General features: G+C 38.9%; 1 protein-coding gene across 1 annotated transcript; it reads right to left on the bottom strand.

Moving 5' to 3' along the window:
- Positions 1-28007: 28007 nt before the first annotated feature.
- Positions 28008-62424, bottom strand: Mtpn (myotrophin). The gene is made up of 4 exons (XM_027952138.2): positions 62085-62424; positions 48512-48625; positions 47587-47670; positions 28008-31168 (listed from the first exon to the last, which is right to left on the bottom strand). Exons 1-4 carry the CDS (start codon positions 62154-62156, stop codon positions 31082-31084), a joined length of 357 nt encoding a protein of 118 aa, XP_027807939.1. The 5' UTR covers positions 62157-62424; the 3' UTR covers positions 28008-31081.
- Between the last annotated feature and the right edge of the window lie 9665 nt (positions 62425-72089).

The following is a 72089-nucleotide window of genomic DNA, read 5'->3' as shown; positions in this document are numbered from 1 at the left end:
TTCAAACTTCTTGAAAGAATTATTTTTTAATCATCTCCTCACCTCTGATTCAATCTTCATTATGCTGCAATTTGACTTCCACCTACACAGTTCTACTGAATGTACGGAGCCCATGAGCACCTAATTGCCAAATCCAGGGGCACTTTCCATTCATTATCTTCCTTGACCTCTCTGCTAAATTTAACACCATTAATCTCTCCTGCTTCCTTGCAACTCTTATGTTCCTTTGGCTTCCCTGACACGTAGAAACATGTCCTGTCTTTCCTCGTTTCTTTTTGACTATTCTTTTGTGGGCTGTGCTTTCCTTGCCCATCATCTTATTGTAGGCATACCTCAAAATTTTGTCTGTTGCATATTTTTCTTCTTCCTAAATATATTCTCTCTCAGCAATCGAACTCCTACCTGGGTGCTGATAGCTTCCCAATTTGTATCTTCCCAATTTGTATTTTTCCCCCAAGCTCCAGATTCATATATTCATCCTTCATGTGGATGTTCCAGAGGAACCTCAAATTTATCACGTCCATAACGGAATTTATCATCTTCCACTCAGGATTCCCCATCTCCATGGCATCACCATCCAATGATGTCATTTTTATTTCTTCTTTCATCCACATACACCATCTCTCTTCAATCACCAAACCACTTTGATTCTACTTCCTAAGTATTTCTCAACCAATCCTCTCACCATTTCTGTTACCAGCACCCTAATTTAGGCTTCCTCTCTTCTTGCCTTGATGACTGCACAAGCTTTCTAATAGACTGATCTCCTTGGCACCCATCTTACCTCCAACTATTCCATTTATTCAACAAATATTTATGAAGCATCTGTCACAGGTACTGTTTTAGGGGCTAGGGATCTAGTGGTACACAGGAGATGCAGTATCTGCTGTCACTGGGCATATCCACGGTAATGTGTGAACGTGTATTTCCATGTCAGTGAACAAGATACCAATAAGTGCTCTAAAGACAAGCTAGTGGGCTAGAAGGTGATTGAAGGGGGAATTAGATCTGGAAATTCAGAGTAGGGTTGTCTGAGCAGGCAACATCTGGGCAGAGACCTGAGTGATAAGAAAAAAAGAGCCAGTCTCTGGAGGTCTGAAGGAAGGGCACGTGGGCAGGGAGAACAGCACATAGAGCAGCTCTGACGCAGGTCACATTCAGTGTGTTGGAAGAAGAGGTAACAGGCTAGTGGGGCTGGAGGATTTCAGGTGAAGGGAAGAGTAGTCTGAGATGAAGTGGGATCACGTGGGGCTCTGCAGGCCATGGAATGAAGTAGAAATCGAGTGTCATGGGGAGCCATTGGAGGGTGCTTATCAGGAGAGTGGCATGATCTGATGTACCTTCAAAACAGATGACTCCAGCTGCTGCATGGAAATATCCACACAGGGGCAAGATTAGAAGTTGGAGAATGAGTTTGGAGGTGATTTTGCATTAGGTCCAAATTATAAATGATGGCAGTGGACATAAACGAGTGGGAGGATAATTAGAAAGAAGTGGATAGGACTGGAATATAATCTGGGTACAGAATCAATAGATCCTGCAAAGGAAAGAATCCAGGATGTCCCCCCAAACCCATTAGTGGCTATGGAGTGATTTTCTGAACCAACTCAAGTCATTTTGCTTCCAGGGTTCAATAACAACCCTCAGTGGTTTCATCCTGCTTAACAAACAAATTCTGAACTCTGGAGCCACAGAGGAAAGACCTTCCTGAAAAGTCTCCTTTTCTCTCCAGAAGATTTCCTTGACATCCTTTCCCCAGCTGTTATCTGTCTCCTTTCTTGCGCCCCAGCATCCTGTGCATTTGGTACCTCTGTCATAGACACCATTATTCTGAAATTGCCCGTATATGAGTCTGCAGACTTTAAAGATGTGAAAACTTTGTCCTGTTCATTGTTTCATTTCCATCTCTTAGCACCTTGATGCTTAAAGTTCAGTCCCTACATCAGCTGCATAGCCTCACCTGGGAGCTTGTTGGAAATGCAGAATCTCAGGCCCTGCACCAGATCAGTGGCCCAGAATCTACATCTTAGCATCAAAAGCCTCAACCAACTCCTGTGGACCTTAAAATAAACACGGGCTGCATACAGTAAGCATACATTGAGTGTTGAATTGAATAGAACCAGAAAACCAATCTATGTTCCTTAAAGCTCAATGATGCTTTCCTTTTTGCCAAAATAAATCCAAGTCACAAAATCAACTCCACGGAAGTGAATTAAATCTGGGCACATCACAAGTGTCTGCCACTGCTTGGCTTTGGGTACTTGCTTAGAGTAACAATAGGATCAGTTGTTACATTTACTTCAAATACTGGAACTAAGAACCTCAGAGATTTCAGACTGGATTAACTCAAATGTACTTTTCTTGAAGAACTCTGTAATTTTTTGTAAAGTCACCTGTATAATCTAACACCTAACTTTTTCCCTTTGAATAGTTAATTCTTTAATTGTTAAGAACAAACTTCTAAGTACCAAAGGCAGGTACTCTGTTCACATGTGAACTATTAGCATACAATGCACTGGTGCTAATTAGCTCATTAGCACTTCACTGTTACTCTTTGAGAGGCTCTCAATTATTTTTCCACATACATAAATCTGTAAGCCCCAAAATTCTCAGTTTTGCCTTGTCTTTTTCATAAACTTGGACAAGCTGCTATACCTTGTCTACCACAGACTACAAAACAAGGCTAGCAGTCCCTTCTCTACCCAGCTCCTGAGAGCCTTCAGGGGTGCTGGAGTGTAGGGATTTCAGGTGCAGGAACTCTGATGTGCTTTCCAGTCTCTGGTTGAAGAGTGTCCCTCAGCTATGGGTGATCAATGTGAGAGTCCAGGCCAGCTGCGCTGGGTCATGTGATAGCAGAAGAGTGGCAGAGACCTTATCTCCTCAGCACCTGCAGGAATTTCTGTGCTCTTTGCTATTAACCCTTCGAGACTCCAGAAACCTAAACTGGCCTGTCACCTGGAGGCACACACTCCACTTTGTGTGTGGGTAGACTTCCTGCTCAGAACAAGTTCCCTGGAAAACTTTTTTCTTTAGCAACAGGGATTGAACCCGGGGTGCTTAAACACTGGGTCACACCTGCAGCCCATTTTGTTTTATTTTGGGACGGAGTCTTGCTAAATTGCTTAGGGCCTCACTAAGTTTCTGAGGCTGGCTTTGAATTTGCCTCAGCCTCCCAAGTTGATGGGATGACAGGTATGTACCACTACACCAGATTCACTCCCTGGAAATCTTGAGGGAAACAGGAAGTGACTCTTTCATAAAACATTTGGGAACTCCTTGAGATACTTGCTTTTCAGGTTAAGGAAAGCCATGGTGAACAAAATGTTTTGCTTTTAAGATGGGAAAACTTACTCCTGGAACAATGGAGTGAAAGCAGTTACTCCTTGCCTGTTTTTTTTTTTTTTTTTTGGTCGTATGTTTATGGCAGACTGGTGGCCAGGAGACAAGACCTGGACCTCTTCCTCTTTGTCAATACCTGGCAGTGTGACATTCTTGTAACCTCTCTTGGACACAGTATTTCACTTGTAGGTGACCCTGAGCATCCCTTCTAATACTAACATGTTAGGACTTTCTGTTTCTGTCTTTCCTATTATTTTCTGGGGCAGGGGATTAAAAATGAATTGGCTCAAGATTTGACTCTCTCTGAGTGTCTATAACATCCCAGGGATTTAGTAACCAACAGTGCTAGACTGATAAGTGTTTAACAGCTAATGCTGATTTGTAGTATCTGCCAATCTCTGTGGCGTAAATAATCCCAACATGGCTCATGTCAAGCTCTCGAGGTGATGTCAATCAGCTCTCAAAATTCCAAAAATTTAACAGGCAGCTCTTGCAAGCTGGACTGAACTGGCTCCCACACACCATTGTCAACAGCCTCCTTGTATGTTCTTCTGAGAGCAGCATATCCTATATAGCAAGGGACGGAGGTGCTCCTTCATTATCTTGGCTCTATGCCTGGCTATTGGGAGGAAAGTCAGTATGGTCATCAGAAAATTGCAGAAGGTTGGCATTGAGACGTACAAACACTGAGAACAGGGATGATTCCCATTTATCAGGACGTCTGACAACTCTCCCTGGGCCTTCTGCCAGAAAGTCATCATCCTTTATGTTTGTAGAAGGGCAAACAATGACACTCGGAAATCCGATTGCCAGTAAGAATTGTTGCAAGTAGAGAGAGTCTTTCCCCATGTGCCAGATATAAGAAACTCTGGGAGGGGAGGGCGCTTGACATTATGCTCCATGTAGTTTAGGGCTTATTAACTGAAATCAACTTTTGATTTTGGGCTGGCATCTCTTTTCTACAGTTGTAAATTCATTGCTTGTTGGTATTTCCAGGAACTAGTACTCTCATTTTCTTGGCTTCATAAAAAAATTCTTTAGTTCCCAGGATAGATTCAGAGTGGACTCATATTTCATTCTTATTTAGCCATAATTGAAAGCATAGTGGAAGGTCACAGGTTCAACTAACTCTGCAGCAGCAAGTAAGTTCTACTGAGAACAAACTCATCTCCCAGCTGTGGACTGTGGGCTGTGTGCTTGAAGTTGACTGTTGTTAGAACTTCAAGTAGAAAGTGTGTTGTGAACATATTCTGTCTCCTAAGGGGGACAGCAGTGTCAGCAGGACTTGGGTCTCAGTGGAGGTGAACATCAGTAGCCTGGGAGCTTAGCAGACCTGTAATGTCAACATAGAGCTTGGTGTGCAGGTGCTGACATGAACGTTTGGTGAAGAATGGGCAGGAAGTCTGGGGTCATGCATAGCCCTGCAGTTCCAGAACAACATGAACAAGCATTAAGTTCCATAACCAGGGCGTACAGGAAACGAAGCAGGAGAATTTTGGGTCCATATCTAGGTTGAAAAGGAGGCAAGAGGCAGGGACCAGGAGAAGCTGAATAAAGCTTTAGCTTCACTTTGCTTTTAGTTACTTGCTTTTATCACCAATCCTGGAGTCACCCACTAAGCCAAGCACTTCCACGAGCTTTGTATAGATAACACCTCTGACACATGGTCACGGTGCTAACAGTGCCCTAAGTTGTTTTTCAGTCATTCGGAAATTGTCTATCTCAAACCTGCTGAAACCACTTGCTCTTCACTTGGGTCTCCACAAATGTCCAATAGATGACCCTTTGTCACCAGAGGGCCCCAAACTCCCACCCTCAGATCACATTAATGCTGCCATTTTCTGAACCCACTTTATGTGCAGAATCGTGGAAGCTTGATGACACATGTGCAGACCATTGGTGACTCCACCTTCTCCTGCCTCCAATCACCTTTTCCTATGCCTCAGACCATCCTGCTGTTTTGTCCCATAAGTACCTCCTAAACTCTATTCTTGAGGAGGCAAATTTGAGACTTGGAGCTCCCACCTCCTCATGTTTGGCTGTCCTGTGAATAAATTCTTTCTTTATTGCAAAACTAATCACTTTAATGATTGGCATTGGGGAAAATGGGCCTTGTCCAGTAACACAAGGCCCAAGGGTAAGGAAAACTTGACGTCGTCCCAAGCATCCACCTTATACCTGAGTGTTGTTGGGCTCAAGACCCGGGGAGCTGGCTGAGTGTATTCCTCATCTTGGTGGATGGGCACACATGCTCTTCCCTTTGCCCTTTGTTTAATTCAAGCACGGATATAAGGACCCTCTAGTCACTTGGGCCCTTCTCTCTTGTGTGTGCCCAAGTGAAGGGTTAGTGGTTTCTCACCTGGTTTGAAACAGGGAAAAAATCAACCTTCAAATGCCCCCAAAACAATTTAGGCAACTCTCTGTATTATTCAGCATTCTCCAGAGATAAAGCACCAGTATGATGTGTGTATCTATCCATCCATTCAAGTGTCTTTGCATGTACACAGACACACACACACAGACACACACAGACACACAGACACACAGACACAGACACACACACACAGAGAGAGAGAGAGAGAGAGAGGGAGAGGGAGAGAGAGAGAGAGAGAGAGAGAGAGAGAGAGAGAGAGATTTATTATGAAGAGGATGAGAAGTCCCAGCTCAAGTCGTGAGTCAGCGGGTGAGGAGGTGGTGGTGGTGAATTCCTCCTTCCTTTGCCGTGTTTTATTCATGGAATGGGCGGAATGAGGCCCACGCACCTTGGGGAGAGCTATCTGCCTTATTTAGTCCATGGATTTAAGCTCATAAACATGCTCAGAAACAATGTTTAATTTAGGCACTGCAAGATCCAGTCTAGTTGATCCATGAACTCAACCATCACCCGCAACCCCAAACACAAGTACTCATGGTTTCTCCTCTGAAGCAGAGGTGAGGACTCCAGGAATAATCTGCACAGGAAAGAGAGCGTGTTAATGAGGATTAGCCTGAAAGATGGCAATGAAAATGAACTTGTGTGTGAAAATGAGAAGGGATACTACTAAATGGTGCCTCTGTTAGGATTATAACTATTGTAAATATGTATACACATGGTTAAAATTTGAAAGGGAAAGTGGGGAAATGCAAATTAAGGTCGGCTAATGGGATTATGAGTGACTTTTTCCTTTCTCAATTTTGTAGTGTGCTTTGAATTTTTTAAAAATCCTTTTGTGAAAAGATCTTCATGCAGAACAAAATGAGAAGGAATTTCCCTGGAGGAATTGAAATCAGATGTAAGGAAGGAAGAGTTTCTTGGTGTGATGATTAGATTCCTGAAAGCACTTATGGAAGAATGGAGAAACCACTTTCAAGAAGATCTTATGGAGCACTTATGGAGAGCGGTGGTGGCAGTCCTGGAGGAGGGGACAAGCCACATTGCTGCTAGAGGCTTCTTCCATCTGGGGATTCTTATGCTATCCCCATTTCACAGATGGAGTCTTTGTTGATAGCATTAACGGAGAAGCAAATGTGACTCATGGATGGATGGCAGAGGCGTAACAGGCAGATCCACGTAGGAGGGAAGGTCCAGCCTTGGCAATTGCTTTAGATCTCAGCTCATGTTCCTCCATTCCTGAAGCTGATTTGTGTTCAGCCAGCAGCTACAGCTGTGAGGCACAAGATGCCTCAATCCCTGTTGGACTTGGGGTCAGTCTAACATGAGAATTTTGTAGAGACTTTCAGTCATCAAAATCTCACACATTCTAAAGAGCACCCCTGAGGTGCAGGGAAGACATTAGGAGCGTCTTTGGAGAGTGGGAAGGGGTTTTGCTGACACCACAGGGTGAGAGAACACCCCACCTGGCCATTCTGCTCCAAGTGTGGTGCTCTCCACCATTCACTCCTCTTCTCCAGGTAGGAAAGTTGTTTTGGTATGTGGATCACATTATGGACTCATCTACTTTGAAACACTTGACTTCCCTGAGATGAGAGTTTCTCCTAATGCTAAAGGGGCTCTTCTCTCCCCGTAAAGCTTATTTTTATAGTGGGAAGTTCATGTCTGTGCTTAGGAGATAGACTCAGGTTGATCCTGGTCTCACCACTTTCCAGTTCTCTGAGCCTCGATTTTCTCATTTGCACAGTGAATCATCAGTGGCTACCTCCCTGGGTTAGGAAGATCATGTGTGCTGGAAAGGTGCTGATGTATGTCAGCCCCATTGAACCTTAGTTCCCAGCTAAGCTTTAAGAGACATCAGAGAAGAGACTCATTTGATGCTTTGGGTTGCTTCCTGCTCTCAGCCATGACTCATTCTCACTATTGACTACACACAGAGGACTGTTGAACAACAGGCCTCACTACTCCCAAAAGCTGTCTGTGTTTTGGTGACTGTCACCTCTCACCATGACACTTTTGGGTTTAGCCAGATATTGCCAATGATCAGACTCTGGATATGTTTTGGAGGTAAAACTGATAGGATTTGCAGAACCAGATGAGGGTGGAGTGAAAACAAAAACAAAAAAACTCTCAGTGATGACTGTGAGGCTTTTGGTCTGAGCAAATGGAACTAAGGAATGAGCATTTATCGAGATGGGAAGACTGAAGGAGAAAGATTTATGGGGCATGATCAGGAGTTCAGTTTGGGGCATGTCAAGTTTGCGGTGCCTGTTAGAACTCCAGCTGTTGGGATTGAGTATGCAGGTGCGTATGGAAGTCTGGATTTTGAGTGGGAAGTTTGGGGGTGGAGATGGAAGTTTGGGAGCCATCAACATACTCGATGAGGTGGCAAAGGAGAGTGTGTAAATAGAACAGATGAGAGAGATTGTCCAAGGACAAGGTTCATAGTTCTCCAACATTTATAGAAAAAATCCAGGTTATGGAGGGCTCGAGAGGTCACCCTCCTTTGGGGTTTCAGTTTATAAGCACCAGCTGTTCATTGTCGGCCAGGCCAGGCGTGATTGGTGCCTCGTTGACTTAACCTAACTCTCTCTCCTAGCTCTTCTCTTTGGTCCCCTGGACACCAGACCTTGCTCACACTGATCTTATGGCTTGAATGGGTCATGGAGGGTACAGAGGGCAGGTGACATAGTCTTGGACTCTGTCAAGACTTGGCTTAGCCTCTCCGGAGAGTATGCTGAGTGCAAAGTTAACAGTTATGAAATTGTGTGTCTCAGCCGGGGACCTGCAAGACTTTAGTCTGGATACCAGCTCCAGTGGCTGTGTTAACACAAAGGAAAACCACAAATGTTTCTAGAAGCCTAGAGAGTGTCATGAAGCTGCCATTATCTGTTTCCCAACCCTGCCTGGAGAGGGCCTGCAGAGGCCACTCTCTGAGGTGTCATACTGAGATGACTTGAGTAACTTTGGAGTTGCAGGTGGAGGCTCGGATGAAGCAAGCCCTGGGTTTGATCCACAAGAGGAAACCTGCCCTTCGGCAGGAAAGTTCAAGGGCTTTGTAAAGCAGAGAGAGATGGGTTTTATAAACCAATACAGGGTTTAGTGTCCTCTCTGATGTTAGTTGTTGAGTCAGGTGAGGTCTACGGGCTCCAGTGCTTTTCTATACAAAGACACGGGCCACCTTGTCTTTCCTAAGACTTGTCAGCATGTGGGACACAGCCTCAGTGTGTCCTTTCAGTATAGTGCTGCCAAGACTAGGAGCTGGTGGAATGGTGGGGGCGTGGAGGTGGAGGTGGTGTGCCGAGGAGATATTACATAACGTTGAGTCACACAATTAGTCCTTTCAAATTTCTTCAATCTTCTTGATCACATCAAAAAGCATATCAGGCAGTGTTGGTCTTTAACACCTTTTTAAACCATGTTCATTTTCCTTTATTATACAGAGAAAGTGGGCTCTGGGCTCTGAGATTTTGGAAGCCAACAGGAGTCAACAAGAACTTGATGTCAACTTGGCTTCATTTTTTATTTTACTTTCTATTTATCACAAGTGATAGCTGATTTTTTTTTCATACTGAATTCTATTGGTAATTTAAGTGAAAAAAAGGTGACATAGTTTTAGGAAAAAAATATAAAAATTAGAACAAGTGTTCCATGCATTTGGCAAAATCCTTATGGTAGTATGGAATACTGAAGTGTTAGACAAACTGTTCAGGTGAAGTGTCACATCCGGGTGTGTAGAGGTGACACAGGAGGTACCTTTAATAACAGGTTTCTAGGTTAAAGATATTTTCCCTAGGGATTTTAAAGACATTACTCCATTGTTTCCTAGCTTCCAGAGTTGTGGGGAGAAGTCAGAAGTCACCCTCACTCCTGACCCTTTACCTGCAGTATTGTTCCCTCTTTTTGGAAGCTTGTAGAACCTTCTGCTAATCCTCAGTGCTCTGAAGTTGCACAAGTGCCTTACATGGGCCCATGTCCATCAGTTGTGCTGAACAGTGTCTGGGCCTTTCTCATGAACTTCAGCTCTGCGAAATGTTCTTGAACATAGGAATAATTTATTTCCTGTTATTATTATTTATTCCAGCATTAGTTTTATTGGTATTATTTTCCATTTTCTCTGTTATCTAAAAAGCTTCATTCTGTTCAGATGCCAGTTATTCTCTTCAGCTTTTCTACTTTTCTTAGTTTTTCCTTCCCATTTTTCATCTCTTTGTCACACTTTCTCTTTTCTAAAACTTTAAGTTTTATCTGTTGAGTTTTCATTTTTGTTCTCCTACAGTTAAGAATTCACTTTTTCCCATCCTGTGAAAGTTCCTTTTTTTTTTAGAGAATGCATTTCATAGATGCGAATTTTTTTAATCTTTCTTAGAATATGTGTTATTTTTTTCTTCTTTCAAGATGGTCTTTATTTCCTGAAAGTTGATTTCCTTTCTTTTTCTTTTTTTGTTCGTGTTTTATCTTTCATTAAAATGTTTTTCTCAGGTGTCTGGTAATCTTTGTCTTTAATGTCATGATTGTGAGGAATTAAAAAAGTGATTTAGAATATTAAAAAAAATTAAAAAGGAGAACTCATACTTGCATGAAGGTGTTCCTTGTATTTATTATTCACAGTAGCCACAAGGTGGAAATCACTCAAGTGTCCATCAACTGATGAATAGATGAACAAAATGGAGTATCTACATAAAACTGGATATTACTTAGTCATAAAAGGGACAGAATTCCAATCCATGCTACGAATGCACAAATCTGGAAATATTAAGCTAGTGAAATAAGACACTTCAGGACAAGTGTTATTTTAAGTATGTTCAGACCTTTCTTTTATATGAGGTATCCAGGATAGGAAGATTCAGGTAGGCAGAAAATATGTTAGAGGTGACCAGGGCCTGGGGGGAGGCAGAGGTGGGAGCTATTACTTCATGGTTACAGAGTTTCTGTTTGGGGTGATGAAAAGTTGTGGAAATGGAGGTGAATGTACTTCATGCTGCTGAATTGCAATATATTGCATATTTTGGATTATATATGTTTTATCACAATAGAACAAAGAAGTGACTGGAAGACCTAAGCCCTAGGGTAGGGCTTGTTGACTGAGAGTTCTGGCCAGGCCAGTTCCTCAGGGAACTCAGGTTTCAGAATCCTTACACTGATTTTGTCATTTTTTAATGCAGAGTAATACTCCATTGCGTATAAATGCCACATTTTTTTTATCCATTCATCTATTGAAGGGCATCTAGGTTGGTTCCACAGTCTTGCTATTGTGAATTGTGCTGCTATGAACATCGATGTAGCAGTGTCCCTGTAGCTTACTCTGCATTAAAAAATGACAAAATCATAGAATTTACAGGGAAATGGATGGCATTAGAGCAGATTATGCTAAGTGAAGCTAGCCAATCCCTAAAAAACAAATGCCAAATGTCTTCTTTGATATAAGGAGAGTAACTAAGAACAGAGTAGGGTCGAAGAGCATGAGAAGAAGATTAACATTAAACAGGGATGAGAGGTGGGAGGGAAAGGGAGAGAGAAGGGAAATTGCATGGAAATGGAAGGAGACCCTCAGAGTTATACAAAAGTACATACAAGAGGAAGTGAGGGGAAAGGGAAAAATAATACAAGGGGGACAAATGAATGTCAGTAGAGGGGGCAGAGAGAGAAGAGGGGAGGGGAGGGGAGGGGAGGGGGGATAGTAGAGGATAGGAAAGGCAGCAGAACACAACAGACACTAGTATGGCAATATGTAAATCAATGGATGTGTAACTGATGTGATTCTGCAATCTGTATATGGGGTAAAAATGGGAGCTCATAACCCACTTGAATCAAAGTGTGAAATATGATATATCAAGAACTATGTAATGTTTTGAACAGCCAACAATTAAAAAAAAAAAAAAAAGAATCCTTACACTGAGATTCCCTGTGAAGCCTCCTTTACGGTCTTGCCTGAAGCATAGGATCCTGGCTGCTAATGTTTTGATAGTGAGCTGGGGGAAGGGCTGAGAGGAGAGGGGATTCAATATTCAGGTCAAATTTCTCCTGAACCTAACACGTTCTACCATGCATGGTGTTACCTGGTCAAGAGACCTTCTGTCTTCTGTCCTCGGAAAGCACATGCAGGCCTGAGGGCCTTCTAAACTGATTTCCAACCCTTCCTCTTGTTTTCAGACCTTTCTGTATCCCCACTTCCTGGTTCCTCCAACTCTGGATCTTTGGGGAGACCCAACGTAAACAACATAGTGACTCTCAGCTGGCCTCACCTCATTGTTGTTAGCACAAAAGGTCTGGGCCGGACACAAACTTCATGCATCAGCCAAAAGTCTTTATTTAGGAATGGAGTCATGCCTCTGCATCACATCGTGAATGTACTTCATGCCGCTGAATTGTAACATAAAAATGTTTACTTGGCACATTTTGTATGATATATGTTTTACCACAATAGAACAAAGAAGTGACTGGAAGACCTTCCTGGTGGAATGGATCCACCTTCCTGGTGAAATATGAGCCACTGTACAAAGGAGGGGACTGGGATTATATAGGTTTTGCTGAGAGGTGACTCAATGAGCATATCAGCTTGGGCATTCAGGAATCTGGGGTCTGTTTAACTGAGTGAAATGGGAGGGAGTCTGGGGTAAGCGGTCAGTATCTGGGATTTATCTTACTGGACTGGATGGAGTGCCTGGGGTCAGTGGCTAGCATCTGGGAAAGGATTTGTTTAGAGAGAAGGATCAATGTTTGGCTCTTCCCAGAGACTACATTTCTAGGATTAATGGATACCTCCTCCCCAGGGTTTGTTTTAGCATTGGGAAAGGATCAATGCTCTCAATGTATGGCTTTCTTTCTCACTCCCTTTCCCCCGGCCTCACTATTTGGGGGTTTGTCATTTTCCATATCTAATAACTGTGGCTTAGCAATCAGATTTTGTGGTTTTATATCTTCAAAAAAATAGTTTTTGTTTCATTGAGACTTAATTTCTTTAGCTCATGACTTATTTATGAGCACATTAAGTTTAAAACAAATTTCAACTGTCTTTTAATGGCTGTTTTCTGATGTAATTGCATTATGGCCAAAGATGTGATCGTTCTGTCGTCTCTGAATTTTCAGGGGATTTCTTCTTTTGTGATCTATGGATATATTCAATTTCTGCAAATGTTTTCTTGATAAATGAGTGTTTGAAAAAAGGCAAGAGGAGATTATTATCTCCATAGAATAGGCAGGTAATCGGGGTTCAGAGAATTGTAAAAACTTGCCCCAAATCCCATGGTAAAGCCGGACCAGGAGTAAGGAAGGTGGAAGGAAGTGGAGTGAGAGGTCAAGAGCAGGAATCCATCCTGGGTACCTGGTTACGTCCAGGCTGGGCCACTTGCCTGCCATCTGCCATCAGGAGATCAGAATAGTTCCTACTTTGTATGTGGTTATGGGTGTTAAATACATGGCAGAGAGCAAACACTTGGAATCTATTATTATTATTTTTATTTATACTCTTCATCTAGGTTTCTTGGTACATCTTGTATCGAGGACTCATTCCATTAAAAAACTATGCCTTTAATAATTTTTGTAGCTACTCTTCAGCCCCCATCATTTATATTTTATCTGGGTCACTGTGCTTATGAGAGATGGTGGCCTTAAATACCATAATCTAATATAATCTAAGTATAGAAAGGCTTCCTGTAAGTAGGAAGGGCACTCAAGTCCATTAGATTCTCAAGTTTATTGAGAGTCTAATATATATATATATATATATATATATATATATATATATATATATATATATATTATTTATTTATTTATTTTTTCACTAGGGATTGAGCCCAGGGCCTTGGGCCTGCTGAGTGTGCGCACTGAGCTGTGCTCTCAGCTCCTAGTGCTTCATTGTTATCCAAGACTTATTTTCTGTCTTTTGGGGCTTACTTATGCCTTAAACAATATGGATACTCAAAAACTCTTGTGTAATAATGAAACCAAACAACCAAAAATCACTTAGAGAAAAGATTAAAGGTGGCAGGGAGAGTGGGGTGGTTATGGAGGTGGGAGCCATTCATTTTATGGTAGATCTTCCTAAATAAAAGGAGTTATCTGGGCTTCCCAGACTGTTGGGCGCTAATCCCTACCATAATTAGCCTCAAAGCTGCCAGAGCCACAGAATCAACCAGTTGGGAGGGACAGCAGCCAGGGGTAGATGTCCACTGAGCTATTTGTGTTGAAGCCGAGATCTCTCTCTTTTGTGGACTCAAAACAGCTGACAGTCTTAAAATAAAGGCGCTTTGCCTGCCTCTGAGCTGGATGGCTGGAAAGAGGCCAGCCTCTACCTCCCTTGTTGCTCCACCTCTGTCTCCATGACAACAGCGTTGAACATCTGTCCTTCACTTAGAATATTCCCAATTTCTGAGACTCCCTCACCTTTTTTTTTTCCTGGAGGGTAGAGAAACTGTGTAGCTATTCCCTTCTGTACCATCTCCCCAGCTCCACTTCTCCCCAACACCTCCCCAAAAGAAATTATGTTTCATGATTTAAAAAATCTTTTTATTTTGAAATAATTTTAGACTTAGAGAAAAGTTGCAGAAATAACACATTTTCCTATACCCTTAAGCCAGCCGCCCTAATGTTGATCATCTTATTGAGCCATAGTGCAATGGTCAAAACCAAGAGATTGACATTGACACAGTCCTAATAACTATCAGTGGACTTTGAAAGTCACCAGTTTTCCTTCTCCCATCACAGGATTCAATTCCAGATCCCATGTTGTGTTGAGTCATCATGTCTTCTAGTCTTCAATCTGTGACCATTCCTAAGTCTTCTCTTTCCTGACCTTGGCACTTTGGAAGAGTAATTAATGGTCAGTTGTTTTGTAGACTAGTCTTCAATTTGAGTTTGTCTAGCTTTTCTTCCCCCATGATTAGATTTGACTATAGATCTTTGATGTGATATCTCAGAAATGATGTGTCCTCAGTGCCTCGACCTGAGGTACATGATGTCCATAGGTCTCATTACTGGTCCTTTTTCCCTGATCACTGGGTTAAGGTATGTCTGATGCAAAATTATTATGTTTCCTTTTATAATTAATAAGTGCCTTTGGAGACATGCGTTTATATCATGATGATATTGTTTTTCCTCAAAATTTTTGCCCATTAATTTTGCATCCATGGGTAGATAGATCTTGCCCACCAATAATTACAGTGGGGTTCTAATGATGAATTCATATTTCCTTTTTTCCTCCACATATTAATTTGGCTTCTTTGGTAAGGACTGCTAGGTCTTATTGGTAATTTATATATTTATCATATCAGAATAGACTATACTTTTTTTATTCTATGAATTACAATTCAATCTTATTTTTTGCTGAGTTGTTAAAATTGGCCGTTGTGATCTCTTCCAGACGGTTTGCATACCCTTGCAAGGAAATTTTATACTTTTTCTTACTTTTTGACAGAAAATACCACAGGATCATGGTGTGGTTTTCTTGCTCAGACCTGCAGCCACCACTTCTTCAAAGAACCCTGGTTCTTGGTATTGGAGAATGGCAACTGGATCCAAGGTGTGCTTGTTGCTATAGGGTAGGCTGGGGTGGGAAGCACTGATAAAGGGATATTTTTCCTTAAAAAATATTTTTCTAGCAGCTGGGTGTGGTGGTGCACACCTGCAGTCCTAGCAGTTTGGGAGACGGAGGCAGGAGGACTGCGAGTTCAAAGCCAGCCTCAGCAAAAGCGAGGCACTAAGGAACTCAGTAAGACTCTGTCTCTAAATAAAATACCAAATAAGGCTGGGGGTGTGGCTGAGTGGTCTAGTGCTCCTGAGTTCAATCCCTGGTACCAAAAAAAAAAAAAAAAAAGAAAATTTTTTTCTAGTTTGAAGTTCGTGGGTTAGAATACTTCTCTAGCATGTACAAAGCCCTGGGTTTGATCCCTAAAACCACCCCACCCTCCCCACCCCCCCACAAAAGTTTTTTCTTTGCTCCCACGTATGATAGTGGCTTGAATTCTGGGACTCCTAGAAACCTGTGTGATGAAAATCAAGTGACTGTGCTATAGTCTAGTAACCTCAGAGATGGACTCTTAGGTCTGGAAGGCTTTATAGTCACTCATTCAATGCAAACTTCCCTAGGCGGAGGGGTGATGTGATGACATGACACTACATGTCTGCAGGTTCTCTGTGTAGGAGGCCCAGAAGCAGCCATGGCCTTGTGAGCCATGGCCTCGGGGGCAGGAGAGGGTCTCAGAAGGGGAAGCAAGTGGTCACTGGCAGCTGTTACAGCTTCCCCACACACTTTCGTAAGGCCAAATCTACCCTTCATCCCACTTTTCACATTCTCAAGACACATTCCTTCATTCTGTCTTCCAGGAATGTGCAAAGTGTTCTGAGTATTTTGGGTCAGGAGTTTGCTGAGGACAGAATATTGGCAAAAATGTCTACGGAGTCCTTTGATGAGTTATTTTGAGCCAACATAGATCTAAACATTCACTTTCTAAAATGTGTTCCCCTGAAAAATCTGTCCCAGACTTGACCTACTCCTATAACCTGGTCTTTTAATAGGTCTCTACTTTTCTCTCTCAAGTGTATCAACAATACATTCTTCTGATAGTCTATACTCCCTTTCTTTGGTGTTTAACCACCTTCCAAGGTTAGACTCCTCTACACTGAATCTCTTTCTCCATCCTAACCCTCAAAACATCCAGAGGATGGTAAGAGCAGTTGCATTCTGAAGGTAAAGGTCAAGGACAAGGTCAAGTTCAAGGTCAAGGTCAAGGAAATACCCATAAGTCTATTTCCTAATAGCTTTGGATAGAGAAAAGGAGACATTGGCAAATAGAATTGGAACAATATACCTAACTTCTGGGCTCCTTGCCTGACTCTGATGTTCCAGAGTCACTCTGTGGCCCCTGCAGGCTATCTGAGTGCTGGCATCTTGCAGATCTTAATGACTTACCTGCTGTGCAAAGGTCCTCTGTCCAGTGAAGGCTTGGGCTATTTGAAAAGTGCACTGCACAGCTCTCTCACCTGAGACCTGTGACAGCACATCAGTCTGTCTGACTCTGTTGGAAGGAGTTGGCACTTTGAATCATCAAGCGTCTCATGCACAGGAGAGGACATGGGCTGCCCCACTTGGCATTTGTAGTGGCAAATTATGTCTTAGAGAGCTGTCAGAATGCTCAGCACTGACAAAGTCCTAGGGTAAGAGACCAGCCAGCTATCATTTATTTATGCTTTCAAAGGGCTCTGGAAGCACAGGTAACAATGGGGGTGGAAGAACAAGCCTATCATGTATTAATAAACAGGAAGCCTGGGAGGAGGTTCTCCTCTAGGATGGGTCACCAGGGACTAATAGGCTCCCTGGGGCTCCAGGCCAGGGCCCTTCTAATGACCTATTAGCCAGGCTACTGGAGAAAGAAAATGGTTCCCCCGCCTTCTGCCGCCTTTGTTTGAAGAACTCAAATGTGTTTCATTAGCAAGTTCTTTCAAAGAAGGCCCACAGTGGTTTGCCTGTGATGGACCCAGAGGATAGGTTTCATGCTGGATTGTTTAAACGAATTAAGTAAAATATTCATTGAGTTCCTATGAAATGCCAGATACTGTGTTAGGAATCCACACAAAGATTAGAAAGAACAATGGTCCCTGGAGTGTAGTTCGTAGTCTTCTGGGGTGTTCTGGGTCCAGGGCGGTTAATGCAATGGCTGGTAAATCAATTCATCTCCAAGGACTTTTAGAGTCTTGTGTTCAGGGGAGCTTGGGAAGAAAAGTTGGTCACATTCCATTCCTCCAGGGGCTTATGGCCTGAGAGAGCCGCAGAAATAAGCACAATGAGTCTGGTGAGAGGTGCTGAGGGGAGCCGAGCAGCAAGACGTTGAGAAGGGAGAGGGAAGCATGGGCTGGAGTTTGGGGAAAGTCAGGAGGAAACAGCGGGAGGCTTAGATGGGGAAGTGCAGGGCCTCCAGAGCCGGCCAGAGGTGAACTTGAGGTGATGGGGAACCAGAAACCACTGAGAGTTTTAGAAAGGAAGGGGGTCTGGTTAGCTTCCTAGGGCTGTGGGGGCAGGAGTCACAACCTGGGTGGCCTAACACAGTGCTGGAGGCTACAGTCAGAGATCAAGGAGTCAGGCTCCTGCTGAGACTCTGCGTAGAACCTCCCTGCCTCCTCCTAGGTTCTCTTGGTGGCTGTCAGTCCTTGATGTTCCTAGGCCAGCAGCTCCGTTGTTCCAGTCTGCCTGCAGGTGCATGTGGCATTCCGAAGGCCAGTGGTCATGTCTGGCCAAGGGTCTGCCTGCTCCAGTGTGACCTCATTTTTGCTAATCACATCTGCAATGGCCCCATCTCCAAATAAGGGCACCTTCTGAGGTCTGTATCTTTCCTGGGGGTACAATTTAACCCACAAGGGGTGAGCTGGTGAAGGTGAAATGTTGGTAGTGAGAGTCTAAATGACGTATGCTAATGAGGTGAAATGGGAGGGACTTCCTGCTGGGAGTTGACTGCATTGTATCCTTGGGCAACAGGGTAAATGGAGCATTGAGCCTGACCATGGGGAATTTTAATGGGAAAAAAAAGTGATTGCAGAAGAGGAAACTAAGAGTAGTCACAGAGTTGCAGGTGAAATAATATTAGTGTTTTTAATTTTATTTTTTGCAATGCTGGGCACTGAACCCAGAGGTGCATACCCAATCCTTTTTTATTTTTTATTTTTAGACAGGGTCTCGCTAAGTTGCCCAGGCTGGCCTTGAACTTGCAATCCTCCTGCTTCCACCTCCTGAGTTGCTGGAATTGTCAGTCTGTTTCACTGCACCCCACAACATAAGGGTTTTAAAATCTATGTGATTAAAAGAATATTGTGACATACACATAATTAATTCATTTTTAACCAGCACTCCATTTGGAAGGAAAGAAATGATTTCTTTGTGTGTGTGAATGGGGCATTGAAGATAGGATGCACAAGATTGTTGGAGGTGAGGGCCCAGAATTTGGGAGAGATTTCAAGAAAGATGTGGATTTGGGGGTCTTCCCTAGAGATGATGGTTCAGGTCAGTCAGGAACTGTTGAGTTACTTCCTGTGCTCTGTCCTGGCTGTGTTTCTGGCTTTGATGTCAATCTTTAGTGTTAGGAACTCAACTGGCTGTGCACAACTTTTCTCCAGTGGGGCGAGACTCCTACCCTAAGGAGCTGTACTTGGTGCCACAAGGGCTTTTTCTGTGTGCATTGTCCCTTTGAGGACGAGGTAGAAGTGTCCTAGGAGTTGGAATGCAGACAGACTAGTGGGGCTGGCCTGACCTTGTTGATTCCAGGGCATTCTTGTTCATGTCTCCACTCTTTTAGAAGTCTGTCTTGGTCAGAAGGTGCTTTTACATCTCTTACCCTTGGACACAACTGTGTTCTCAAAACAGACTGTAAACATCTTGAGATCATTTCATATCCTCTCTGTGCTCCCAAGTGATGTGATACCAGATTCTCAGCACTTTCTTCTTGTTTGACTACCCTCATTTTTGACTCCCTTAGTAAATTTAGTTGAAATTGGGCTCATCAATGCTTCTCATGGAGCTGTTGGATTATTCTGTGGATTATTCTGTTGGATTATTCCGGATGGTTTTAACTGTACCTTGTTAGGCCTATGAAGCTTCATCAGGGGAGGGAGCAGGGCTGGGCGATGAGTTCCTTTATGTTCAATTTGCAATGGATGGATATGCTTATGGATACAAGGAGCTTGTTACTTGTCTCTGGGCTCCCTGGAAACTCTTTAGCCCCTTTAACTCAGCTGAGTGTGGGTACAGAAAAGCTAGACAAGTTCATCCAGCATGCAAGTTTGTCTGTGGGCCAGGAATGTCTTAATGTCTGAGAGGGACAATATAGCACATCCTAACAAGGAGAAGCACCCCTGCACTTTGGGTCCCCCAGAGCTCAGCCTCATGAAGCCCAGCATCCTGTATTTGAAATCTGCTTCCACACCCTACTCTGTGACATAATTAGCCTGAGGCTGATGAAAACATATATTTCTTTCTCCTTCATAAGCAAGCAATTTCAAAGAGAAAGAGTGGGGGCCAAAATACAAATGTGATTTTTGGCAAAAAGATTGTGAAGTTGATTCACGGCATAGCCAAACTCTAAATATAATCTGTCAGGAAGCACAAGGCAATCTCTAACCCAAATAAACAACTGTGGTCAGAAAAAAAATAATTATCAACAAAGACCACCTTCCTTTTGTTCAAAACTTTCTAACTCATGTCTTTGATTCCCTTAGTAAAAATGGTAACCATCTCAGAAAATTCTATCAAATAAAATTGTTCCAGGGCAGAGATATTAGATTAAAAAAAATGAAAAAGAAAAAAAAATAAAAGCACCAAATAAACTTCCCTAGTATTTAACCAGTTAGACCTTCTTTTGAAGTCAGACTCTCTGAGCCTTTTGAAATGAAGAAGTTTAAACTTTTATTGAACTCAGGGGCACTCAGCCACTGAGCCTCATCCCCAGCCCTATTTTGTATTTTATTTAGAGTCAGGGTCCCATTCAGTTGGTCAGCGCCTCACTGTTGCTGAGGTGGGCTTTGAACTTGCGATCCTCCTGCCTCGGCCTACTGAGCTGCTAGGATTATGGGCGTGCACTACCATGCCTGGCAAAAAAGAAGTTTAAACTTTTAAAAAGTAACCTAGTTGGGTGACACAGCCAAAACATTGTGCGTTCGGTTTGGTCATCCCCAGAGAGGGACTCCTCAGTCCCTCCAACCCAGCAATAAGTTCTGCGTGAATGGTCCAGCTGCCTCAGGCAACAGGTGGCAGTTGTCTGGGTTTTAATGGTGTCTTTATTGATTATTATCCTTGTGGGAAGAATCACTAATAAATAATAACCTGAAACAAGATGTACTACAGGATTTATGCAATGGTATATTCAAAAAGAAAAGGAAGGAATAAGAAAAAGATGAAAACCCAGTCAATGTCATGCCCTTTGTGCTTACTGGAGAACACAGCCTCCTTGGTGCCATGAAGCCCGGGAACCACGGTCCCATTCTGTGAGGCAAGCCAAACCCTAGTCATCCTCTCTGGAGGCACCATTAGGTCCCCCAGAGAGAGCTATGCTTCTGTCTCCTGTGGGCCCTCTTAGGGCAATCTTGTTGGAGAGCTCTGGAGCAGAACCCATTGGGGTGGGGACTTGTTGCTGCCCCTTAACAGAGCCTCCTTTCCTTCCACGTGGCACTCAGGGTCATTGGCTGGGGTGGGGTGTGGTAGGTGGGGGGCCATTCCTCTGCAAGGGCTGTTCACCTACTCTGGTCTTGGTGCTATTGCTCTTGGCCATCTTTCTTCTTGTGTGTTGGCCTGTGTCACCTTACAACCCCGTAAACTAAAAGGTGGCAAAGGTCTAAACACAGGAACTTGGGCTCCTGACACTTGAACTTTGCATTCATAAAACAAACACCACGAGCCCCACACCTGAGTGAGGCATGGGCGCTCACCCAGCCAGAGCAAGCCGCTCCTGTGGGCCACCCCAGTGTGTCTTCTCCAGCCTGGATTCTCTCTTTCCCTCCAGCACACATCAGGACGTTTAGCTACTTTATTTATGAGTGGATTTCCCCACTCTCCCACCAGGCAACACACCCTTTGGTGAGGAGTCCGTGAGTAGTGTTTCTTGTTCTGTCTACAATGCCCACCATGTATTCAGAACCCAATAGATATTTATTGTTAATTGAAGTTCACAAATTCTAGAACTCGCCGTTCCCCTCTGTTAAATCCACGAGAAGCTGAAATGGCCCAAGTTTGATTGTAGCTATATTCTTGGGGCATCTAGTAGATATTTTGGCTCCCCGAATCTTAACTTTCTTGTCCCCTCTTTTCCCTGTACCTGGAGGCGTCTGGAGCTCCCATGGGCTGGTGTGGGTCTCAATTCAAGGAGGCTGCTTTGAAATGTCTGCAATGAGGTGGTGCTGGGGTAAAGCGTGAAGAAACTTGTGCCGCAGCTGCCACTGTGCATGGCCCTCACGCCCACACCCTGCTGGGCCCAGACAAGGCCTGCAGGAAGGAAGGCCCACACTGGCTAGCCCGCGGTGAGGGAGGACGCCCAGGTGAGAATGTCAACCCGAGTCCTCCTTTCGTGGAATACGGGAGATATGCTATGTGAAGTCACAATTTTTCCTCTCATATTTTGAAGTCACCAGCTTGGCACCCATCAGCAAATCCCTACTAGGCTGTGAATCCCTCTACGGAAATAAAGAAGAAACCTATAAGATGTGAGAGACTTTTCTTCTCTATCTCTTACAAAAGGCTTCTGTAGAAATGCAGGAGTTTATTATTTACAGTACCTAATCTTCCTAGATGGAAGGGAAAGGGTTTTTTTTTTTTTAAACTATTTTTTCTTTCCTTTAAGAGTGTTTTTAAAAAAATAAAATCCTGGGTCCTTAGTGCTATTTCCTTGGTTTCTTACAGTTTTTTTTTTCTTTTCCTTTTAATATTCAGATATGTTTTCTTATCTCTAAGGGATGCTCCTGATATCTCATCAGGAACATGTATCTATTATTGTTGCAGCAAAAGACCACCCCAGAAAGGTGGGGGGCGAGCCTGTAATCCCATGTTTTGGGAGGCTGAGGCAAGAGGATTGCAACAGCCTTAGCAACTTAGTGAGGCCCTAAGCAACTTAGCAAGACTGTCTCAAAATAAAAAAAACACAAAGGGCTGGGGATGTGGCTCAGTGGTTAAGTGACCTGGTTAAGTGATTTTTTTCTATCATTAATGGGCCACTTCAAAAGTAAACTATGCAGCAGTCTTCTGTGCTGACAAGCTTACAATAGAATCAAACTAATTTCACATATAATCTTGCTCAGTTTTGTGATTCAAAGTGATCATTTTATCCTGAAAAGAACACCCTAAAAGAGCTGGTGGTCATGAATTTGGAAAATGTGTATCTCTGAGGGGCGTATTGCCTGGTGGGAGAGTGGGGAATCCACTCATAAATAAAGTAGCTAAACGTCCTGATGTGTGCTGGAGGGAAAGAGAGAATCCAGGCTGGAGAAGACACACTGGGGTGGCCCACAGGAGCGGCTTGCTCTGGCTGGGTGAGCGCCCATGCCTCACTCAGGTGTGGGGCTCGTGGTGTTTGTTTTATGAATGCAAAGTTCAAGTGTCAGGAGCCCAAGTTCCTGTGTTTAGACCTTTGCCACCTTTTAGTTTACGGGGTTGTAAGGTGACACAGGCCAACACACAAGAAGAAAGATGGCCAAGAGCAATAGCACCAAGACCAGAGTAGGTGAACAGCCCTTGCAGAGGAATGGCCCCCCACCTACCACACCCCACCCCAGCCAATGACCCTGAGTGCCGAGTGGAAGGAATCCCCAGCACCCTCCCCCAAAACCAAACCAAAATAAACCCACCCCAAAACCTGGTGGCTTAAAAACCAGCAGTTTTCTTTGTTCACCGACTTGGCAGTTTGGACAGGGCTCAGCTCCTGCTGCCAAGTCGGTGAACAAAGAAAACTGCTGGTTTTTAAGCCACCAGGTTTTGGGGTGGGTTTATTTTGGTTTGGTTTTGGGGGAGGGTGCTGGGGATTCCTTCGCTGGACGCACTCATGATGTTGTAGGGTCAGAGGAGGCAAGGCACCGAAGACAGCAGGAAACAGTTTTATTTGGCTGCAGCCAGGTTCAGAGGGCATGGCTTTTGCTGTAATCAATTAATCCCCCGAACCCGGAGTTCAGGGAGTTTCAGAGTTTTATACCCAGCATGTAAGGGGAGGGGCCCAGAAGTTCACACTCTGCAGAAGTTCACATTAAAGCAGCTTTTCCTTTCACTGTTCTGGGCAAGTTAACCCTTCAAGGACAACACCTGAGAAAGGGAGAGCTTCTTCCCTCTTTCCTCCCCCTCCAGCTATTACCATGGAACCCAACTGTTAACTTCTCTTATCTTAGAAATAAATGTAGACATCTCTGTGAAGCCCAGCTCAAGGCCAGAGGCCTTGTTTGCACATTTCTACAAACTACTATACTGGATACATGTTTGTGAAGAACTAGTAAGGGGCTGTCCAGCACCTGGAGTGCCAATTTCTTCCCGGCCAGTGGCCAAGTAAAACAAGGCAACACAAAAATAGGAAGTTTATCTACATTGAACTCTTTTGTAGAGACTCTTTTGCTGACAGTCCTAAAATCAGCCATGGTGAAGATTTCTGGAGAAGCCCAGGTAAGACTTTTCTGTGGAGAAAGGGGGCCCCACTCACATGGCAGTGACCTGGGGCTGTTGGCAGGGACACCTCCATTCTCCTGACTTATGACCCTAGATTTTTCATGCTGAGATCCAAGAGGCAAGCCCCAAGGAGGAAGCACTTGTCAAGCTTCTGCTTGTTTCACATTTGATGTCTCAGTTGTGGCCAAGCAAGCCTTGACTAAATTCAAGACTCAGTGTGGCGAAGAATTACACAAGGACGTGGGTGCTGGTGGGCAGGACTTACTGGGATCACTGTGTGGCATAAAGAGAGGCACATTATCTGGGCTTTTTATTTGCTTTCACTAAGCCATTACATTTGCTCATAATCTTGCTAATCACTCTATAAACAGGAGCAAGCCAATTCTACAGAGGATTTCTCTACCCGTGCCACCTAACATCTTTATCTGGAGTTGGCAAACTTTTTCTTTTAAGGGGCAGATAATAAAAATCTTGGGTTTCACAAACCACAGGCTCTACTCACTTGTTGTTCAAGCGCACTAGTAACCAGAGATAATATGTAAGTGAATGGGCAATAGCTGCATTCCAATAAAACTTTATTTATAAAACAGATTTATAAAACTTTATTTATAAAACTTTATTTATAAAACAGATTTTATTTATAAAACTTTATTATCAAACAGTGGTCCTTAGCTTGCCAATTCTTCTTTTTTTTTTTTTCTTTTGAGGGTGGGTACTGGGTATTGAACTCAGGGGCACTTGACCACTGAGCCACATCTCCAGCCCTATTCTGTATTTTATTTAGAGATAGGGTCTCACTGAGTTGCTTAGCACCTCACTTTTGCTGAGGCTGGCTTTGAACTCTCAATCCTCCTGCCTCAGCCTCCTGAGCCACTGATTACAGGTATGTGCCACTGCGCCTCGCTAGTTTGTCAATTCTTGATTGTGATTTTCTAGATTGTCAAAAATATTGTATATTGTACTCAAGTATTGCGACTTCTCAAACTTGAAATTTAAATGCCATGAAACTTAAATGTCATTTTTGTGGATCCTGGGAAGAAACTGATCAGTGTATATTCATGTTTCATAACATTTTAAAATCTAGTTGTTTAAAACCATAAACAAATCCATATAATCTTTTCTAAATATCTTTTTAAGAGTTTCAACAAAAGTTGTGTTCATAGAATAAAATGTAATGAGCTGGTTCAGTGAGTCAGAGGGACAATATAATACAGATGTGGAGAGCACAGACTCTGGAGCCAAGACTCTTTGGCTCTGCCACTGACTAGTTGTGTGACCATAGTAGACAAAGTTATCGAGGCTCTGAGTTTTTGTCTCCTCATTTGAAAATAGGATTGATGACAGCTCTACTTCATGAGGTTTTTATGGAGACCAAATGAGTTAGTCTACATAAAATACTTGAGAGTGCTGCCCAGATTATAGTAAATGTTATTAAAATGGTACAAGCATCAAAATGTCATAAAGCTAACTTTAAAAGAAAATCAATAGACATATGATTGTTTACAGGTTCATGTATCAAGAACTTTTCATTGAAAAATCAACAAATTAACTTAGATCTGAGTGCTTTCAAGTCTATGAAATGCAACAAGCAAGCCACAGGGAGCCGTGGCATAGATTTGCCGCAGGGGACACACATAAACATATGGAACGTTATTAGATAGGAGGAGAATGTGCAGTGTCCAGTACACTTTCAGATTTGTTAGAAAAGATAAATTCTTTAAAAAATTTTTATTTTACTATGTAGTAGTAGCCTTAGAACTGGCATCCAGAGACCAGGAATTGTCTATGTATTATTTTCCATTGTATGACAAGATGCTTCTGCTATGAGTTGCCAGACACGTGACCCATTGTTCTGCCCTAACCACTTGTAAATAAGACCGTCCTTGCTGCTGCAGTGGCTGAATGCATAGAAGCTGCTAGGGTGGCCAGACAATGCTTGGTTTTGCTCTGCCATTTACAGCTGTGCTTTAGTATATGCCGCAGTGGCTCAAAGTGACCTACATTTGACCCCATGGTCAGCATTTCCTTCATGAACCGCATTTGTCTTCACCTCATTCATCTGAGTTTGCACTACCAGTAGTACTTACGAAGCTCTCTGCCCAGTGGCTGGGGACACTGACTACTCAGGTAGTCTAGTTCTAATAGGTCATCTTGGGTGGGATTTACTGAACCCAGCTGCTCCGACATTTTACAGTGTAAGAGTTCAGTAGCAGTTCAGGACAACTACCATGAATATCTACCATGTGTCAGGTGCTATTCAAGTTGCTCAAAAAACATCTTCTGTAGCTATTTAAGTAAAAGCCTTAAGAGAAAACCCCCTGTGGCTGATTTGTGACCATCTGCTTAGCATCTGGGGAAGGAACTGGCTGAGTGACACCCACAAGGACAACAAAAACAGGAGGAAATGGCCAGCTCACAGTGTGGAGAAAGGGGGACATTCCATTCCAGAGCACCTGGCACAAGGCTGCTGCTTCTGAGCCACAGGTGCAACCACTGCAAGGGTGTCCAGCCCCTCAGCAGACTCACGGCAGCACTCAGTCCCCTGGGGGGGCCTTCCTGCTGCTGCAGGATTGTCAGGCACACAACTTAGTGACTTCAAGAACCCACAATACTGTTAGGAGATGGGCTCATGACCTCTCCCAGGAATCTTTTGTCCCCCTTTTCTTTGGAAATTCAGAGAAAGGACTTAGGTAGGGCTCAAGACTGAGGAATTCAGCTATGGAAATACTGCTACAACAACTGATGCACATTAGAGGAGAAAAAGGTTAAGATTCAGCCATTTCTGCTGCCACATATTGACGTCTTCCACATTCTCTCTCTAGGAAGCCATGCCTGATCTGATGATGTCCCCTTTATAGGCTTTCAGCTTTTTCTCTCCTTTGTTCTTGTACAGTGGTTCTTCTTCTTTAGTGTGCATCACAATCACCTGGAGAGCTTGTTCCAAAGGAGTGTTGGGCCTAGCTCCAGAGTTTGATTCAGTAGCGTTTGCTGGGTTAAAAAAATGTGCATTTCTAGCAAGTTTCCAGGTTATGGTGATGCTGCTGGTTCACGACCAGTTTTGGAATAACCGATATTACAGAAAGGAAAAATCAAAACCAAAAAAAAAAAAAATTATATGGCAGTCTGGTACACTGCTATGTGAACATTCTGTGCTAGCTGTTCTCTAATCACAGAATTCCACTCTAGCTTGCTCCTTCCTTCAGACATGTGCTTTTCATTCTCTTCAGTCTATGTAGAAAGGGGTTCTGTTCCCTTTAAAACATAAGTGAAGCGGGCTGGGGTTTTGGCTCAGTGGTAGAGCCTAGCACGTGCAAGATCCTGGATTTGATCCTCAGCACCACATGAAAATGAGTAAGTGTCCAACTATCACTAAAAAATATTTAAAAAAAACATAGTTAAGCATATTTAAACACCTTCTTTCTAGAACCCAATTAAAACGGGAATTTTTGAAACATTTTCTGTGATCATATCCTCGTAAAGACACATAGGCACCCTGTTTGTACGCTGGCCAACAACATGGATGTTCTGAGACAGCTTTTGCTGTATCTTCGGACTGGCACAGATTTTTTCTATCATTAATGGGCCACTTCAAAAATAAACTAAGCAGCAGTCTTCTGGTGCTGACAAGCTTACAATAGAATCAAATATATTTCACATATAATCTTGCTGATTTCACATATAATCTTGCTCAGTTTGTGATTCAAAGTGATCATTTCATCCTAAAAAGAACACCCTAAAAGAGCTGGTGATCATGAATTTGGAAAATGTGTATCTCCAAAAAATGTGTAGGAACTTAAATGTGCAATTAATGCGTGGACGAGGCGGACTGTGACTGTTTTCTTCAAGTCCAATGACAAGTTTGATGTTGTCAGCTGTATCTAGTTCCCAGTTGGCCAAGAGGGTTGTTAAACATTTACAAATTACTGCAATGAGTGACTGGTGGAAAAAAAAAAAAAAAAAAAAAGTGCAATGACTAGGAATATTTTCTCCCACTTATTATTATTATTATTATTTTTTCTGGAAGTGGAATAAAATAATTTAGATTCATTAATAGTGGGATTTACTGAACCCAAGTCAATCAACCAACCCAACCTTGAGTCAATCAAGGTTCTGGTATAGTTGTAGAGAAGACTTGAAAAGGAAGGCAATAGTAACTGAGGGAGAAAAACACTGCTGACATTAGCTGTAGCACAATTCAAGTTTATTCCATTTGTTCTTGCAACACAAAACTGAAACACAGTATTATTTAGCATTCGGATGTACATGAACTAGGATACTTATGAGAAACCCAATTGTGTCAAAAGTATGACATTGTGGAAAAATGAACTCAAATATATCAAAATGCACAAAGCACTAGTCTTTCTCCATTACTGCTTAGAAAGATATGATTGTTTCTCCATTTACAAAATAGAATCAGGACAATTTAAATTTTTAAAATTTTGCATGCAAACACTGCAATTGCTTATTTATGTAGGAGGGCACTCTTACCAGCTTCTTCTATACACAATTGAGTATACAATATTGCATGGAAGAAAACAGCAGCTCAGTTGAAGTTTCAGGGAAAAAAAAAATAGGTACATGTAGATTTAAAATACATTATTTGGGGAAAGAAATCAGTGAATAAAGGGCCTACTCGTTTGCAGCTTCCACACACTGCACCTACCTACTACATTGCTGTGCCCAGCTGGGTTTAGAATGGCGAGCTGTGCAAAAAAGAACTACGTGAAGACTCAGGTGCTGTGTACAAACTCTAAGTCTATAAACACCAGTCTGCAGCTGCAGGGGGAATTTGTTAGTATCCTACTGTAAACAGGCAAACAACCTGTTTTTACTTGTTATAGTGCATACGAAATGACTGATTTAATACAAAACTACTGAACATGCAAGATTTTTTCTGAGATGTTAAATAGTACTTCAGTGGAGAACAAAACTTACTTAACCTTTTGCTAATGCATGTAGTACCAAAAAAACAGACATGGTTTTAGCTTTACTCAAAATATGAACATAAGTGTTGTGAATTTCTCTGCCAAGTGGTTCAGAAATACATTATAAATAACCTAGTTAAAAAAAAAAGAAAGTGTAAACCATCTTGGTCAGTCTATTCTATTCTATGTTTATATGTTATTTTCTCAAGCAATTGCTTCATAATTATGGGGTTTACAAAATGGCTGAGAAAGAAGAGGGAAGGCGAGATAGCCTCTACTGCATTACAAGGAACATCAGGATAAACCGTACAAAGAAGCCCATAATGACTGCAGAAAGCAGACCAAATTTAGGAATGATAGGATGGTGCACTCTCTGCAACAGCCAACAACAATACAACACTTGCAAAGTAAAGGTGAAAATTATGTGAAGGGCAAAATTCAAGCCTTAAAAATAGCATTACGCCAAGAGGTGAAACCACCCTTTGTATTATGCTGATAGTTATAGACTGACAGAGTGCCCTCCATTTCCAATCAGAATGTCCAACTTCTAATAGGCTGCATTAAGACAGCAGAATTTGCCAAATATAAAGTATTTTAAACCACCATTTTGTGATTGTTTTCTTGGACATAGGAAAATTACAGGGTTAGGCTAGTTGAAAGTGAAAAAGCCACAGGATAAAAAAAGGGTTCATGAACACACACACACACACACACACACACACACACACACACACACCAACCAACCAATCAGCAACTGATTAATAAAATTTGTTATTAGCCAGGAGCTGACTGTTCTTGATAATAGTTTAACCCTGCTGTAGAATGCTACATTGCCTTAAAAAAATCATTAGTTCTATATTATCCACAATCTGAATATAAGTCCCTAACCCACCCTCCCCCCTTTAAAAATTTGAGGTACATTCAATTATTGCATGACTCGGCTAAGGAAAGACCCTAATATTTTAGTAAGCCTATATGAATGGCAAGTCAAAGAAATCTCAATATTTTAAATGCAAGATATCAAATTTAAGGTTACATGTTTAATTTTACTGCTCATGAAATAAACATTTGGAGATGTGTCTTAAATTTTCTGCAATTCATAAGAATGCCATTTCAGGGCACTGTATTCTAATAACACAGAATAGATTATTAAGTTGTTACACTTTATGCAATGCATGACTTTATAAAAGAAAAGAAAGAAAAACACATTATGCAGGTGGGTTGGCATGTTCAGCAGAAGCCTGTCCACAACTCGGGGAACCTGGTAACAAGCATATCTCTGTAGGGATGGGGTTAAATTTGTCCAAATAGTAATCTAACCCCAGTGATAGCTTTGGTGCACTAAGTAATCAGCATCCAAGATGGGTCTGAGAGAGGCATTCCAAAGAATGTTCCTTGATTCTCTAAACATAACTGAGGTCAATTAATTCAAACAGCAAATGAAGAAAATCAATAGGTACTAAGAAAACCTTTCTCTCTTTATGTGATACTAACACGCTTATGGCTATGATTCTATTTTTAAACCCCCTTTTACTACCAGCAGGAGTTTGAAAGTGTTTCAATGTTACATAAATGTCTGACTCTACAGGAGAAAAAAAATACGCATACTGGAATGGTTTCTCCTTTAGATTTCTAAAATTTAAGATTTTATAAATAAAACTAGTCAGTTTTATCTAAAGAGACATGAAATCCTCATGAAAGGGGAGAGAAAATCCAAAGTTCAGTCATCCAGCAATTTAGGAGTGTGCCCCTCCTCACCTTAACTGAGCTTTCACATAAAGCTTAAAGTCACTGAGGGAAGATTTGGTCACCAACCACAGGCAGCGCTCTTAACTGTGCCAGGAAATCCCCAGGAGAGTGCATTCTTAAGGCAGAAGGCTGTAGCTAATTGCTTATCTCAGCACCCTAGGTTTACATCGCAGCAGCCACTACTGCTCACAGGTAGGGCTGCCAAATAAGAGTTGGCCTTTGTATAATCAGACCTTCAACACAATCTAATTAATGAATTAGCTAGGAAGCTGGAAAGGTCAAATGTTCCTGGTACATTGTGTCTTTGCTCTCCCTTGGGTATAAGCTGTGTGTTTTATTAGAAATGGAAAAGAGGCTGGCTTGATCAGGAATTCTGGTAAAATCCTGATCCTGGCTTTTCCCCTCCTCCAAAACATTGTTTTTTTCTGGTAGTCTGATTTGTTATGAATTTCTCTCTCCCCTCACCCCTCTGAAAGTATTTAGCTGAAGAAGCTGGCAGATAGAGAGTGACAGACAGACAGGCAGCAGTGTGAGGCCACAGGAGAGTCATTCTTCCCAAGTTATCAGTCCGTCCATCCATCACTGGAGAAGAGCTCTGATTGCCTGGTTGTCAGTGGCTTCAAGGGCGGTCAGTCCATCTGGACCTTTCACTGTCTTATCAGCACCCTGGAAAAGAGAGGGAAGAGCCTTCAGCATTAAGTGAACCCATAACAGGGTAAAGAAAACACAAGAGTAGATTATGTGGCATAGGCTAATGTTTACACTGAGAATTTAAAAAATTCCCCTGCTGGAATTCACTGGATTACAGAAAAAGAAACAACAAAGAACTTGGTGAGGTTATGGATTAAATTGTAAAAATGCTATATTACTTTTTAGGCACCAGAAATAATAAGCTACAAACACAACTTGGCATTAACACAAGCAATGACTGGCTTTTGTTCATACTATTATTGCATATTTACCCCATTAAGCTTAAAAAATAATATCCCTCTGTGTGGTAGGAAACAAAAGAAAGACATTTTTGCTAAAGAAAGTACTCCTGTGATAAAATTATTTTTTTCTTCTCTGCAACATTTTTCTCTACAGTGGCTAAATGTTATGTATGTTAAGAACATATGTGATACTGATCATTTTACTTAGGAACACTTAGCAGTAAATGATTGGGATGTGGGCTGTAAGGAGGCTGCTCTCTAAACTAGGGAAATCTTCAGTGCAGACTCCCGACTGCTCTGAGTGCTTCACCTGCAGGTGCTGTCCTGTAGTGGCTCTACGTTCTTATCTGTCAGTCCTTTCTAGAATGAAAACTCCATGGGAACAGGAATCCTGTGTGACTCACCACTGCATCCCAGCACCTAGAAAAGTAAGTGCCTGGTCCATGGTAGGTAACACACTTGCTCCCAAGCTAGGTTTGAACCTTCTAGCTCCCAGAGACAATATCCTACCATCTGAGGGTTCTCTTCAAGGACCCCTGCCACAACCAATAGTTATTCACCAGGCTCAGCTCCGCCCAGCTCCCCTTGCCAATCTCTTGTTCTTCTGTCAGTTCCGAACCCTAAACATTTGTCTACATGTAATGTAAATGGTACCTTAGAGACCCACTCTAGTCAAACTTATCTGCCTCTTTTCCCATTAATTCATATGTGCTCCCATCCTACAGAATTTCTCACCAGTTCATGAACATTCCATGAGCCATGCCTTCATACACGTGGGGCTCCATAAGGAATGTCTTATCCCATTTTCTCTGGCAAATCCATCCATCCAACCAAGAATCTGCTGAATGTTTGATGTGTACTTACTAAGTAAGGAACTAGAGAACCAAAGAAAACCCAGACAGAGTCTGTCAATCTGGCTGATGTGGGAGAGTGACAAGTCAACATGGCACAGTGGGGTGAATACAGCAGCAGTACCATTCCCTGGGGGTGGTGGTGAAGTGGCTCATAAATCAGAAGAGGATGCTGGGGGAGGGCATGAGGGCTAAAGCCTTCCTGGATGAAGTAGTGCTTGGGCTGAGTCTTGGTGAGTAATAAGCTGATTAAGTATAAGAGGGAGACGAGGTGACAGATATCTGGGAAGTCTTAAATTATCACAAGGTCTTCCTCAATATCACTAAGTCTATATTTTCATTTTCTAATTGAAATTAATTGCTTCATGGAAGACATGAAACTCAGTCAAGTGGGAGAGAAATCAGTGAGAATTTCAATTCAATGTGGTAAGCTCCTGCAACAAAGGTTAAATAACAATAACTGGGACCACTGCATTAAAAAAAATGATTTCTTACTTGTTTTGATGGCTGTTTTTTGTGACTAGCACTGGAAACTATAATTCTGCATTATTAAAGAGTTACATAATGTGGCAAGCCATCAGTTTATTTCCTTTCTTTTGATAATAGCACTCTGAGGATTCTTTTGTCCTCTGCAGTGTGACTCCTAGGATATAAATCAAGGAGCCATGTACTTTTCCCTTGTCCAGTGTTGAAGATTTGTATAAGTCAAACAGGATTCTCTCTTAATTTAGAATCTCAGGTGGAGAGACCAAAAGAAATTAGAGGTTATTTATCATTGTGGTGTCACCTGGATGACAAGCTGAGGAGTTCCTACTATTCAGAGCCCTGGTGTCACCCAGCTGCATTCTCTCTCAACCTGATCCTCCAGCTTTCCCTGTGATTTCATGACTAGTCAAAAATTCCTTTCCTACTTGTTGCAGTCAATTTCTGCTATTTGCAGCCAAAATATTTAGCTGATAAAATATTTAAAAAATTTTTAAAATCACCTTTCCTCCCAATTATGAAATAAAACTCAGAATACACGGAAAAACAATATTCTTAATCCTGCAAGTCAGATGCAATTGATAATTCACATTTTAAATGAAATTAATAAAGTACTTAATATATTTAACAAAGTGGAATCAGTTCTAAAAAAAGACAATGAACTGGTTTTGTCAAATGGATAAGAGTATTACAAGAAAGTTTTTTTTTTTTTGTACTTGATGCAGCTATATAGAACTTAAATATATTTGGTTATTTATCATTTCTCTGAAAAAACATTTTTAATTGTTTCAGTGATTACTGCCATAGCTTTAGGTAATATATTCATGCTGAGTTATTAGCTTTAGATTTTTCTCTCTGACTTCCTGCTATGTAGAAGAGGCTTCAGTTCACCACCATCATCTTCCTGGGACTCTTTTTTATGTCTGAAATGCCATTTTCTTTCTTCGGATTATTCTATCAATTTTGATAGTATCTTATCTCTCACACACTAATTTCATAAGGCACTTTCTCTTAATTTCCCGTCATACTCTCTAACTTGCCAGCATTTCTGTTTTTTAAGATTAACTATTCTGATTTGTAAAAACTGTTTTCTTATTGGTTTATTTTTATAGTTAAAAAAAAAAAGAACAATGTTTAAGTTATTTCTAGGTAAACACCATCTCCTGTGGCACTTAGCAGAATACTATGATTAGTTTTCTCTGTTGCTCCAATACTGCAACCTTCTGCTATCCTCACAAGTGACAGAACTGGGAGATAAATCCCTGAGTAGCAGCCTGAGTTTTTCACAGTACTGTTTATTTATTTACAAATAACAAATTTCTAAACATATAATGGATAAACCATTATAATGTTGTAGAATCTGGAACGCACTGGATTAAACTCAGTTTATTTCTCTTTCATCTCAGTCTAGTGCTAACTGCATCAATATCAGTAGAGTGGCTCTGTCACACAAGGTCATTTAAGGACTTGGGTTCCTTCTACCATTCCTTGAGTACCTCTGCATCCCTATGGCTGAAGCTGGCTTAACTCTATACCTGCTTCCAGCCCTCTATATCAGGAGTGGTGGGGTAAGTCCACAGCAACTGGCTTCACATTTTAGGTGATGATTTGCAAGTGGCACACATCATGAATGCACATCCCAGAGTAGCCCCAAAAGACACATTTATTGCAAGGGAAAGTGAGATAGAAGGACTAACCAGCTGCCATGTGTGCAACTAAGACCTGGGGTTCTCTTCCTAAATGAATGAGGAAGAAACAGATATGGCAGACAGCCTACAATCTGACTCTTACTGTTCTGAAAATAATTTGGAATAAGTCATCGATGTCCTCTTAATACCAAGATCAATCACTATCAGCAGTATTTGAACAGTGCAGCCCTCAGGCTCAAGACACTAGGTCCATATTCTGTCTACCCTGCCTTTCCTTCTCCCTGCACCAACTCTTTCAATTCACCCTCGCCCCCTCTTTCCTTGCTCTCTGGCTGTCCTATATATATTGCTATTCTTCATGGTTCTTCTATTTGGAACTCTTTGTGACTTGCTCAAGGTGTTTTTCATTAGTCTTCTCAGATATGTCAAACCTTTATCCTTATCCCTCAGATAGTCTAATTCCACTCTTAAAGTGGAATTAGCTGCCTTGAAATTTAAGCTCATGTATACATATTGGCTTTGAGTTTTCATCTACTTTCAGTCCCATAAATACCTCAAATTCAACTTCTCCTAAAATGAATCTACAACTTTTCCCTAAAAACTCACTCCTTTTTCAGTAATCTCCATCATGGTGAAGAACACTACCACCTTCCAAGAACATGTAGACATTATGCTCTTGTTGATCTCCCGAGTCGTCCCACAAGACACCAAGTCACTTTTCTTAACACTGCCCATCTGTCTATGCTTCTCCATAGCTCTCTTAGTTTGGTCTTCATGTAAATATTCTGATGCAATAGCTTCCTTTCTCTTCTTTCTTTTCTTACATCATGCAATTCATACCCCACACATCTGTCTGGGTAATCTTTCTCAAACGAAAGCCGACCACACTGCTCACCTTCCTAAGCCTATGGGCACCCTTGCAAAATAGAACAAAGACAAATAACATGATACAAAAAGGCACATTTGCTCACTACCTACTTCTCTAATCATATTTAGTGCTAAATTCCTCCTATCCTACATTGAAGCGCCAGAAAAAAATTCTACCATACCCTACTGCATTGTGATCTTTTTTGTCCTGTGACTTTTCTCATTGTGGCTTCTATCTGGCCTATATTTAGAGCTTGATTCAGGTGATAAAGTTTTCTTAAGTAGGAAAAGCTGCTATGGCCAAATTAAAGTGGCCATAGCAAACAGCCTGGTCATCGTTTCAGAGAGTAAAACTTTTAAGGCAATATGAGTAATTTATTGATTTTCAGAAGTCCTACTTTTTGATATCAAGTATTATTTAATAGTATATGGTAGAATGTAGGAAATGTTAAAAAAATTTTAAGTCATCTTATCTCTGCTCATGAATAGTTTACAACCTCGTTGGAAAGATAATCTGTACAGGCATGAAACAAGAAGAATATATCTCCTGCTTGTTACCTTTTTTTACTTTCCTCCTCAGATAGCCTAATTCCATTCTTAACAGGCACAACTAGGTCAAGAAAATTGAATTAGTAGCATTTTAGAATGAATTAGTAACATTTAAGAATGAAACTCTTAAACTTATATTAATAATGTGATGTTATTTTCACAAAGGGCTTTTGTGGTAAAGATGCTGATTACAGTTATACCGATCAACTATTAGCATATGAACCAGTTTTGTTTCAATGCACATTAATATGGTAAAAATATACATGGACCTACCTATCTATACACCCACACGTGTGTGTGCGTGCATACACACACAGTATTAGTGGACATTTCTCGTTAAAACTGTTTTACAACCTTAGAATATAACCCATTTCTTCAGAAAAAAAATTTAGCAACCATAATTTAGAATAGTTAATTCATTTGTGGAGAGAAGGCAGTTTAAAATCAAACACAAACTGAATGCCTGAAAGGACTAAGACAGCAGCTGAGAATTAAAGCCAATTCAAGGGACATGTGAAAGGAAATGAATAGACTGTATTTATTTTGTTTGGTAGTAAATGTTTCATAAAGAGGTTGAAAAATGTAAATTTTTATTCTTCCCTTTATGACATACTTTTCCAGGCTAGTATTCCAGTGAATCTCATGTCATTTGAACTAGGAATTGAATCTAAAATTTTATAAAACTGTTGAAACAGCTTTCCAGGGTTTAAGCTCTATATTATATTCTGGAAGCATGCTAGAGTCCTCAGAAATTCCTACTTCAAATATGTATTGTTCTCAGTCCAAATAAAATCAGAAACAAAACCGAAGAGCAGGGAAAGTCTCCTGAAGAGGGTTACGCTAACAGCAGAAACATCTGACAGAATTTTGACATGACTTGTGTAAACCAAAAAAAACAAAACAAAACCCCAAGCAAACAAACAAAACCCCCGAGACTGAATCACTGCTAAAGCTTAACAGTGGACTAGAGTTATGAATAACCACACAGTAAAACAGGCCCAAGAGTGTCTGATGTTGATAAGTCTTCAAGGAAAGGGTTAACCAAGTTTATTCTACGTAAGAGAACTGTACGTAATATCCTTAAGAAATTTTCTATCCAAAATAGCTAAAATGTTTTTATTCTTATAAAGGCATTTTTTTCTTTTCCACTGTATTTGTTACTACCTGAAATTAAATTACATTCAATCGAAAGTATATTTTGTATACTTGTTTATTCCATCTTCTCCTTTAAGAAAATGAGGTCTCCAAGAGGAGCAGACTTGTTTATGTTCTTCATCCATATATCCCCAGTATTTAAATGAATAGACTGTATTTATTTAATACACAATTAAAAGGAACAGTATCTCTTCTACCATCCTGAATATGTACCACCACTTCTCACTATATTAAAAAGAGGCTAAAAAATGTAAATTTTTATTCTTCCCTTTAACCATCCAATTAACTCTTATTCAACTGTTACATTCTCTCTGAAGCCCTTTGGGAATTTCCCAGGCAGCTGGCTCCTCCTTTAAGTCCACAGCCTGTTATTGATCATACCAATATGACTTTGACTCCTCCCTCCTTGTTTTCCTCTACTACAAAAGTTGAAAAGAAATGGAATTCCCACAAATGGGAATATACATGTGGCCATCTCACACAATTTTTGGCTTCTCTTATAGTGGGTTATTCTTTAACTCCTCCTTCTTTTCTGAAAAACAGACCCAAGGCATAGAAGTAAGGTAATCATCTCATAACCTACGACCAGAGGGGATGGAAGGAGGCGTGAGGGTAGGATGATGATGCACACAGTGGAGCCAGTTGTACTACATATCTCAGACATCTTGATATGAGCCACTTTCTTGTTTAGATTGCTACAGTAGGGGCTTTTATTGTGGCTGAATTTCTCTTACAGCAATAGAGTCTATAATTATCCGTAAACAAACTTCTCTTTCCCAAATTAGGCTGAACTCAATAAGGACAGGGTTCTTGTTATATTCATCTCTGTAACTTTAATAGCTGGATTAATGCCTGGTATTCAGCCAGGCTCAACAAGAATTTGTTTAAAAAAATTCATTTCTGGGTCACAGTGTAAATATATACTGAGTTACAAATATTACCCTTAGTGAATACACAACACACACACAAACACCACACAATTAAAAGGAACAAGTATCTCTTCTACCATCCTGAATATGTACCACCACTTCTCACTATATTAAAAAGAATACTGCAAGATATTTTCAATCAATTTATTGCATATTAAAACAGTCCTGAGAAACTCTGCTATGTTCATAAAGAATCTGTTACTGGACTGGGAGTATGGATCAGTGGAAGAGTGCTTGCCCAGCATGCATGAACCCCTGTGTTTGATACCTAGCAGTGCAAAAAAACCAAAACCAAAAACAAACAAACAAACAACAACAAACCACCAAAAAACTTCAATAAAATGAAGCCACAAAACAATAAACCACCACCCAACTCCATTATTTCATGTTTGTGGGGTGTCTGTTTGCAATTCCACAGTGCTATTGATAGAATATTGAGAATCTGAAAACTTTCAACTGTTTGAATGTACACTTCTATGTTACAATTGCCAAAGAACTTACACAGTTCAATTTTGGCGACTACTAAAAATGAATTTGGCATTTAGTGACATTAAAAAAAAATCCAAATACCCACAATTGTACATGTTGTATAACTGTATTTAGTGGTACAGGATCTCATAGCATATTTAATTTCATAATTAACTTATACAGTGATAGAGGAGACAAAATAGTGTTTCTGGATACCCCAGAGTATCTAATATAATACAAAATATGCAATGTGAATGCCATGTTCCACACATTTCAAAACTGCCATGTAGCAGGTGACCTTAACTACACACACACACACACACACACATATATATATATATATATATATATATATATATATATATATATATATATATATATATATATTCCCCCCCCCCCCAACAGCAGTCTCATAAAATAGGCACTGTTAACTCTAACTCTATTTTATAGACAGGTTCTTTAGTTCAGAGATTAAGAAACTCGCTAAATGTCAGTCAGACAGTGGGTTGTTGAAGGGAAGAATAAACATTTACATTTTCTAGCCTCTTTATGAGACATTTACTACCAAACAAAATTATAAGACTGACTCTAAATCCTGTGTTCTATGAAATCTTTAGTTGAAAATCATCTATAGCTTCTTGTTCCAAAAATGTGAGGAAGAGTCCCAGACTTAAGAATTTATTACCTTTAGATATTTGTACCTTATTTGTCTCTCTTCAGGAAAATGAATATCTTTGTAAAATGGAATAAATACACGAGATACCATCTCATCTGTGGAACACTTTGAGGATAGAGAATATCTGCAGACATTCAGTCCACAAGTGAATTCAACAAGCATTTACTGAATTTCTATTAAGTACCAGATGTAGTCTTTTTAAATAAAATTTTATTGACTCACAGTCACACTCATTCATTTACGAGTAGTTTAGAGCTGCTTTTGTGCTATGGTGGCTGCAACAGTAGCTGTGACAGACCACATGGCACAAAAAGCTCAAAACATTTACTATCTGCCCTTTACAGAAGATGTTTGTTGACCACTGTTTTAGGGTATTGAGGAGAAGGAACAGACTACTCCTATTTTCACAATCTATCTAGGACAGAGGAAAGGCTCATTTATGCAAATGTATGGCAAGTACTGTACTAAAAATAGAGGGACAGACCACCCACTACCTTCTTTGATGAACACTATTAATCCCACTGAGTTCGGATGTCAGTGACTTCCTGGTTATCAAGTTATAGGACTAAGCTTTAAATCCAGGCTTTGTAACTTCATGGTCAAGATCCTCCATTGTAGGATTCTGCCTAATGACTTGCTCCCTACACAATGGGTTAGGGTTAACTACAGCACTGGATGTGAACTTTACACTTGACAACAGCCAAGTGTTGCTATTGTCTGATCTCTTTCACTTACTTAAACAAAACAACAAAACAATTCTTGCAGCCTCAATTAACTCTTAGAGGTAGGTACTTCAAAAGTTTTCCAACTAACCACTGCAACTTACTCACTTAACGGAAACTAACAAATGAAACCCACACACACATATGAGCCACGAGACACATTTTACGTTTCAACTTCTTATTTGGACACAGTGACCACAGTTCATTTTCAGTTGCAGATAAAATGGTTGTGGATTTGTTCTTATGTTACTCACTGTAAAAAAAAATGATTTTAACATTTCTATTACAACCATATTTTAGCAAGAACAAAAAGATTATTTAGAGGTTTCAGAGAAAAACTCATCATAGAAATAGGAGGATGGAGTAAAGCATAAGTGAGTCTTCAAATGACTTCTAAGGACACTCAGTATTGACCTGTTGTAGTACTTCCGTTGTAGAACATCATAAATTTTAGATGGAAATTTGTCTATACTTGAAAAAAATCTGTCTATACTTGAAATTTGTCTATACTTTATGAAAAGTTATTTTCATAAAGCTTATGTTTTTCAGGGAACCCCTGTTCCTGAAGAGGGTCTCCCCTTTTCTGAGAAGCACATCCATCCTGACTAGTTTTAGCATCTACTGAAAATTTATGATATACTGGGGGCTTTGCAACAAGTGGCTTATATCCACATTCTTTCAGTTATCTACTTTGCTTTAATGTAGTAGTTATAGGCAGGCTCTGAAGCCAAACTGACTGGATTTGAATTCTAACTCCCTTTCTGTTATGGTTTGATGAGATCCCCCAAAGTTCATGTGTGGAAAACTTAATCCCCAGTGCAACAGCTTGGGAGGGAGGGAGGACATATCAAGAGGTGATCAGGTCAGATGAGCTCTGCCCTCACGAATAGATCAATGTGGTTCCTGGGGAGTGAGTTAGTTATTGTTAAAGTGGATTTGCTATAAATATAAGTCCAACCCTGTCTCTTTTTTCCTTTTCCTCTTCTACTTTCTACCACAGGATGATGCTGCACAAAGGTCCTTGCCAGATACTGGCACCATGCCTTTGGACTCCCCAGTCTCCAGAGCCATGAGACAAATTTTTGTTCATTCTAAATTACCCAGTCTGAGGTATTCTGTTAAAACAGCAGAAAATAAACTAAGACACCTAGTCAAGCTGTGTGATCCTAACTGCTCTGTGCCTGTTTTCCCAATGACAAAATGGGGAACACAAATCATGCCTAATATGATTATTGTGATGATAAGGTGAGTTTATTTATATCAAGCACTTAAAGAAGACAACATTATGTTGGAAATATCATTTTATCGTGAGCTACCTTATACTTATCAACTCTATGTGGTAAGTACTGGTCCCCTGTTACAGAAAAAAAAGCTATGCTGTGACATTAAAGAACTTGCCAAAGTCACAGAGCTATTAAGAAGCTGAACTGAGCACTAAACTTAGGATTGTTTGGTACCATGACACACAAATGTGTCACTAACTGAGCTACATGAGTAAAAACAATGAGCTTACAATGGATACACTTGTGTATGAGGTGTATAAAACCTATCAAAACAGTAACAATTGATTCTTCAGTTATTACAGAGTAAATTTTGTAGTAATCATTTGGGTAGGCCCTTTATGATGCAGTCTCATCTTAAGGCAATTCAGAAAGATACTGCAAGGCTCAGTAGTCCAAACCTTAACCATATTATATGGAACAGAACTTTGGTGGTTTGAAATAATAATAAATGTGTGCTTGAGAATACGTGAAGCTGCTTATATTTTATGGAAGCAGGGCAGTGAGTAAATTGAATAAAAATTGGCTCTACCAACAAGCACATCTATTTGCATATGTTCAAAAGGACTGATTTTCAACACTTATATCATATACATTTGATTCTTAAATACAGCAGCGAAATCTGTACTGTAACATACTTCATTGTGAATCAACAATACTGGTACTTGAGAGAGATATTCAAGTGGTTGCTTGATTTTAAAAAAAGAAAATATATTTATTAAAAACATCAACAATAATAGATAAAATGGTTTTCTGTATTTCTAAGCAGACTGATTTTTTTTTTTTTTTTTTTTTTAATATCAGCAAATAAGAAATAGTTAACTTAAGAGTGGTCTAAAACAGGGCTGGCAATGTAGCTCTGTGGTAGGACACTTGCCTACTCTGTGCAAGACCCTGGGTTCGATCCCCAGCACTGCAAAATAACCAAACCAAACCAAACCAAGTGGTATAAAAGAGCTGTGAGTTACCAAAATTAGTGTTGCACAATAATCAGGGGTTATACATACACAGATTTTTTTCTTGTAAGGTCAGAGTGGACTTCCTAAGGAGATAAATTCTTTGACAGTGTGAAGCAGAGAAAGATGAAAACAAGAAAGCAAAGTTTCTCTTGGACTTCTTCCTTTCAGATATAGCTTAGTACATCAAATATCTCTAGTAACAGGATGACGATACGATGATATATAATAAAAAATTAAGTATGCTGTCAGTTTATTTTTGTAATCTAAGAATAAAACTAATTATAATGCTTAAAGTTCTCATTAAATTTTCAATTTATGGTATTTTGATTTTTGATGTTAAGATACAACCTTCTCTGCCACTCTCCCTTCTTTATGTGGCACTGGGGATTGAGCCTAGATGTTCTCTATCACTGAGCTACACCTCTAGCCCTTTTTATTTTTTGAGACAGGGTCTCACTAAGCTGCTCAGGCTGGCCTTGAATCTGAGATCCTCCTGCCTCAGCCTCCTGAGCTGCTGGGATTACAGCTATGAGCCACTGTGCAAATGTAGTATCTTTAAAGGATTGACAATAGAAACACTGCTCTACAATCCCCTAGAGAGGATTATTTAGAAATGGTTTTCCCTAGGATTAGGAAGCAAGAATACTGGACTCCTTAAAAATCCTTTATTATCAATTATGTGTTATAAAGGATTACATAGAAGGAATTTTAGTAAGTACTAATATTATAGAAAGTTTAATATGCAATATATTAATTCATATCAATATGTATATTATTAATATAAGAAATGTCCAACATGATAATGTACTGATACTTTAGGCAAAAAATTATTTCTTATAGAATTGTTTTGTAAGCACAAAAGTAGACTAAAATGTCACATGTAACTTGAAAATAAATAAATTTCTGAATTTATGAAAGCCTATCAGATAATTATAGTTCAAGAATACTACTTTTATAAATAATGTGCTCATTGCATCTTGCTATGAACCAGGTATTTGTGATTTTAATCAGTTTAGAAATGAATGAACGACAAAAGTCCTAGAGCACTGTCCTATAAGCTTGTGTGTGACTGTATAAACTAATAAAACTATTTGAGAAATAAGTGCTTGCATAATTGAACTTGTATCACTTGGGAAGAACTGTTTTGTCATTGAGGGCTGAGGTTTTAAAATGATGCATAATATAAACTCTAAAACTATATATAAGCAACAGCAGTGGTTGGCTGGCAAACTATGGCTTGGATACTTGTTTTTATAAATGAAGTTTTACTGGAACAAAGCTGTGCCCATTTACTGATGTACTATCTATGGCAGCTCTGGAGCTGCTGTGGCAAAGTTATACCTGCCATACCAGGCATATGTGACTCTTCAAGAAAGTTTGGCTACCTCTGTACTAGAGGATATTTTTAAACTGTTATTTTAAATATCCCCCCCCCCCCCAAAAAAAAAAACCCAACCCTTCCTGGTTAACATTTTTAAGGCAAAAAAAGAGTACTTTATTCAACTAAGATAATTACAATTCTAAATGACACATGATTACACAGTCTGTTCTTGTTTTGATAAAAACAGGCTGAAGTGTACTGGGCTTGGCCTTTATTCTGACTGCTGTGCTCCTAAGTTCCACTTCTCTACCAAGGATGTCTGTTTTACACACCCAGTACAGCTTCTTTCTTATGCTCTCATTCTTCTGCTGCTGTTACACTTTTGAGGGTGCTACTTGAGATTCAATTTTAGTCTGTTTCACCTGCTTCTCCTTTTCCTTGTCTTTTCTCATCAGTTTTGTTATATTTCTCATATGCTTTGGATACTCATACACCAGGAGCTTTTGAGTGTCTGTCTTCTATCTTATATGTTATTATTCACCAATTCTTCAGTGCCAGTTAATTTTCATTTCATATTTTAATATTTGTTTTGATTTATTCAGGTATTAATTTCTTTTTATTATTCCTTCTTGTATCTGCTTCTTCCTGAAGTGCATCCAACTTATCATTCCACTTGGTGCTCAAGAGTACTGAGCTCCTCTGGGCCTGGAGAAGCCCTACAGAAGTCCTGGATCAGCTCCTACCTTTTGCTTTCTTGTGCATATTTAGAAATGTTTCTTTTTTGCCCCTGTCTTTGCCTGCTTTCTATCTTTCAAGGATTTGCTGTTTCTTGTCTAATGAATCCCCTCTTATGGTTCAAAGCAGATACTGATTCATTCACTTTAAAAACACTTTTTCTGTCACTGGGGACAAAAAAGGGGATAGTAGAACATGAGCTCAGACATCAATCTAGAAGAGGAATTCCTTCATCTGTTAATCTCTACATTTTTCTAATTTCCCAATTCAACAATTAAACATGATGCTGCATGAAATTTTACCTGCAAATATGTACAGGCTCCATTTCTTATAACTGCCCTAACTTTGAAAGGCAATCTCAAGTAGTAGAAAGAATATAGGTTATTGAATCATACATCTTAGAACAAATCTTGAGTTCATTATATTGTTTGGCCTTCAGGCAGTCAAATTTTTCAAACATATACAGTTTCCTTATCCATAAAGTGGAGATAATATACCTATGTACTTGAATTAACAGTAAATTATAAGTGGTATAGTATGTCATTTACAGTTTGATTTAAAATATTCTAGCATTTTTTGTTTGTGTTTTGTGATCCTCTTCCATTAGTTGTGATCCTACTGTTTCTAAATTGCTGTTTATTTTTTTTTCTTTTGTGGAAAAGCAAGCTTTATTTCAAAGTAATCCAAGAAGAGAAGAGCCGTCAAGGGGAAAATATTTACAAACTGGATGGGAGCACACAGATACTGTATCCATTTGGCAAAGCCTCAGTCAGAAGTCTCAGCATAAATTGCTGTTTATTATTCTGTCTTTTTTCCTATGCTAATAATGATATATATCAGCTGGATAATATATTAGCAATGTCAATGATTCTGGAAACCATAAGAACTCAACTGTGACAAGAGGCAGAACTGGACTTAATACAAATATTAATTGTAACTTTTTTTTTTTTTTAAATATTTTTTAGTTGTAGCTGGACACAATACCTTTATTTTACTTATTTTTATGTGGTGCTGAGGATCAAACCCAGGGTCTCACATGTGCTAGGTGAATACTCTACTGCTGAGCCACAACCCTAGCCCTGATTATAACTTTTAAAAGATGGGGAATAGCCCTATTTTAGCAATTAAGGATTTTTCAAAGAGGACAATTGGTTTAAAAAAAAAAAAAATGGTAACAAAACCATAGCATGTCCATTAAAGAAGATCACACAATCAATATCAAATTAATTAATTCTGAGAAAGCAGAACTAAAAATTTCTATGCTGCTTTCAAAAAGTTTAAAGAATTCATGTAAAACAAATAATGGTTCTAAAGGGTTACAGTCAATCTTCCATCAATAGAGCCTTTGCTGAATGTCTTTTATTTGTCTACAAAAACAAGGCTCAAACACAAACTTAAAGAACGATATAAGCAAAAGAAAAACCAAACTGCTTGAAAGTTATAATGATTTAGCAACACAGTACATACGTGTGTGTGTGTGTGTGTGTGAGAGAGAGAGAGAGAGAGAGAGAGAAAGAGAGAGACAGAGAGAGGGAGGGAGAACTTTTTAAAGATAACATATAAGGGCCTAATGTACATACAAATCAGCTGGACTTTCAGGAATTATTTATTTTAGAAGATTCCATAACAATGAAAACTTACAACCACAAGGTTTCAATAAGCTAGAACACTGTGTTTGGAGACTAAGGTCTACAAAGCAATGATTTGGGCCCTCTCAAGCACAACAATAATTATGTTTACCTAGGAGGAAAAAGATGACTATCAGAAAAAGAGTATTTACTCTGATATAGATCCAGATACAGCTAAAAGGAAAGAGCATGCTTAGGGGTAATGCATGTAGTAAATAACTCTAAGTTAAAAGGACCCCACAGAAGTTTTTATTTTCAGAAAAAACCCTTGGGTGAGCAGAAAAGGTCAAAGGAAGAGGGGAAAGAGGAGCCATTCAGTTCTTTTAGTATATGCTCAGCTAGCAAATAGGCAGAGGCCATGAGAATTAAGTGACACTGAGGAGGAGCAGAGAGACAGACATCAGATCTTGGTCATGTGGCTTAAACCCAGGGTCACATTGGGTCTCAGCTGTACAGTTATGAGTCAATAAGCTCCCTTTAATTTGTTTGTCTATGCTGGGTTTAGGTATCTGCAATACAGATAGTCCTTACTAATATACTATTGGAATTATATCAGCCTTTCATGAATTATCAATCTGTACTTATAGCCCGATTGACTACTGGAAACATGTTTTTGATATAGTAAGCAAGAAATATTTCCCCAGGGATGAAGCTGGAAAACACAGTGACTGGAAATCTTTGTGAGCATACCCTATCACAGAAGCTGTTCCACCATAGTAGCAAAGAAAAACATTTCCATTTATTTTGTTTTTTTGGGGACCCATACCATTTGTAGCATGGTATATAGTACCTAAAAACTGCTGTTAATATATACCCAGAAAACAAAACAACAAAAACCACATATTTAAAGAAATCTAATAATTGTGTTTAATAGGAAGCTAAGTATAGAAAAAATTTTCTAGTTTTAGAGGACCTGAATAAATTGACTTAGAACCATATCTTTAAAAAGTTGTCAACACAATGTTAGAAATAAAAGTGCCACCTCTTTCCCAATTCTCTTCATACCTTATTGAAATTTAGTTAAAGGAACACAAAATCCTCTTTCAGTCTTAGTTATAATAAAAGCTACTATTTATTGAGCACTTATTTGGTGTCAGGCACTCTGGAAAATGCTTTATATACATTTACTCATTTAATTTCTATTCTTCCTTACTTTTTTTAGCAGGTTTTATTCTAAGATCCCAAATGAGTATATTATGAATAGCATTTTTCAGAGAATGGTCATAGAATGGCAAGCTTGGAATTAATATTGGTGTCTTATTTTATAAATATTTCTTACCTTCCAACATCTAATATAGCTAGAATGTCTCCTACTAATTGGTTACTTCCTAAGGATGGATTCTGGAAGTCTATTAATATTAATAGCAAACACAAAAAACAAAACAAAAAAACCATTGGAAATCTCCAGATTTACCACTATCTCAATCATATCAAGTAACGAGATGACTTAGAAGTGTCCTTACTTACAGCAAAATGCCTCTAATGATCTTGCTTAGTATGGACTATGGAAACTGAAACTTAATATCAAACCAGTGCTACTCAAAGTGTGGTCTGTGATCCAGTGCCAGGCCATAAACTGTTACTCATCCATGACATTTTATACATCCCTAAGTATAATGTGCTTATTTCAGCTGTTTTATAAGATTTTCTTGAGGAAGAGACTAGTCCAAGCTCCTTTCCCACATGTCCACCAGGAACTGATAACAGTTTGTGGACCAGTTATTTTGAGTAAAACCATTGTAGATCTCAATTTTGGATACTACCTCAAGTTTTCTATCCTGTAGGCATATGAAATTAAGTAAATTAACAATTAAATACTTAGCTTAAATAGTTGCACAGTAATGGGGGAAAATTGAATAAAAATGAGCAAATAACCTCACCTTTGAGAGAAGCAATTTCACACAGGAAACATGACCCTCATACACAGCAGACAGAAGAGGGGTGATATGATGTTTATCTGGAGCCTATGAAATGACAAATAAAGAGAGAACCTTATCCTCTTTTCATTTCTTCCTTCTTTCTACATCTGAGGCAGGGAATTCTTGAGAATATTCATAATTAATAAACAGTCATTTGCTTCCACAGAATAAGTTTTTAGTCTCTTAGAATGGTAACAAGTAGCCTTGGAAGTTTGCATAGTGGAAGGAGTGGGCTCTTACCTCAGCTCAAATCTTACATCTGCCACTTACTGTGTGTGATTAGTTACTTAGCCTCTGTGAGCCTAAGTTTCCTACTACTGTAGAAATGCCAATGTGATCCAGGAAGGAAGAGATGGATAGACCATAGCACTTTCCCTGAAATGTGAAAATCTCATCTTACTTGCTGTTATGGTTACTTAAACAACTTTCTTAAAGCCTGAAATGCAGAAGTTATAACAGGCTAGAGTCCAGAGATGACTGCTTCTGTCTGATTACTTCATTACTGACCTTTGCCCCACAATCCCGTTTAAATGTAGACTATGACTACAGAGTCCTATGTTCCACTACATGACAGCATTTGCTACGTATAGACAGTGCTAACTCCTCAAGATTTAGAACTTAAAAAGCAACAGCCAAGGGGGAAACATGAATCCTTAGTTTATTAGCTTAAAAAAGTCAGTCTGTTTGGCTTACTTTTTAAAAATTCCAACTATATTTTGAAGTTACAGGAAATTTGGCATAATTTCAGCTGTATTATTAGAAGAGGTTTCTGTGGGTAACTATTTTACAAATCTATAGAAAACAATTACCCAAATTATATGTAAAAATTTTTCCTAGAACGATATACGTTATATATGTTATGTATTAATGTATACTCTTTACATACATTAATATCTGCTCCTTTCAGCAGCAGAAATTCCAGGATTTCAAGCTGTCCACAATCTGCTGCATAATGAAGAGGCTTCCTTCCACCTTCTAGTGTCCGATTGACGTCTTCTCCCTTATAAGAGAAGCCAAATGAAAACGTTTATTCCAACAGAAGATCGAAGAAAGAAAATGAAGAACAATTTTACTTTCTTAAGTTTAGGCTTAAGTTTCATGAAACAATTATCTTTATTACAAAGTGAAATAAAAACCCAAAATGAAATTTTGCATGTTAACGTACAGAATGTAGTAATTCAAATCATGATTAGTTAAACTGAAAACAATACACACTTAATAATACTAAATGTAATGAAATATATTACTGTGCCCCATCATCTCTAAGGAATTAAAAAAATATAATGTCAATGCGACCACAAAAGAAGTTCAGGTATTGAGATTCTGTACATTTCATATAATATGCCCTTTAATTCTATAAAGAAAGCAATGCTATTTTTTGATGGAGGCAGCTATCATTATCACAAGTATTAGCTATTAGGAATTCAACAAAATAAAATTCATTCATTCTTTCAACTTTTACTAAAGTCCCATTGGACAGCAGACACTGAACTTGGTGCTGGAAAGACAATGGTGAGCAAAATCAAACATGGCTTCCAACTGCACAGAGCTTACCTTAACATCAAGTGCGTGTGTAGGAGATATTAATAAAATAACCATACAATGAAATATATAATTTCAAAATGTAAGTGCTATTAAAAAAAAGAAACCCAGGACTATACAAATATTTATCAGAAGACCATGACTTAATCTTAGTGATGGATGAGATATAGGGTCAGAAAATGAACTTAAGCCCTCAAAAAGTAGTTTCCATTCATTGAGGATTAAGAGATTTTTACAACAATGATAATTAATTTTTTCTACTGACCAGCTACTATGTATTTAGTACTGTGCTATATGCATTATTTTCTAATCTTCAAACTAACCTAATAGGATAGAGAACTTCTAATACATGAAAAATCTAAAGCTGAAAAGAGGTGACTCCGTAATGGTAGAGTTCTACACTCTTTCTCTTTCTATACCACCATGCTGCTTCAAAACTCAGTATTTGTTCCTTCTCTTTTAAGAAGAGTTCAGATTTTATACAATAGGTGGCATAATCTTATGGAACACTATTGTATATACAGTCTGTCTTTGATAGGTCAGTTAAGTATTACCTACCTGTCCCTGGAATGCAGAATTCCCTAATGGAGTGTTTAGTATTTTTTAAAATGAGAGATATTTTTAAAATGAATGCTATGGTCCTTCTTTTCCTACCTCTCTCCTTTTGTATGTTCCTTCTCCCCTGTCTCCTCCTCAAAAGTCCTTACTCAGGATGTAACTTGGCAAAGAAGAATCATGTATTATTTATTGGTGATAACATTGTATAAAATAGTACTAAAATTATAAATTGCAGCATAGCAATGAGTTCAAATGTAAAATCAACCAATTAGGGTCAAAGCAAACAAAAAAGGTGGTAATACTTATCTGGAACTTTACAAAGTACAGGAAAATAGATGACACAACAAAAAAGGAAGGTGGTCAAGCCAAGTATGGTGGCACATGCCTATAATTTCAGAGACTCAGGAGGCTGAGTCAGAGGATTCCAAGTTCGAGGTTAGCCTCAGCAACATGTGAGGCCCTATGCAACTTAGCAAGACCCGGTCTTAAAATTAAAAAAAAAAAAAAAAAAATGCTGGGGATGTAGCTCAGTGGGGGCGGTTTGGAAAATATAAAATCAACTTGCTTTCTTACTCTACATATTTTCTAAAAAGTTAATGGGTACACCAACCAAATGCATTAAACTCTCAATGTTAAAAACTCATCTCAAAACAATAAATGATAACAAATCTCAAGATTAAATAAATACATAATGCATCCTCTTGAAATAATTTAAATGTTTTAAAGAATAGTTCTTTATTACTTGTTAAAATCCATAGTAGGGAAATCCTGACCAAAGTGAATGATTACCATTTGTAATCTAACATATCAGTTACCTCAGACATGTTCTGAGGGGGATATTTTCTATGAGAAATTATTACAAAGCACAATTTAATGACAGAGAATGCAGAAAAGAAAATTTTCTTGCAGGAAAAGAAACTGTTACAGAAATAAAACAGATGTAAATCTTGTTTAGGAATGGTAACTATAAAATAAAACTAAATCATAGGTTTTATCTGTAAAAAATTGTTATCCTAAAGCTATTCAAGATTCTGGAAATATATATTCCAATTACAAGTTCATTTTAATTTTTATTACTTACCAGTATCACAAAGAACTAATGGGATGAAAAAAAAAGTGAACCAGAAAAAAATTTAAGTGCAAATGTAATGCATAACTTGACAAATATTTTTCACTAATAAAATATCTGAAGTATTTACCTTTCTGACCAACAAAAAAATGTTTAAAATGGAACTTGTGATAGTTAAGGCCTCAAACCTTATCTTGAAATAACTTAAAGGATTTTTTTCCCTCAAAATAACTGTTAAAGTCATTTAAATTATGGAAAATTTGATTTTTTAGTTTTATAAAGCTGATTTACTAGGTAAATGCACACTTAATTTTTATGATATATTATGACAATAAATGTGAATAGGTTAATTTCTTCTTTGGAAGAGAAATTTTCTCTATTTTTAATTGAAATCATGGTATTTAAGAAAAGGTTTTATTTGTGGTATAAAATAAAAATTTTAATAAATTAAATGCATATATTTATATTAAGAAAGACTACCAAAATTAAGAAACTTCTTTCAAAACATTAAGGTGGTATCTCAAGTTTGCAGAAAAAAACCTGATATGATCAGAAAGTAGCTTCATTTATAAGACATGAATTCATGGCTCCATAGTTGGAATTTATTCTTAAAATCTTATGAAGCTGGGAAATATCAAGTATCTTGATTCAATGCTTATGTCCAAAAAGCTATATTTATAAATAAACCTGTAATGTGAGAGAAAGGGATAAAAAAGGGGCAAGGTGGGGGGCAGACAACAGAGGAGAAAGAAGATAAAAATTCAGTCTCTTAAATTTCAAGGTATAATGTTACAAATCTATTGAGTGAGAAGAGTGTTAAGGTTTCTTAAGATTGTTTTTCTGTAACCATGATACAGAATGATAACCTGAATATATTTTTTTCATACCCTGTATTTCTGACATAATTGCTTCACTGTTTTTGGTACCCTGTATTTTTAGAAAACAACCTAAAGGCAAGTTCATTTATTGTCTTGAAACAAATATTATTCTACCAATAGGATGACAAATTTTTTAAAAAAAGACTTCATAAAAATTTTAGCAAGATATGGCTTGCTCCTCACTTGTTTACTAATTTTGCAAATAAGTATATACCCTCTGTACTGAAAAAAAATATATTTATATATATACCCTCAAAACTGAAAAGAGTCATCTTTTCAGTTTTGAAAATTTCAATTTCTATCTATTAGTTCAAATGTATACGTTCTTCCCATTTTTTGCTGGTTCAATCACAATGTTCTACTATAGTACCTCATCTTCAATTTTTTTCATCTATAAATTTTCTTTGTAGTTCTAAAATATTTCAATGCAAAAAGAGAATAGGAATACTCTTTTGGATCAGAGTTCAAATCTTGTCCTTCTACTACATCAGCTGTAGGACTTCAGGCAAATTACTTAATTTCCATTTTCCTGACTACAAAATGGGAATAAAGCCTACCTGCTCAGTTGTCAAGAATTAAATTATAATTATGTACACTGTACCTGGAATAGAGTGTTCTCAAAGAGAAGGCATTCTGTTCCCATTATCTGTTTTTTCCTCTTTCCACATTCTTCCCCCACACCCCCGCCCAGGGGGGAAAAATATTTACTAGGAGTAATCAGTTGTAAATAACAAAATCTTTAAAATAATGGTTAATAGGATAATAATGTAATGTGCAGAAGTGAAAGCTATATTTATATATAAATTCAAGTCACTTAAAATGTCACTGTTAATATTTAGTGTAATTGAGTATTTCAGATGAGATGTAACATTTAAGATAAGACTATAGAGAATCAAAAAGACAAATAAAACAATATGTTATGAATTGAAAAAACTGAAAATATTTAATCATTATTAGAATTGTCCTATAATATTAAATTGCATTATAAATGAAAAGCTGGAAGAGAGAGGAAAACATTTTTTACTCTTAATCCTACCACTCTTAAAATAGACATTGGTATTATTTTGGTATGCATCCTTCCAAATTTTCCCCAAGCACAGGTATTCTTATTGAATTCCGAATTTGATGTTCTTTAGTGCTGATTCTCTTTCATACTGAAATCAAATATGAATTTATCTTGGCTCTTTCTGTTCTTTTTATATAGCTGTAAGTTTTCAATAAAATGTATAGTTAGTTGCTTTGTAAGTTTTGTCCATAATTCATGTATTAAATAAGGAAAATAATTTATTCAGAATCCATAACAATGTTGCTGTTTTCCTGCATACTTTTTAAAATTTTTTTTTATTTTTTATTTTTCGGTGGACACAATATCTTTATTTTATTTTTATGTGGTGTTGAGGATTGAACCCAGTGCCCCGCGCATGCCAGGCAAGCGCGCTACCGCTTGAGCCACATCCCCAGCCCTTCCTGCATACTCTTAATGAACTTCCAAAGAAAACTCATCCTCAGAAGTACTTTTCTAGTGTATTCCAGGCACTGTAGATGTTCAAATGATATCTGCTGAATGAATTATGCACCAAACAGTGAAAACTGTGCTAACTATCCTCCTCTTTCACTGTTAGAAGCCAGAAATCAAGTCAGTTCACAGAACTGGTACCAGGCTTGGGGAAAAGATTCTGGAATATTTTTGGTAAACATTTTGGCAGTTGAAAAGATTTTGTAGAATTTCCTTTCTATAACTAATTTTTTTTTTTTTTTTTTTTTTGTGGCACTGGGGATTGAACCCACACCCTCAGAATTTCCTTTTAGTTTATGAATCAATTAGTTCCTATTTGTATATTTACAAACAATGACCCCTAATTTTCAGAATAATTCTAGATCTCATTTACAATCTAGGTTCTGCACTTTCCTTTTAGAGCGCTTCATTCAAGTTCTCTTTCTCTTCTACCGAATCTACACATGACTCTCCATTCCTCACTTTTCTTTACGATTCATCTTTCAACCTAAGGATTTCTGAGTTGGATTTTTTGAAATGCTCATCCCCAAAATACTTTTTACATTTTGTCATACATTTAAATTTTAGATCTCAAAAAGCTGAAGAAGTAAAATTTAGTTTATTAGACAAATTAGTTTTTCTAATTTCAATATTTTGAAGGGGTGAACAATCTGACTAGTGGGCCACATTTAGATTACTGCCTGTTTTGTAAATACAGTTTTACTGGAATACTAGCAACATGCTCATGTTTATATTTACTAGCGTGTCCTTTACAAAACCATTTGCCAAACCCTGCCTTGGCTTCTCTTATGAACTTTTACTCAGGAAATGATCTACACAGACAACACCACAAACAGAAAATTTCTACTGCACAGTTGCAATGTGTAGGCATTACTTTGTGAATTTACATTTACTATCTCTTAAAACTACAAAATATATGAATTGGATACTATTATGCTTGATAAAATTAAATATCTTGGTCAAGATTAATAAGTGGGTAAGGTCAGGAATAAAACTCTTTTCCTCTGAAATGCAGGGCGAAAAGTAAGCAATTTACAGAGAGCTTTAAAATAACAAATAATAAAGAGGGGCCCGTGCTTTTATGTTGTTATAAGTAATGTGGCATTAAGCATATTTTTCACTAATATCAAGAAAAAATGCACTAATGATTCTTACTCTTCATAGACAATAGCATAAAATCTATCTTTACTTTTAGACTGTGTGGTTTTAAAATCTCTTAATTGAAATTCTAAAATGATGGCATGTACAATAATGTAGAAAAGTTGGACAGAGTTCACTGAGTTTAAAACAACAAAGAATTTGAAAACTTAGAACTATTTCTAAGAGAGGAAATGAAAGAACATCATTTATACTAAGAACATCTGTTACAAAGAGGTATATGGTAAAGCAACTTTGGAAACAACAAAGGACTAATTTCTGCAAATACCAACCCAACCCAGATTTAACTAAACTATAAGGCTGATAACAAGCAATGTGATAATTATTTGGAATATAAAAATAATTTTTATCTTCAGAAAAATCCATGGTATATCGGGAAGACTGGCAGGTAAAAATAAATAATTTATTTTTTATTTAATTGCAAGCAACAGAAACCAATTCAGACTAATTAAAAGAAGTGTAATGCATTAAAACATACTAAAAGTAGCTCCCAGAATTGCTGGGAAAGCTGAAGAAATGAGCAAGAAATAAAGAGACATATAAGTAAGAAACAAAAACCTGTCATAGAAAGAACTACCTGGGCATAGAAGAGATTTCACAACTGGCATTCCACTACTGTTTTTGAACATCAGATGTTTTATTGCTGCCATACATCTTTTACTGTGCCTGAGTCTTTGTACTTGGCTCTAGACATAAGCATTCAAATGGTCATATTTGGGTTATGAGCCCATTTCCTGTGTTGGCAGGAGAAAGCAATTTATTTGTTCTTCTTGGCTGTGTTGTGGTGGGAGCCAGGTCCTGCATCTCATCAAGATTCATAGTAGAGAACTCAAGGACAGGATGGGGCTTCAATTGTTGGGAAGCCATTTATCTTATCCCACAAGATAAATGCTCTCCTATGAACACTGAATCTTAAATCATGACTTGCAGAATATTTTTTAGGGGAGAGTCACTGAGTTGTCAAGAAGCAATAAATGGTAATAATTGATCCTATACCTATAGTTTTTTAACCAATCATTAAGACAAAACTCTTTTGGAAAGCTCTAAACTTGAAGATACATTCCACAGAGCAAGTCACTGTTTTTCATCTTCAAGTCACTGACTTCTCAGATCAGGAGCTCATAAACTCTGAAGTTTATATACCTCTACAATAAAGAATAAGCAGTTAAAAAGATCTGTATTATATACCACAATGGCGTAAATGAGGGATTAACTGCAAGAGAGGTTATGAAATGATATGCAAAACCAAATAGCCATGAACAAAACCTTTAAAAACAAGCAGTGCTATGGTTTGGATGTGGTTTGTTCCCCACAGGTACATGTGCTGAAAGCTTGGTTCTCAATGTGGTGTTGTGGGAGCTAACAGAACCTTTAAGAGGCAGGGCTTAGAGGGAGGGCCTTGGATCAACTGAGGGTGCTGCCCTTGGGAAGGCTTTAAAGTGGTTCTCTGACAGGGTTATTAAAAAAGCTATAATAATATGCCACGATGTGACAGCCAAGAAGACACTCACCAGAACTCAGTCAATGCCAGCTCCATGCCCTTGAACTTCCAGAACTGTGAACTAAATAAGCCTCTTTTCTTAATATTAAGTTAGTGTGTTTCAGGTATTTCATTATAGCAATGAAAAAGTTGACTGATACAAGCAGATGGAGTGGAGCAAAAAATAATATTCCAAGAGAGAGTAAATAAAGCACTTCATTAGAAAACAATAGTGTGGTGGAAAGAAAATACCCATTTCAAGATCAGGAAAAGTGAAATAAAGTCCCAACCTCAATTAGCAGTATGACTCTGGTCAAGGTCTTTAACATCCAATTTTTCCCTATCTATAAGTTAATTAAGACTACATTTTAAGTAGTCTTGCTCCTAAACAAACTTACAGTTATTATCATTAATAGCTAACATACCTTGCCACTTACCATATTATAGGCAGAATGGTATATAATTTCATAAACTATATTCCTATTTTATGCTTTACTTCAAAATAAGTAACATGGACACAATATCCATGTCACAAGACTGTCATAGAACAATGACAGATATATCTTCAAAAGTTGTCAAGATATGTGCATGTGCATACATATGCGTGTGTGTGTGTGTGTTTTCCATATTAAAGGAAGAAATCACAAGTAGGAGGAATATGCAATGAAACTTTTTTTATACTATTCAATAGTTTTTACTCAGTCACCAGCCCCGCTATAGGAAAAGTAGTACAAAGTGATAAATGTTAACAACTGAGTCAAAAAAACAAACAAAACACCAGGAAGCAACCTAAAGCCAATCAAAAGAGACTGAATCAAGTTCTCTTCTAAATTGGCTATTATATTAGGAAAGTGAAAAATGATCCAAATAAGTCTAGAAATTTGTAAAGATTAGAGTTGATACCTTTCTCAGGTTCATTCTCTCACATGGTGCACAATTGTTGCTTTTTAAACCTATCAGAGAGCCAAAGGCAGATGTAATAAGAATGGGGGATGGAGAGGGAAAGGAAACCACAGAGAAAGGGAAGTTAGAGACCTGATGTATAGTATTTCACAGCAAGTGAAACAGAAGTACATGTAAACAAGAGAGTACATATATCAGACCTGCTAGAGATTTTAAGGCCTACTCATCACCTGAAGCATTCACCTGAAAAAGTGTTGGATCTTCATATCAGAGAGCTTATCTTTAAGCAGTCTCAATGGATCATTATGATCCCCCCCAATTCTTTAATATTTAATATTTTTATATACAATATAGTGTGCCCCAAGAAGGTGAAGGGTGAAGTGGCTAATAACAAGGAGTTCTGAAGCTCCTTCAGCACCCATGGAACTGGGTTCAAGTCTCAGTTTCACCACCCAAAAACTTTAATGACTTTGGGCAAGTTATTAAATCTTTGCCTCAGTTCTTCATCTCTAAAATGGTGTTAACTTATTAATTACATTCATGGGTCTACGTGAAAAGTAAATGAAATAATACATAAAATGCAACACAAATGCTCAAATTTAAACTGCTCTGAATAGAAATCTCAGTAATTAGTTACTAGTTTTGTCCTAAGGCCAAGAGTCACAATTTTAACCTTTTCTGGACTGTGTAAGATTACAATTAGGAACCTAAATTATAAAGTAAAATTATGACTGTAAGTACAGAAAAAGTTCTCACAACCTATCAATCATTCTATTTATAGACACACCTTGAGCAAAGACAGCTTTTGGTGAAAATTTAAGTTTACAGAAATGACTGTCTGTGTACTAATTATTTCCAAATTGTTACACTTAAAATTTTTTTAAAAAGCTATTTTCTATGTCTTCAGAGTCAGAACTAATTTGTCCTGCCTCTTGCAAGCCCCTCTCCTATTTTTCTTAAAGTGCTTATAAACTGTTTCAAGAAAAGAAACTAGATAATTTATTTCAAAGCAGACCAGTGTGGTTAATTAAACAAGAGTGTGTGTGAGTGTGTGTGTGTGCGTATAGGTTTTCAACTCAGAAATCCTTGAGTCTGAATCGCAGTTAGGCTACTTAGGGTGTGACCTTGTCAAATTACTTCTCTAAGCTTTGATTTCCTCATTCTTAAAATGGTAATATTGAAACCCTATGGTATAAGCAAATGAAAACAAGTAAAATATCTTTCAGAGTGCTTTTTACAACATAAATTAACCAGTCAATGGTAATTACTATTACATAGTTTATTGAAATCATTGTGAAGAATGAAAAGAATTCCCAGGAATATAAACTTTTATTGTGTGAAGTTTTATGACACCATATTGGAGATTCAAAGATGAAAAAAAGTACAGCATCTACCATCCAGATTCTCAGAGCTTAATGAAAGATGTATATATAAGCAAAATCACAGCAAAATGTTAAGTGAAACAGTAAAAACATCAGAGCTCCATTTGAAGTTGAAATGTTTTTCTGGAAGAGGTAATATGCTAAGAAGATAAATAAATTCACTAGCTTCGGGGCTAGGGACTGAGGTGGAGCCAACTTGGTCAAGGAGAATGAAGAGTACATGGAAAGTAATCCTGCTTTCTGTAAGAAATACTATGGTAAGTTCTGGAGCACAGGGCAGGCCTGGGTCAGATCATACTGGCCTAATATGCCAAGCCAAGGAGGAGTTCACCCTTTTTAAATTAGCAGTGGGAATCACGAGGATATCTTAAGAGAAGGAGGTTGAATAAAAAAGATAACGTGCTTAGTTTCACACTATAAAGAGATTCTTCCAGGTAAACTCTATAAGTTGACCAGGAAGGAGATGTGGGGAGGGGAGACCATACCCAAGGAAAATACTGTTCAGGTTGGAAAGCAGCAAATGACCTAAAATAGCAGTGCTAAGAATGGAGAGTGAGGTGCAGATGAGAGAGACGAAGAAGGTAGTCTTGACAATCCTCAGAAATTAGAGAAATCTTCTAATTTCTAGTTTAGGTGAATGGCTGGTTTATGAGGTCACAAGTCAAAAAGGAGACAACAGGAATGGAAAGTTTTCGAGAGGAAAAAAGCTCATTTGGAATATGAACAGAGGTATCCAACAGGCAACCTGGCATTCAGGTAGTGCCAAAATTAATTTCAGCGGGAGAAATTAACATTAAGTCGGAAATAGAAGACAGGGGCGAAAATGCCGTCACCCAGATGCAGCACGTAGATCAAAAACTGGGCTGTGAGTATCCACTATGGCTGCTCAGGCTATTTTTACTTTCTGTCTTTCTCTTGTTTTCCAATTGGACTACCAAATTTTATGTGAGATGTTACTTGTAATTTGCATATTACTTTAAAAAGCCTGAGTGTGTTTTCACATAAGTCTACTAAATATAGATGTTTAACTTCCCTGAGCACTGAGCTCAACTTTTTTAGCTACTAGGCCCAGCTAGGTCTAGTAGTGTTTGGTGTCCAATAAAAGTAGATAAATTAACTAAACATGGCCTTTAGGTCATCTGGGAAGGCAAAACACAGTGTTCAAAAACTTTAAATTGCTTCAGATGTCATTTTAATGTTATAGATAAACATTTAAGATAGCAAAATATACATTTTTCTCTACACTCTGCTTTTTTCATTTGGAAACATGCAATTTTCAGTGGTTTTGGAACTCTAAAGTCAAGAGTTCAAAAGCTCACTCAACATCAACAATTAAGACTATATTTCAAGTTTCTGTAGAAAAGTCAGAAGCAGATAGGGAAGTATAATTACTGATTTTTCAAAGTATTATATAAAAAAAAAGAAACATACTAAAATGCTACTTAGTTTGTTCTCATATGTTAACAGTGCAAAAGATCTTACAAGAGTATTTTAAAGTCACTACTCATAATGAAAACTAGCCCAGTCTGAGTGTTTCTTTAATACTTTATACCCACTTAGATAAAGGTATATCCTATAAACCAAGAAAATAATGAATGTTCACAAATTGGTAGATGAAAAAGGTGAGTTGATGACTAAATACAGAAGGTGGTTGCCGAGTAGAAGGTGTCATGCAATAAGAACTTGAGTGTGAATTGACACAATAAGGCAGTTCAGTCAGTATAAAACCAGAATGTTAAGTTTTTAAAATTAATTTTCCTTATTTACAAAGTAAAAGATATTAAGACCTACACTTCTCAATGAACAACACTAAGAAAGCAAAAAGCTCAATGATCTGTTCATAGGATTAAATTAAAGTCAAACCTTTATGGATAAACCAGTTCTCAATGCTTTTTTACATTTATTTGAATGTCTATCCTCCCTCTCATGCACATCTCTTTTATTAAGATAGCAGGCAGTTTAAGTGGTAATGTGGGTGGGGGGAGGTCAAGCTGAACACAACAACCTAACTTTAAAAATGACCTGGAAATAAGTTAGATCCATCCACTTTTATTGTCACATATTTACATTAAAGTTTTTGTGCGATACCATTCTTAGTGCACAATTTATCTGCCTGAATATGGATCTTGGGGATATCCTACTAGAAAGCTTGTATTATATGCTGTCACAATTATGTTTGGATCGTGACTGTATGAACCAGTTCTGGAGTCAGCAATTTAGTTCTCGTTTTATCATACATGATCTCTATAATTCAGGATTCCTTTCGTAAGTACCCTTTAACTCAGTAATTTTATCTGTAAAATGGGGCTAATAGGCTTATTTCACAAGACTCACAAGGAAGATGTAAAGTGAATCAGGAAGACACTACATAAACTGAGTTATTTTCTGTAGCTGTAAATTCAGTTAGTACTTATCAACTTTCTGTATTTCAAATACCCTAGATTTCACCCTGACAGGAAACCAAAGTACTACAGTGTCCCACCACTGGCAAATTTTTCATAGACTGAAGTGCTCCAAGTAATTTCTCTTTTTTTAACCTTACTTTGAAACAGGCAATAATTCAGGTTTCAGCCTGCCACTAGGTATGAAAGCAGTAAATAGAAAGCAGATTATTCTAAAAATCCATTGCAAATAACAATTAAGCAGATCAAATACATGCAAAAAGTCTAAACTGTAATACAGTTAAACAGATGAAAAACCATCAGCATTTGCCTTGCACAATCAGGCAAGTTTTATGAAACTCCGTTTTGCTTACTTCCTAACACAGACCACTAAAGTAGTATATCAGTGGTCATACTAATGAAACTTAGGCCTGGTTCTCACACTTTTAAAGTTGATCAGGTCCCAGTGGCGCACCCCTGTAATCCAGCAGATGGAGAGGTTGAGGTAGGAGGTTCTTGAGTTCAAAGCCAGCCTCAGCAACTTGGCCAGGCCTTAAGAAACAGCCAGACCCTGTTTTATTTTCAGAAGAATAAAATTTTAAGAAAGAAGGGGGTGGGGGACTGGGGGATGTGACTCAGAGGTTAAGCGCCCCTGGCTTCAATCCCCTGTACCCAAATAAAGTTGAACAAGATACTTTTTCCTGTTTGTCATAAAATTACACTTTTGTTTTGGAAGATGGTTAACAAATTATCATCCACCAATCACATTAAGTTCTTTTATAATAACAAAATGCGCAGTTTCAGGATCCAAAGGCAGGTTAGCTTGGAACTTAAAATTTTAAGTTCACCACTCCACCACAACGTGTATTCAGTTTGACATCTTGGGCTTCACTTTGAGTTTGGCTTTCATAATCATGATCTTACCCCCAAAATATACTGTGACTAAACTGCATGACTATTACACAAGTAAGCACTTCAGACGAATCAAGGAGGAAGATAGAGTAACCAAAGTTAACGTGCTTGTTGAAAAACTATTCAGATTTCCTCCACACTCCAGATGCCAATTGATGACCTTACCACCTGAAAGCACGTGTGGGGGGGGGGGGAGAAGAGGAAAAAAGCCACACCCAAAGTTAAGACTTCACAGTGAAGTGATACCAAGTCTCAGAATTTTAACTATTGCTATTTTCAGTACTCCTTTTCACGGACAATGAGTTCTTTAAATTCCTATCAGGCCCAAAGTCAAAGAAAAGGTTCCTATGACCCCAATTACCTAGGTTACTTCATTCAGTAATGGGCACGTCCAAGATGGAGAATTACTTCATTCAAAGAAAGATTTGAGTAACGCTGGTGTAGAAGAGGGCCCTGTTCAAATGATGAGTGCTCAGCGGAGGCTCAGAGCCAGTTGCCACCTCCCCTCCTCCAAGGCGTTATGAAGACAAGAGACTGACCGTACCAACGCAGCAGTCACCTGGCACAGGCCACTAAGTTACCCAGACCCTTGTCTCCGCCTGGACGCTCCCCAGCGACACTGCCGCCCCCGCCAGCGCAGCGCTCATAGGATTCCTCAACCTCATGTCCACCCCGCTTACCTTGGCCACATAGTCCTTCACCTCATCCAAGTCTCCGTTTTTCAGGGCCCACATGAACTCCTTGTCGCACATCACTGCAGCGGGGCGGGCCGCTTGACCGGGCAGAAGACGAGGGAGGCGGTGGCGGCAGCAAGCGGATACCGCCGCACGAGAAGGAGACGGGCCGCCCGAAGCCGGAGAGGAGGAGAAGAGAAGGCGAGTGAGGCTGCCAGGCGGGCGAGGCAGTTGGCCGCGGCCACCGTTGGGGCGGGAGAAAGTTCTTTTGCGGCCACCGGGCCCAGCAGAGGAGGTTCCGCCTCGCCGAGAAGAAACAGGAGCGTTTACACTTCCGGTTCACTCCCAGCTAGGACCCTCCCCGAACTTCCTCTTCCTCTTCCCCACGGCGGAACGCCCCGCTCCGGACCCCGCCCCTACAGGCGGTGGCGCGATTGCCCCTTGTGCGCAGGCGCAGTGGCCACGCGGGCCGAAGCCGGTGCCGAGGGAGGAGCAGGGGCGATTAGGCGGGGCCGAAGGCTGAGTGTAGCGGATCCTGCCCAAGTCAGGCCAGGCAGGGATGAGGCCTAGGAGTTAAGAGGATTTTGGGTGGAATTAGGACGTTTCTGCACCACCATAAATAGGCAAAGTTTTATTATTATTATTATTATTATTTTGGTGAGAAAGGGGGCAAATACAAGATCTTGGAGGACATCTTGCTCACCTAAAAAATGTCCAGAAGTGTTTGATTTGGATTGCTTGCCTTTTTTCTTGCCTTTCTTTTTGCCTCAAGCCAATTTTAAAACACACACACACACACACACACTCACACTCACACAACTGTATCACGAGACAGGTTTCCTTTGCCTTGTGGCATCAAATTGAATTCCCAGTCCTGTACGTCATTTGCTGGTCAGGAGATTTGTTAGTTCGTTCATTCCCTCTTTCCCTCTTCTCTCTCCCATTCATTCTTCCTTCCCTTCTTCCTCCTTCCATTCCTCCTTCTTTTTCTCCACTAGATAGTATTATTTGGGTTCCGACTACGTGCCAGACTCTGGTAGGCACCAAGAAGATAGGATAGAATAAAGTATTCCAGCCTTCAAGGAAACTTCAACACAAGATAGCCATGTGAATTTAGTATGTTAATACTATGTATAATGTTCTGTAAAGGGAAAAGCTTAAGTGTGTGATGGGGGAAAAAAATTCATGTTCTTGCCCATCAAATGACATCCAGAATTAGAAATTAGGTTTAATGACACAAGGTAGAGCAAACCTGTCTTGTACACTTTGTGTTATTGTTTTCTTAATAGTCTGGTGCTTCTGGATCTTTCTTATGAAGCCAGTTCTATTCTTTCTAGGGTTGGCTGTAATGCCTTAGGGCACATCCACCAGGTGAATTGTAGCTCATAACCCTAATGATCAAGACATGCATGCATGAACATAGAGAGATACAATAAAACTCTCATTAGAGCTTTTATATATATGTATAAAACTTATTACAACTCCCTAAACAAATAAATCAGGCTACTATACCACTATTGCCACTTAATAAAGAGGTTAAAAATACTCTCTGGGGCCAGATTGCTTAGATTTTGAACATGGGATCCACTGTTGCTAATTTTGTGTCATCTCAGGCAAGTTTCTTTCCCTCTGCTTTAGTTTTCCATGTGTGCTAGATAGAGAAAACAGTGGTGCTCAATAAGTATATTTTTGCTGTCATTTAGTCATAGCAAAGATTTCAAATCCAGAAAAATTTTCTAAATACTTAACAGCTATGCATTTTGTTATTCCATTTATTTTGCTTTCTAATAGTTGGAAATATGAATCCACATACCTGATGATGATACATTTCTAAAAGCAAATCTTAAGGAGGAACTTGTTAGGTAAACCCTGGAGTCCTCTTCTCCTCCCTGGCTCACACTTCCACCTGTGTGATCTCTGTGTTGTTGCAATGACCACTCTTGATGTCTCTAACCCAGACTTCTCATATGTGATCTTTTCTTATATTTACCTTCTTACCTATTCAAATGTCTTGAACTTAAAATAGGCTTGGGATCTCCTGTAGATTCTAAACCTGCTTCTCTCTATATACTTTCTGTTTTGGTAAATGGCACCACCTCTACGTTGTCATTAAAACTGGAAATATGGTAGTCCTAATAGCTTCTGTTGTTCCCAACTTTTCCACCAGTAAATGCTTTGAATTGTATCTTAAACTAGTTCATTTCTGGTACCTTCAGTACTGACCATTCCCCCCCAATTGCCACCCAAGCCACTATCATCTCTGCATTCATAGCCTTCCCACTGGTCTCCTCATTTTAATTTGTCCTTTTCCAGGTAATTCTTCACATAGAGAGCTGCCATATTAAAACATAAATATGTGCTTCTTGCCCAAAGACCTTTCAATTTCTTCCTATTGCACTTGGTTAAAATACTAATTATTTGCTATGGCCTTTAGGGGCCTCTGTGATGTGTCCCTATTTTATGAAATTTTCTCCCACCCTGCATTGATGCTTCTATTCTCATATATCTTGTCTTCTGTCAGTCTCAGGAAAAATCAGGCACATTTTACCTTAGGGCATTTATGCCCATTGTTTTCTGTCTAAAATATTCATTTAATTCTCACTCACTCCTTCAAGTCTCAATGAAAATGCTTCCTCTTCAGAGAGGACTCCTGAGACCACCCACCTAAGGTAGGTCCCTCCATTCTTTCTGTCATATAGCCAGTTTTCATCCCCCAACATGGTACTTATCACAAATGTTTTCATTATTTTTAATATCTGTTTTTATAGGTATTCATGATGTTCCACAAATATTTCCTTTTGCCTGCAATTCTGTATGCAGGAGAGAATTGCTCTTCCTGGCTTCTTTGTTGTTGAGTAACATCATGTAACTAATTTTGCCTGTTAGTTATGAGCAGAAGTAATATGAGTCACTTCCAGGCTTGCTAATGCAAGACCCTTCAGAGTATGTTTCTTCCTTCAGCTACAGCAACCAGCAATATTCAAGATAGTAGATACATAGTCAGTCTGGGTCCTAAGTGAGCTCTCTAAGGATGCTCCACCAGACCATGATGGATATGAAACTTTTATTGTTTTAAGAGATTTTGGCAATTATTTCCAGGTGAGCCAATTTGACTCATAGAAATTATTGCCGAGATGGGGATATTACTAGAATAAAAAATGTAAATAAACTGCCTTGGCTTAGGAGCCAGGTAGCACAAAACAAAGAGAGTAATAGGAGGAGGCATAAGGATGGTGATTCACATTTCCAGGTGTTAAACATTTGGTGAAACTCCTGTGCTAGCATGGCGAAGCATGGGAGGCAAATAATGTGCTCCATAAACTTGAAGCTGTAGTGGAAGAGGCTAGAAATGGAAAGCTGGTGTCATGTGTTGGTAACTATTGATTACATAAAATAACACAGGAAGAGATCTGTCTGGGAAATAATTGTCCAGCTTACAAGTAGAAATGAAAATGATTGTAAAGCCTCCAGAAATTTGGAGACTTGCCCAAGTGGAAGATGCAAGTGATTCTCATCCTCAATCAATAAAAAAATAAAACTGAGCAACAATTGGTGATTAGAACTCAGACTTGTGGCAAGGACCAAATCCTGGATTAATGTGGTGTTCAGTGAAACTCTTCAGTTTGACAAAATGGTATAGTTTTTCCCATGTTAAAGCCTGATAGGCTGAAGGTACCTATGAGAAAAAAATAAATGAGAAAGTAGGATCTTAAAAATTATAGTGGCTGAGGTTATGACTCCTGGAGCTGATTTGGATCAAATGTAGAAGAAACTGACTAAATTTTTGAGAGCAATGCCAAAATCAGTCATATTTATAGGAACTGTAAATAGTTTTGAAAAAACCCTGGACCTCCTTAGATAGGAAGCAACCCAAGAAAACTGCTCACACTCCCAGAAGAACATGTTCTCCAGTGCCTACTTGAGACAAGGACGAGTAGGATTGTGGAAAAGAAGTGCCCTTCTATAAAGTGTAGCTGAGGACCTCCAGAAGCCGTATGCGGTGGAGGACTGTACCATGGATCAGAATTGGGGCTTAACCAAGGAACGTGTCCTGCCCTGGAGGAGCGGATCCTGCACTATCTGCCTGGGCAGGATTCCAGAATTGCGATAGACTAATGATTGCTGCCATTCTTCCTCTTTTTGAATGGGGGTGGTGATTATGGTTATCATGTTCCTGCTCTACTGTTATATGGTAGGTAGAAGGGAGGGATATTTCATTTATTTAGTTTATGTGTTTTCAGATCAAGAAAAGACCAACTACTATGAGGCCCTAACTTTCAGATTTATACTGTGATAGTAAAGAACTTTTCTGGTTATTTCCCTGGAAGATGGTATATATATGTTGTACACATGGGAAGAAGGGTAAGCCCATTATATGAGGATCAGAGAGCAAAAGTCACCATTAGGACACATTCTGGCCCCTTAGTGTTTGAGTGGGGATATATGACTAGTTCTGACAAATGAGTTATGAACAAAACATTTAAACTTTGACTGCCACTATGAGTCTGCAGTGCCTTCTTTTCTGGTAGAGTTGTATGTAGCCCTCAGCCTGGGTTGTAGAGTAACTGGCAAGCAGATTCCCTTACCACCTGTGCTAGGCATGTAGCATCATTTAGAAATAAATGTTTTTTGTTTAACACCACTGAAATTTCAGGGTTTGTATTTTGTGGTGAAATAACCTAGCCTGTCTTGGATAATATAATTATTTATCATCTGCCTCTTGCATTAGGAAGAAGAAAGTTATAGTCCGCTTGGCTGACTACTTGGTATTTATACAAATATGTGGTATTCAGATGAAGATCACAGGCTGGGTGGCTAAAACAGCAAGCATTTATTTTTTATAGTTTTGGAGGCCCAGAAGACCACAATCAAGGTGTCAGGGAGCTAGTACGGTTGGGTTTTGGTGAATGCCCATTTCTTGATTATTTTTTTCCATAGTGGGGAGAGAGAGGAATAGAGAGGATGGGGAGAGAAATGGGGGGGGGGGTGAAGAGGGAGAGAGAATGGGAAAGGAGGGGAGACAGAGGATGGGAAGGAGAAAGCTCTTTTGTTTTTTATAAGGACACCAATGCTATCATGAGGATTCCATCCTTCTGACATAATTACCTCTCGGAGCCCTACCTCCACATACCATCATATTGGGGATTAGGATTTCAAAATGTGAATTTTGGGAAGATGCAATCATGCAGTTTATAACACAGTTTTAATGAGGACCAGAATTTTTTATCTTGCTATGAGTTATATACAAGGTATTTATCATTACACCTGGCTCACAGTAGATGTTCAATAAATATTTCTTGAATTACTGAAAGGATGCATTTTCTTAGCAGAATTAAGGACTTTAATTAAATTCATGCCTGAGTGGACAATCACCTTACTTTGCATGGTGGGAGGGAAAGAGAACACTGAAAACAGGATCTAAAGATTCTTCCAAAAGAAAGAATTTTAAGCTTTACTTCAAAACACAAATAAGAAGAATGATCATAAAGATGATCATGAGAGTTTTAACTGGAGTTGTGTTATTTCCATATTACAAAATTAAAATATGAATGCATGCTTGTTTTAAAAAATTTTTAAAAACTTCATTGTGTATAGAGTAAAAAGTGAAAACGTACTTTACTGCAGTTCCTAATCTCCTCCATACAGGGTCACATAGATAAACACCAACATTGTTCAGCAGAACTGGTAAACTATGGTGCATACTTCTGATTTGAGATAGGAAAAGCATGGCAAGGGGTTTTATAGGTGTCTTATGTATACATATATACAGGCTATATACATATATGTATAGATATATACAGGATATATATAGTAATGAATCAAGTATTGATCATGGTGTTCTCTGAATTGTGGAATCATGGTGATTTCTTGCTTTCTTCCTTACACTTTTCTGAATTTCCTAGTTTTCTATAAACAAATTCTAATTTTCCAACTAGGTGGAGCAGAACTTGTGTCCAACGCAGTTGAGGGAGTTTCAAGCCATTACAATAAAAAAAAAATTTCTAAAGGTAGAGGAAAAGAAAGAGCATTGATGGCACAGGTCTACTAGATAGTCAATGTAGTAATATGCATTTACAACAAATAATCAATTCAATAAATTTTATTCAGTGCCCAACACTCTTTTGGGGGTCAAGAAGAAAGTGTTGACTAAGGATAAGATCTCTCTTATCATGGAGGTAAGTATTCTAGTCGGGGAGCTACTTAATAAACAAGTAAATTAATAAAGTAATTTAGATAATATTAAGTGCTATGAAGAAACTAAAGAGAGTGTGGTCAGAACAAATGTTGGTGGGGGCAATGTTAGCAAGAGGGACGGTCAAAGGCAGCCTGCCAGAGATGGGAACTGTTGAGTTGAGACTTGAATGAGGAGGAGTAAGTCACTCAGCCTTCTGCTGGCAGCACCCTCCAGGTAGAAGGAACAGCAATGACAAAGGCCCCGGCAGGCGTGGGCCTGGGAGAACCGAGGGTTGGGTGGATTTGGCTGGTAGAAACATGTAAGCAAAGAGTCCAGGCAAGTTCTGACCATGGTGTGGACCTGCTGAATGTGTTGTAGGGATTTTCACAGGAAGAAAAGGGTATGTCTGTTATGGTTTAGATGTGGTGTTCCCCAAAAGCTCAGGTGTAAGACAATGCAAGAAGGTTTGGAGGTAAATTGATTGGGTTATAGCCTTAACTTAATCAGCAGATTAATCCCTAATAGGATGAACTGAGAGATAACTAGAGGGTGGTGGGGTGTGGCTGGAGGAAGTGGTTCTTTGGGGGCGTGGCTATGGGGTATATATAGCTATGAGTTGGTCACTCTATTTTCTGATCACCATGTGAGCTGCTTCCCTGTGCCACACTCTTCCACCATGATGTCCTGCCTCACCTCGAGCCTCAAGGAATGAAGCAGGCCTTCTATGGTCTAAGACCTCTGAAACTGTGAGCCCTCAAATAAACTTTTCCTCCCTTAAAATTATTCTGGTTAGATCTTTTAGTCACAGCAGCAAAAAAGCTGACTTAAACAATGACCTATAAAAAACTACTGACGAACTTTTCAAATGTGGTAAGGATAGCTGCAGTGCTCAAATGGCACTGAAACCACACAGAAAGACTACAGGAGTCCAAAATTCAGTTTCCCATTTCTCTGTCAATTACGTAGATTATTATGTAGATGCAGTGTCATGAGTGGCTCAAACCCTGATAGTTAAACAATTTCAAGATGAGGAAACAAGTGAACTGTTAAAGGCAAAACATTATCCACTGGAAAGCAAGTAGTTTTTCCTTTTGTTAATCCACACCTCTGTGAAATCTGGTACCAGGTATCGCTATTCACCTTTGCCAGTTTCTGAATTTGAAGGCACATTCCTAGACTGCGATGAATTATTTCTAAAATGTTGATTTTGCCCTTCTAATCTATAACTGAAAAGGCAAATGTTGGGCTGCCACAGGTAACATTTAGGGATTTCTAAAATGGACCCTTAGGAACTATGTCAGAGTTGATAAAACAAGAGACAAAGATTTAGCTGGTAAAGTCTACCACATTTAGTTCAATTTGTGGTACAAACTCTTAAAAAGAAGAACTAAAATCTCATCAGACTATTATTAAACAACAATCTGCTTTCCTGAGCATGTGTCAGTAAATTGCATGTGTTGATTACGGTCTCAGTGTAAAGTCTGATCAGAAGCATCAGGGATAACTTCCAAAAACGTGCTTATAGCTGGAGGGAAATGGATTTTTTATTCAAGTTACACACATCAAAATGTCTGCATCTGTAACATTTTTGCCATAATAATCCTAAAATGTTGATTTTTATTTACTTACTAAAGAATACGAATGGGGTGAGGGAATCATATTCTATATAATCTATAGACAGGTTACTAGGAAACAGAGACAAATAAACACTAATGTGTGTAATGGGGTAATTAACACTGTAATCCACTTGTTCCAAATAGACTAATTCATTGCACAGTCTCTGAAGCAGTGTTTCATGCTGCTGACTCTGGAAAGTAACCCAGGGGAACAAAACAAGGTGGTGAGAAGAGGGGGTCTCCACAGCTCTGTGCTTCACCAACAGTCAATTCATTAATACCTTCCAATACTCAAAGCTGAAGAATTGTAATTGTACTTAATGCCACTCATTTCTGCCTAGCTTTCCATGTGTGGTTTATTTTCCCATCTGATGCTGAAAGATAAAGGTAATTGTAGGAATAAGCCTTTTCTCAAGAAAGCTTCAAATGTTTAGATCCTGCAGTGAACTCCTATGAATAAGACTTTGAGTTTCACTAGATAGTGAAAAAGTTTGAATATTTCTGCAAGCTTTAGAGAAATTTATTCAGGGAAAAACCAGACAACAATTCAAACTTCCATGAGTCGTGTTTTTATAAAACAGACTACCCAGTCATCAATAAAAATGTCTTCTAAATGTTAAGACTAACAAAAATATGTATCAATGTGTACAACACATTAATGTTCATTGTATATGGTTTGGAGCATACTGTTTCTGTTTTAAAGATTTCACAAGTTTCTTCTTTTTTGTTTGTTCTTATTTGATTTATTTGTTGTAAAATTTTGTTCAACCACACATCATAAGATTGTTCTTTTGAGAAAATACTATATCTAATGATGACTCATTTTATATTTCATTTCGTGGCACTGTATAGAAAATATTCTGAAACACCTATATTTTTTTTCTGATAAATTTAGGAATAGGTCACCTGCAGTGTAAGCCCTTCTCCACCCTTCTAGATATGACTGTGCAGACATACTGTCTATGGGGTAGGTCAAGTAAATACACTTGTCACAATATGCTGATTTTGAAGTTAAAAGCAAATGCTTAAACATGTGACATCCTTGTTATGGAGGCCTTGGTAGATGAACCATAGCGGAATAGGATGTTGAAAGGAGCTGGGGAGGAAAAGAATAATGGTAAAAACAAACATTCTTTTGTTTTATTGATGACAGATACTTTTTCCCATTATTTCATCTGTACAACAAACCTACTCTGTGAAGTTGCTTTTGCTAGTATGTCATTTTGCAGATGTGGAAAGAAGCAGGGAGAGGTTCTGTACTTCCCAAGCCACTTGGATTTAGGTGAAGAAATTGAAGGTCCATCCTGGCTTTAAGACTATATACTGTACAGAAAAAAATGGCACAGACTGAGTTGTTACATTCCCAGGTTTCAATGCACATGAAAGAGTAAAAGTGTTCTGAGTTTTCAGAATAAGAGATCAGTGGTGCCCTCATCTGCACAGTTCAGGATTGAGGATGGGAGGTCTTGGGTGGCCACTCAGAATCTTGCTTCTTTAACGACTCAGGAGCCAGAAGAGACCTCTTTAGATCAAGAAGGGGAGGAGTCCTGGAGTGAAGAAGGAAAACTAGAAGGGTTTCTCAACCACAGCATTATTGACATTGGGGCAGGATAACTTCTTGTGGTGAGGAGCTGTCCTGTGTCTTGTAGGATATGTAGCAATAGCAATATCCTCAATCTTTACTCCAGGGATGCTGTGGCATTGCCTCTTCTCAATGTGTCAACCAAAAATGTCTTCAGATATTGTCAGATGTCCCCACAGGGGCCAAATCACCCCTTGTTAAGCACCATCGTTTAAAGTGAATCAAACTGAATTAAGTAATGAAGATTGTATGCTTCAACTTTACTTAGCTGCACATAGATAGTAGTTGTTTCAGCATCTGTGGGAGATTGGTTTTAGGACCCCCTGCAGATGCCAAAATGCGTACATACTCAAGTCCCTATGCGAAAAGTCATAGAATTTACATATGCCATAGGCACATCTTCTGCATCTCTGGATAACTACTTGTAAAATCTAATGCAATGTAAATGCTATGTAAATAGTTGTTAAATGGTGTTGTTTAGGGACTAATGACAAGAAAAAAGTCTGTATATGTTCAGTACAGACAAAAATTCTCTCTAAATATTTTAAGGCAGGAGTTGTTTGGATTTGTGGATGTGGAAACTGCAGATATGGAGGGAAGACTGTATTATTTAAAGCAATATGATCAGTTGGTTAAAT

This window comes from Marmota flaviventris, chromosome 1 (assembly GCF_047511675.1).
Source record: "Marmota flaviventris isolate mMarFla1 chromosome 1, mMarFla1.hap1, whole genome shotgun sequence".
NCBI lineage: Eukaryota > Metazoa > Chordata > Mammalia > Rodentia > Sciuridae > Marmota > Marmota flaviventris.
The sequence above is the reverse complement of the archived record's forward strand: the minus strand, read 5'-3'. Positions and strand labels throughout refer to the sequence as shown.

Coding starts and splice junctions, on each gene's coding strand:
- Mtpn (XM_027952138.2), bottom strand. CDS start 62,156: ATGTGCGACAAGGAGTTCATGTGGGCCCTGAAAAACGGAGACTTGGAT. Junction 48,626..62,084: donor TGAAGGACTATGTGGCCAAG/GTAAGCGGGGTG, acceptor TTCTCTTATAAG/GGAGAAGACGTCAATCGGAC. Junction 31,169..47,586: donor TGAAATTGCTTCTCTCAAAG/GTGAGGTTATTT, acceptor TCTCTTTTCCAG/GGTGCTGATAAGACAGTGAA.